At 57.9% G+C, this 69690-nt stretch overlaps 1 protein-coding gene and 1 long non-coding RNA gene across 3 annotated transcripts; one reads left to right on the plus strand and one right to left on the minus strand.

The window, feature by feature from the left end:
• Positions 1 to 413: 413 nt before the first annotated feature.
• LOC122680690 lies at positions 414 to 31040 on the minus strand. Its single transcript, XM_043882320.1, has 5 exons — positions 30815 to 31040; positions 30425 to 30748; positions 17624 to 17803; positions 12668 to 12786; positions 414 to 3992 (listed from the first exon to the last, which is right to left on the minus strand). Exons 1-5 carry the CDS (start codon positions 31038 to 31040, stop codon positions 3981 to 3983), a joined length of 861 nt encoding a protein of 286 aa, XP_043738255.1. The 3' UTR covers positions 414 to 3980.
• Positions 31041 to 48790: 17750 nt separating this feature from the next.
• On the plus strand, positions 48791 to 54890 carry LOC122679837. Of its 2 annotated transcripts, XR_006336557.1 has the most exons (4): positions 48791 to 48899; positions 51320 to 51476; positions 54092 to 54344; positions 54796 to 54890. It is a non-coding gene; the product is annotated as an uncharacterized LOC122679837 (long non-coding RNA). The 2 variants fall into 2 exon arrangements; XR_006336556.1 differs by lacking the exons at positions 48791 to 48899; positions 51320 to 51476 and adding an exon at positions 51571 to 51707.
• The last annotated feature ends 14800 nt before the right edge of the window (positions 54891 to 69690 follow it).

Here is a 69690-nt window from a genome sequence, read left to right on the forward strand (position 1 = left end):
TTGGGGGCGGCCTGGTCACTCTGTGCCCACTTGGCCAGGAGGGCCCTGGCTCAGTCATGGTCTGTAGGGTCTAAACGCTGGACTGGCTCTGCCGTCATCCCTCCCAGGGGGTTCAAGGTCAGCGGTGGTCCCTGTGAACTTTAAGGCCCCTGGTCTCTCAAAGGCCCCTCACCTTGGACAACCCAGAAGTCCCTCAAGTCCCTCTGATGAGGCGCCTCCCAGGAAGGGCAGGAATATGCAGACCTCTCCCCAGTGGGACACGGTTGCACTCCGTGGCCTGTCTCAGCCGGCAGAGGTCCGAGGGAGGCCTGGCTTCTGCACGCTTGGGGACAGGGGATCACCTCCAGGGTCATGGTCTCTCACTCTCCCCCAGCACTCACCCACATCTCTAAGCCTGGTCCTGGCCTATCCAGGGGGTGCTGACAGTCTGGGGGCCCCCAGCCTACTCTCCACCCTGCTCACCTGCTGGCCAGACCCAGGGCCCACTACGGGCCAGGAGCCACTCCCTGGTTAGGCAGCAGGTGGCAGCAGGCGCCCAGCTTCAGACCAGCGCTCAGGGCTGGCCCCCAGCTCCCTCCCTCCCACACCCCCCTCCACTACCCCAGCTGAGCAGTTTCAACTGCTAGCTCCTTCCATCCATCCAACAGCCCCTATGAAATTGAATGAGGAAACAGGCTTGGTGAGCAGAGTAGCTGCCCAGGCCTCTGCTCCTGAAGCTGGGCCCTTTCTGCCACCTCCCAGGGTCTCACAGACAAAGTAGCTGCTTTGCCCACCCTGACTTCATCCAGTTTGTTTTGAGATTCAGCTGCTTCCACACATTACTGCTGACCAGGTGATAGGTACCCCTGTCCCTCATGCCCCTCGGGCCCGCATCTGGGGCCCTGTTGGTCTCTGGGGTCAGCCAGTTGGTGTCAGAGGAGAGGCTGGAAGTCGGTTGACTGGAAGGTAGAGAAAGTTGCAGGGTGAGCCAGGTGTCACCTCCTCCAGGAAGCCACCTCCGATTGCAGTGCTGGGCCCAGGGCTCTTCAGGGCTCTCCTAGCCCCTGGGCTGCCGTCATCTTGGCGCTGACCACAACAAGTGGCTGTTGTGTGTCTGGCCTGCTCCCTATCAGGCCATGAGCTCTGATCGCAGGGCGGGGAGTGGACCCGGGCATGGCAGCCCACCCCCCAAGGGTACTCTGGGTCAGGGCGATTGGTCTCTTCAACACCTGGGCTGGGGTCTTGGAGACAGGCCTGCAGCAGCCACTGGCAGACAGCCTGAGACCTCCAGCAGAAGCTGGGTGAACACTGGGAAGGCAGTCAGCCCGGAGATGGACCCCTGACGTTAAGGGCTACTCCGGAAACTGTCCTGAGGGAGCTGGGAACCTCCAGGCTCCGGTCAGGCACCAGGTCTGAGGGGGCGTCGGGGGCCGGGCCTGGACTGTGCTCTGAGCAGCTGACGGGGGTCCACACCACCTGCAAGGGGGCCTGAGAGGGCCTCTCCACCAAGGTGGGGGCCCAGGGATGCCTCTGGAGCCTGGGTCCCACAGCTTGTTCTCAAACGGGGTGTGAGAGGGGTGGGGGCTGGGCCTGCACCCGCCAGGAGGGCCTGAAGGTGGCCGGGATGGCAGACGAGGGTGTGCTGACCCCCCAGCAGCCCAGAGGTGGCCCCCCGTCAGGCCAGACCCACTCTCCCAACCCCAATGCGCATGCCCTCCAGCGCCCAGCCCCCAGGCTCCCAGAAGGAACAGGGCCAACTCCATCTCCACGTTGAACAGCTTTATTGAGCTCCAGGTGTGTACCCGCAGCCTCCCGCCCGCCCACCCGGGGCTGCAGCCACCCAGTCGCCTGCTGCGCGCGGGGGCGGACCCTCCGTGGGACGTCACTGGGCCCCTCAAGGAAGGCAGTAGGTTGTATAGTTATCTTCCGAGGGGGCAACATCACTACCCTGAAACCACACAACCTACTACCTCACCCCGCCGGCACCCGGCTGTGGGAGGGTCCGCCGTCCGCCGCCTGCCCAGCCCGCGGCCCCCGGAGCCGTGGAGGGCCACACCAACTGCACCACGGCTCCCCCGCGGCGGCCGGCCCGCCTGCGGGCACGGGGAGTGGGCACGGGCCCCACGGGGCCACCGCGGGCTGGAGAACGCGCCTCTCGCTTCCTGCCCGCGACAGCGGAGCCCCAGCCCCCCTCCCTCCTCCGACCAGAGGTGTGGCCCTGAGCTGGACAGGCTGTCGACTCGAGAAACGGGTGGATCAAAGCCGGCCCCGGGACCTGCCCCAGGCCACACAGCACCGCCCCACCCTGCAGAGGCCGCCCCCCTGCCCCCCCCACCCCCCAAGCCAGGGTCCTGGGTGCTGGCTGCTGTCGGTATTACAGCCACTTCAGGAAAGACAGTAGATTGTATAGTTATCCCATAGCAGGGCAGAGCCCCAAACTATACAACCTACTACCTCACCCCAAAGGGCCGTCAGTCAGTCTTGGCGCCTGGTGGCTCCCGGAGGTGCTTCCTGGAGGCGGCGGTGGGGGCAGGAGCTCGGGGTGGCGCTGCAGGTTGAGGGCCCAGGGCCCTGGCAGGCGGGTCAGCAGGGGCCTGTGCGCCCAGGGAGCTGCCCTGCCCGAGACCGCTGACCAGGACGGGGAGGGAAGGAGGGGGGAGAGGGAGCGGGGACACGGGTGCAGCCGAGAGGGCCGCGGGGCTCTCAGGAGAGGCTCACAGGCGGCAGGGCCGCTCCCATCTGGACAGGAGAGGCCGTGGTGTCCCCAGGCGACCTGCGCTGGAGATGCTGGGAGGAAGGCTGGCGTCTGTTAGAGATCAACCTGTGCCCAAAGCGGCCACAGTGCCCACCGCGCCCCCATCTCACAGCACCACCACCCCCGATCCCGCCTCCACCCACTGGACCTGGGGGGGGGGCACTCCCTCCCCAGAAGCCTGGTCCTGCCATCAGGGTAACCCGGGCTTCCCCCCTGGGGAAAGGCTCTAGAATGTTCCCTCCTTCCAGAAGCGAACCTGGCTCTCAGGGAAGGGTGTCTGGGCTGGAGCCGCAGACACAGGCCCCAGCGCCCGAGCCTGAGGCCCACACAGGTCATGTGACCGTCGCGAGGTCACACCGCCGAGGTGACAGGGCAGAGGACAGGTCATTCTGCTTCCTGCCTGATGACACCTCTGCCTCGTAACTGGTACTGCTGTACAAGGGCGCCGAGCCGTCAGACGCCCCTCACCTCCCCCCACGCCCCTTCCGAGCAGGCTGCCTCCTCCAGGCAGGCACCGGGCTGCTCTGTGCCATGGTGAAGCCAGGATCACTGACCACAGTGGGCCCCGGGCAGGGGAAGGGCCCGCCCCCTGGCTCACCCCGGCTTGGCCTCGCTCACTACAGCAGCGGGGGTCTCATGCCCAGGCCCAATAAACAGCGCAGCGGCTGCTCCCCGAACAACCCTGAGGGGTATGAAGTCAGTGCCAGGGCCCTCAGCCAGGGATGAGGACTCCAGCGCCCACTCCGGGCTGTCCACCCAGAGGATGAGACTGAGGTGCAGCCACTGGGGCGTGAAGCCGGGAACACCCCAACATGTGGCTGTCCTGTCTCTCCTCGAAGCCCCAGAAGGGACTCTGGGTGAGAGGGCCTCAGGGTCCCGTCCCACTGTCTCTGCCTGAACTCCCCGCCAGCAGTCAGGACCAGGGAGTCCCCGAGGACAGAGCCAGCCCACCTCTGAGGACAGGGGTTGAGGAGAGGGTGACCAAGGGTCCTCCCTGACGGCTGAGGTCACAGGGCATCACAGACACAGCTCTGACCACATCCCTCCCCGTTACAATCCTCCCGCCGTGGCTCCTTACTTCCCAGCACCAGGATGGCCGGAGGGGCATGCACAGTCAGCTGTGGGGGACAGTCACCCCACCGAGGCCAGGGTGGACCGGTGTCCCGAAGCACAGGGGCCTCCTGGGGGTCCCGGCTGGGCTCACCACGAGGAACGCTGGCCTCACGCAAACACTCCCATCTCAGAGCTACTTCTTGGCCTGTTGGGGTTTAGAAAAAAAGTCACAAGCATCAGACTTTGCGCAAGAGGTGCAGCCAAGCCTGAGCTCCAGCCGCTGCTCCCCGCCTCCTCCCTGGACTCACCCATCCACCTCCTTCGCATCCTGCATCTCAGCCCAGCCTGTCTCACTACGGTCCCTCGCCTGGGGACACGCCCTGTGGGAAGGCCTGGAGAGTGCGGCTGCTCTGGCTGCCTGACGACCCCAGGTGGGGAATGAACAAGACCCAGGCTTCATCCCTGAGTGGCCAGGGCTGCTGGCGTCCCTATGCTGGGTGGCCAGACCTTCCACGCCCACTCTGGGGCCTGGACATTTGTGGGGGGCCGGCCAGGGGAAAAGGGATGGGTGCTGCTCCCATGTGTCACGCCGTTTGTGGGAGTCAGGAGGAGGAGCCAAACTCCGCAATTCACAGAGGAGGCTCCCGACAACGAAGTTGCAAAGTGAAGCCTCAGACCTGAAGCCTCAGACCGTCCCGAGAGTGGAAACGCTGGGGAGGGGCACCCGGGACCCAGTCTGAGGCCGCAGCCATGGCCCACTCAGCAACTCGCGGCCCCACCTGGCTCCAGCCCACTCGGCCAGCTGGAGGGCCTCTGAGCCTCAGCCCAGGCCACCGGACCTGGAGCCAGACCCACTGGGGTGTGTCCAGCCCTGGCATGTGCCAACCACGGAGCCTCGGTGTCCCCAGCCACTAACAGGGACGGAGGGTGGCCCACCGGGCCGCGGGGGTGCTGTCCTGCCCCCTGTCCCTCCGCGCTCCCAGAGGCCCGACGCCCATCAGTCACCTGGGCGCACATCTCTGTGCCCCGCCTGGCCCAGCTCCCGTCACTTCCCCCTCCAGCCTCCAGAGCAGCAGAGTGCCCTGGGCAGCCCTCCCCACCCTGCCACGGGCCTCCTGGCCTTTGCCCGGGCCTCTCCTGAGCCAGGAGTGATTGCCCCGTTGCCCGTGAAGACTCTGTGCTCCCCACACACGTTCCCCTCCCTCATCGGGAGGCTGGGGGGGGGGGCTCCCCAGTGAATTTTCATTCTGTCCTGGCTCTGGGACCTGGCCTTGCCCTCCTGGGCCCCAGGTCTCACGTCTGGACACCCAGACCTGCAGCAGGCGTGCAGCTGACTCAAGCGGTGCCGTGAAGATGCCCGCAGACGGGGGACTTCCTCTCTCCACGAGCGCCGGTTGGGCTCCCGCAGGTCAGCCCAGCTAACGGCCTCTCCAGGTGGGCAGGAGGCAGGTGTACCCCCAGCAGGGTTCCCCAACTCGGGCTCTGCCTGCCCACCAGGGAACCGCTGCCACACAACCTGGCTTTCTTTAGCCAACGACCCAGGATTGGCGGGAAGGAGGAGGGCTGACCCAGGTCTGAGACCCAATCATGGAGACATTTCGGAGCTGGGGGGGGAGGCGCCGATTCCGGGTGTCAGGAGGCACACTTTGCTCGGCCCACTGCCCCACAGCCCTAAAAGTTACCGTGGGTCCGGCCCAGGGACGGTCAGCAGACACCTCCCCTCTTCCAGTGGGGTGGCAGGGGTCTGAGACCTCCTAAGGGACCCTTCCTGGTCAGCCTGGAGCGGAGGTGGCGGCAGGAACAGGCACTGTGCCATGAAAGGGGCTCCCTGGGCAGGGCTGCGGGAGCAAGTGGTCAGCAGTTGCCCTGCCATCTGCCACTGCCGGCCCAGCCCCAGGCCCCAGCATCGGCCCGTGGGCAGGGCGCCGGGCAGGGAGCAGACAGGCCAACCGGGGACAGGTGTGTGGGAGGCCTCGGTGGGCAGGTGGCCCTTTCAGGGCCGGGCGGATGTCTGGAGCGAGCAAGGCAGACAGACGGTGTCACCCCGCAGTCACCTCGGGCTTGGCTTGGGGCCACCGGGAGCCAGGACCCCCCCCCATGGCGGCCCCCCCCCACCGCCACCCCGATTAGGTTTCTCCCCATAAAGCAGCCAGTGTTTCTGCTCGGCAAGCCGTGCCAACAATGGAGTCTGGCAAAAAGGCATGGGGGGGTGGCATCTGGGGGCCAGGTCTCCCTACAAACATGGCCCATAAAGTTAACGAGACGTGCGCCCGGCAGAGGCCGGCTGCGGCCGGGCAGAGGCTGGGCAGGGCTGGGCACACACTTGAAAGGGGCAGCCAAACTCAGGAATCAAAAGTTGCCATGTAAAATTTTTTTACATGCAAAAAAGGCCCCTGGCATAAGAAGGACAAACTTATGGCAGAGCGGAGGCTTACTGACTTCTGTTTGAGCTCAGCTGCGTGCAGGGCGCAGTAGCTTCAATGCCCCAAGATTACCCCGGGCAGGGGTGGGGGACACAGGAACAAAAACTAGACCTGGAAGCCAGCCTTCTGACCCCGGCTCTTCCCACGGCCCCGTATACAGCCCAGTGACGCCATGCAGGTGGGGAAGGGGCGCCCACAGATGCTGGAATGCCTGCCTTTCTCTTCAGGGAGCCAGGGGGCTCTCTCTTTGGTGCCCTTCCTTACCAGCCTCCCCAAGACAGACGCCCTTGTGCCCCAGGTCAAGGTCTCCCATGCCCGGAAGTCTGTGCCAGGCTCTGGCTGCCTGCTCTCCTGTCCTCCTCCAAGCTTGCAGCTGGGAGGTGGCACGCAGGGTAAATGTCCACTCCCCAGCGAAGGGGCTAGAGGTGCACCAGGGCCCGAGGGTCACTGCCCATAGAGGTGTGAGTCCGAAAGGCCCCAGGAAGTTCTAGCATCTAGGAGGTGGGGGGTTTCCTCCTGGCCGGGAGGCTAAAGCTGCCCAGGCAATGGATCCAGCCCTGCTCTGCAGACACCCCTGCATTCACCAGGGCCATGGGCACCGGCTGGGGACACATGGCTTTGGGAGCTGCCTGGCCACAGTTCTGTCCCCTGCTCTGGCCTCAACCAGCTACAGGCCTCAGGCAAGTCAGTCAGCACTTCTGGCCTCAGCTGGTTGCTCAGTAAGTGCGGCAAGGATGCCAGCCAGGGCTGTGGGGAGGAAGGTCCAGGTGCCCGTGCCCAGGGGCGGGGCGATCACCGGGGAAGCGGCTTCTCACCGCGGAGGGTCTGTTCAGAGTCCAAAGGGAACAGCAGCCAGGAAGGGGCAGAGCCCTCTCCCGGCCGGTGGGTGTCTCCGTCTGGCGTTTAACCGTTAGGCAATCCTTTTAACCTCAAAGGCGCGTATTTATCTGGAAATATTCTCAGTCGCAGCCGCAGTCTGGGTCACAAGGCAAGGAGAGGAAAGAAGGGGGTGGGTGGGGGACCAGATGCAACCACATCATTAAAAACGCCCGGCGTGAAACCGCGCCCCGGGGCAGCCCCACCTGGTCGCAGCCCCTCAAGAGGTGCCTTCTGCTTGCCGGGGCTCCCTGAGCACCACCCCGCCAATCCCGGGAGGCTCCGGACCTGGCCGGGCGTGGCACCAGCCCGTCCTTGGCTGGATTTCCCGAGTGGGTGGTGGGAGGGCACAGTGCGCAAACCCTACTCGATGGTGACGGAATGCCATCTCCGGGAACCGCGAGCGGGGGTCTGGGGAAAACCGGGGGGCTGTGTGCCCAGCAGCCAACCCAGCCTGGAGGGCCTGGTGGGGCCGCGGGTGTCCGGGGATGCCGCCCCACCGCTCCCGAGGCCCTGCGGTGCGCTCTGCTATGCGCGTGCTGCCCGGCGAGGACCTAGCCTTGGCCAGCCGGGGACCACAGGCCAAAGCGTGGCCCCGGAGCCGCCCCGTATGCCAGGAAAAGGGCACAGCCCCTGTAACGTGCACGCCCTCTCCTCCAACACCAGCCCGGCCTCTTTTCCCGGACACAGCTCTGCGCCCCTCCGGGAAGCACGCAGACTGCCATCGGAGGCCCTCGTCGCTGGGTCCTGCGGGCGGGCACGGACGCCCGGCGGCTCCCCGTCCACCCCCACCACGGCCGCCGCCTCTGCCCCGATCGCCTGGCGCTGACTGGGGGGGCGGCGCGGGTTCACACAGAGTCGACAGCGGGGTGCGGAAGGAGACCCAGGAGCTCTGTCTCTGGGAGGGAGAGGCCCCGGCCCTGGGGCTCTGGGCGGGGTCTCAGGGTCTGGTCTCTGAGGAGCGGGGCGGGGTCTCAGGATCTGGTCTCCGGGGGTCTGGGGGGAGCGGGGTCTCAGGGTCTGGTCTCTGAGGAGCGGGGCGGGGTCTCAGGATCTGGTCTCCGGGGGTCTGGGGGGAGCGGGGTCTCAGGGTCTGGTCTCTGGGGGCTGGGGTCTCAGGATCTGGTCTCCGAGGATGCTGAGGCGGTGGGCGCAGCCGGCTGTGCGGCTCAGGCCGCAGGGAGCGCCCTCCTGTAGGAAGTAGCGCCTCGTCGTCCCTAGGACAGGCAGCTTCCTCGGGACAGGCGGTGCCGGGTCCCACCGGAAGGCCTCCTAAGGCTGCTCAGGCGGGAAAGCGGGTGACTCGGAGGGCCCAGGGCGCTGCCTGCCTCCTCCGCGTGGCCCACACAGACCTGCCTCTGTGTGCGGCGTGTCCGGCGGCCGGCTCCCCCCAACCGTGTCATTTCTAGAACTGTCCGCGGCGGCCACGCGGCTGCGAGGTCTCCCCTCAGGGCACGGCCTTCCCGACTCAGCCTCTCCAGGAAGCTGGGGTGCGGTGTCTCCTCACGCTCGGCGGGCTAGCCTGGGGCGGCAAGGGGCCGGCAGGGTCGGGACTCCCAGACGCCTCGCCAAGACGCCGGCCGTTGCCAAGCCTGCGGCAGCCACGGCCAAAGCCAGGCTGGGCTTGGGCCAGGCCGCGCGGGGCCCTCCCCGGCGCGGGCCGCCGTCCGGCTCACAAAATGGCGGAGGGCGGCGGCCATTTTGTGCGGCTCTGGGAAGACAAAGGCGGGCGGCGCGGAGGGCAGGGAGGACGTCCACTCAGGAGGCAGCCCGGCCCGAGTGGGCCGGGCCGGGGAGAGGGACGGGCAGCGCCCTCTCCAGAACCTTCCTCCTGCCAGAGCTCCAGGTCACCCGGCTGCCAGAGGGCTTACTGCCCCTTCAGGGGGGTTCTGGGTGGCCTCCAGAATGGATGCCTCACGGGGTCTGGGTCCTCATTGGCCTGAGGTCGGGGCAGCCTCTGACCAAGTGGCCTGAGGGGCTCTCCTGCCTTCTTGGGACACCCCGGCACAGCCACCCCACCGTGATCCAGGCTGGCACCTCCTGTCTGTCCAGTGCGGGGGGAGGGGGCGACAGGGGCGGCTGCCAAGAAACGCCCCAGGGGTGCCTGGCCACAGCTCGCGGGACCTCCTGCAGCACTGAGACCCGGCCTGAGCCGGGCAGAGCCGCCCACAACAGCCTCTGACTCAAGACGCCTGTGCTGCTTGCCTGACTCGTGTCCCTTCTGGGGCGCCCCCTCCACTTCCTCTGGACAAGAGGCACGGCACCCTCCCCCCATCAGCCAGTGCCTGGCTCAGAACCCCAGCCGTGAAGCAGAGGCCAGCGACACTCTCCTCGGAGCCCTGAGTCCTGCCATTGCCACTCCTTCCTGCTCCTGCAGCGGGAACTCAGGATGGAGACCAGCCTCACTCTAAAGATGGCAGACAGGTTCAGAGGGTCCCGGTGCACGGACCTGGCTGCACCCAGCAGGGGAGCCCTTGCAAAGCAACCAACTCAGGGGAGACGCTACTCACGTATCTGGGGTACAGCCGGGCCTGGTGCCCTGATGGAGACGGGCAGGGGCAGAGCCAGGGCAGGGCCTGTGTCCAGGTCTGGGCCCTGGGCCGCGCCCTGATCTCTTTCCCTGCCCACCCTGGTGTCCCACCCCGCTGGGCAGCAGGCGGGAGCCTCATGGGGCCCAGTCAGTACCCACGCCGGTGTTTTCTGCTGGAAATTGGCCCTGTTCTCCGTGGTGCCCTGGGGACCTGTGGATAGAGGCCGCCCCGCTGGCTCTTTAGGGGTTTGCATGGATGTGGGTCCACAGGACACGCAGGCATGCGTGGTGGGCCCAGCGACCCATGGCAGAGCTACGTTGAGAAGCTGTACCTGCTGGGCCCAAGACTGCCAGGAGTCTGGGGTCACGGCCAGGAGACAGGGTCCCCACAGCGACCCCTGCCCCGGGGGTATCCTAGACCCCCAAGGTTTTCCTGGCCCGTGGTCCCACGAGAGGATCTGGGTGCCCCTGACCTGTGCTGGGCCTTGTGGAGTCCTGGAGTGGGGTGGGCCATAGCCAACGGGGTACAGAGGCAGGGCGTGTGCCCCGCACACACCCAGGGACGTGCCCTCACAGCCTCCTGCGTGTCTGCCAGGCCCTGGGGGTCGGTCGCAGGGCACACTGGTGCCCCAGCCTGGGTGCTGGATACAGTTCTCAGGGCCCGTGTCTCCACGGGGGGGGGGGGCCCCGTCTCCCCGGTGAAAGCCTGGCGGTCCCCGGTCCTCCTCTCGTGTCGTCCTTCCCGGGGCCTGGCCTGCTCTCTGCCTCCACCCGTTTGCACTCTCCTTTGCTCTGCTACATTCCCGTCAGGTCTTCCCCGTCCCTGATGTCCCCATGGGGGCCTCCCCCCTCCCCGCCCTCGGGCAGCGGCTGGCGCAGGCCCTGCGTGCAGACACAAAAGCTCTTGGGCGGCGTCTGCGGAGTCTGGCGGGCAGGCTGGACCTGTAAACACGCGAGGCCCAGATGCCAGAGGGGTCCCGGGTCCTGTCCAGGCAGACCTGGGAGGCAGGCCTGTCCCGGGCCGTGGCACCAGGCAGGGGGAAGGGAGAGGCTGACGGTCCGGCCCTGACCCTCACGGACCCCATGGCCCTCTAGGAGGCTGGCAGCAGCCAGGGGGGCCCGACAGTCTGCACTGCAGGCTGGCTCCTGGGAGGGGCAGGGTGTGGCCAGGGGGGCCCAGCAAACTCGGGGCACGACGGCTCCATCAGGGCACAGGGCAAGGGGCAGGCTGGGACGTCCTCACGTGCCGAGCCCCTGATCTCTGCACAGTGGTTACTGGGCCCCAGCTCGCCGCCCAGGCCCTCCTGCAGTGGCTGCCTCCTTGCAAAGGGGACTTCATCCACCGTATGTGCCGGGGCCAGCCAGAAACACGAGTCGAGCAGCCTGGGGGAGACCTCAGCAAGCCCCTCACTCTGTACTCACCTGGACCCTCGGCTGCAGAAAGAGGCTGGCGGGAGGGCAGAGCTGAGTGGGGCGCACCCCCAGCTGAACCTGAGCCGATGGGCAGGAATTGCCTGTCTGGCCCCGTGACACCCCCTCTCACTCACACGCACGCACGTGTGCTACACGTCTGTGTTCTGTCAGACATACCCAGCCCAGGGTGGGGCCGGGACAGAGCGGGTGGGGAGCTCTGATTTTCAACATCCAAATGCTGCCTGACCTGAGCGTGGCACAGTCATCCGAGCTCCAGGCGTCAGCAGAGGGCTGAGGCGTCCGGGCGGAGGATGAGGCCTGGGCAGAGAGAGAGATCCTGCTTAAGTCGTGGGAAAGCACACACCCCGCATCTGCACACCGTTGGCTTCGGCCCTCCCAGAGACCCCGCCCTAAGACCCCGCAGCGGCCAGCACAGCTCAGGGGCACCCAGAGCCTCTCGGGGGACACCACGGGCCAGGAGCACGTTGGGGGCCTGGAATACCCCCAGGCAGGTGGGCCATCTATTCTGGTGATGTGCAAACAGACCTGCGACCAGCAGGAGGCTGCTGAGACTCTGAGGCCTCAGAGAGGGCCCCTCTCCCCACTCAGCACCTCCAGCAGAGTCCTTACTCGGAGGGCCGCCTCCATGCCCTTCCCAAGCCTGTGACACTGACCCGAAGCCCGTGTTCAGTTACCACAGCAGACCTGGGTTCCTGGGCCACTGAATCCCTCCTGGCTGCCTCAGAGGTGCTGCTGACAAAGCCCCGAGCCACCTGGAGGCTACTGCCAAGTCCCCTTTCTGCATGGGGCAGTGGCGGCTCTGCCTTGCCTCAGGCTTTCCACTTGCTCTGGCAAAGGGAGACGGGGCCAGCAGGGCGCCTGGCTGGGGAGTTCTTTCAGTGGTTCATGAAAAAGTGGAAGTATTAGTCGCTCAGTCATGTCTGACTCTGCGACCCCATGGACTGTAGCCCACCAGGCTCCTCTGTCCATGGAATTCTCTAGGCGAGAATCCTGGAGTCGGTTGTCATGCCCTCCAGGGGATATTCCCAACTCAGGGATCAAACCCGGGTCTCTTGTGTTGCAGGCAGACTCTTTACCGTCTGAGCCACCTGGGAAGCCCTTCAGTGGATCATAAACCCCTGCAGAGACCGGGTTCCACCCACAGGCTCCTTGCTGAAGTCGAGGGTGCGCTGGGATAGCACTCCCAAACTCTGCTAGGAGGTGTTCCTGCCCAAGTCTTACGGAAGGGTAAACCGAGACTCAGGGCTCCAGAGAAGCCTGTCGGGCTGGACAGCTTGTGGGAGGTGGTCTGGGGGCTGCAGGCACTGACAGCGCTGGGTGGTCTCAGGGGAATCTCTGCACCAACAACTCCGGTGGGGGAGGGGGCAGGCAGCCCCCCGATTCTGCCTGCTTTGAGGATTCTGACCAGCGCCACGTCTGTGACACACGGCAGGTGCGGGGCTTGGCGGCACCACAGCAGACAGCAGTCAGCCACTCTACTCACCAGTTCCTGGTGGTGAGGCGGGCACCCCTGGGCAGTCTGGGCCCAGCTGGCTGCAGGTTGGGGCCTGCAAGGAAGAGCTGGCGCTGGGGTCTCCCGAGACCGGTCCATGTTCCCCTCCCGGTCAGGCTGCTCACCTCCTGGGCTGCCCTGCCACCCAGACACGGGGCAGAGACTGCTACACGTCCCTGGAGCGTCTTCCGAAGGCCACGACAGGCATCTGGTTTCCTGGAGGTGCTCTCGGACCAGCCGTGTTCTACGAGAAACAAAAGTAGCAAGGAGTCAGCCCCACGGGTCTGGTGGCTCGCAGCCCAAGCACAGAGGGGCTCAGCCGGCCTCTGCCCTGCCCTCATCTGCCCCACCCCGCCCGATGCTGCTCCTGCAGATCGCCCAGCCCTCCACACACGCCCAAGGAGGGGCCTCCGCACCAGACATCAGGGACTTTAGAGGCGGAGGACCGCAAAGAAGAATCTTTTCCGACAATCTGACCGCCCCACTGTCGTCCCTGGCGTTGGACTCTCGCTCAAAAACAAACCCACCCACCGCTCCCTCGCAGCCCAGCCGCGCATCCTCCCGAGTCTGCAGAGGAAGGGGGCTGGCAAGACTCAAGGCGCCTGCTCCCAGCAGAGCAAGCCTGCCGCGTCATGGAGCCCCGCCCTCTCCACTCTGGCCCTGCCTTGGCACCCAACTAGCACCTGGGGCCAGCTCTCCTGCCATCAGAGGCCCAATTCTTACCCATCCTTTCAGTCACCTCCTCCAGGGGGGCCTCCTGGGTCAGAAGCAATAGGGCCAGCTCTAGCAACAGGCTGGGGTCCCTCAAAATCAGCTCACAGAGGCTCTTGCTACCTGTCCCCCCTCAGGCTCCAGCTCCTGAGCCTGGTAGAGACGACCTCTTTGCAGCTGTGTGATCCTCACACTTAGCATGGTGCCCAGCACCCAGGAGGCCTGGAAATGCCCCCACAGAATTTATTTTCTCGAGCTCCTAAATCACTGCAGATGGTGACTGCAGCCATGAAATTAAAAGACACTTGCTCCTTGGAAAAACAGCTACGACAAAGCTAGACAGCATGTTAAGAAGCAGAGTGATCACTCTGCCGACAAAGGTCTGTATAGTCAAAGCTGTGGTCTTTCCAGTAGTCATGTGTGGATGTGAGAGTTGGACCATATAGAAAGCTGACCGCCAAAGAATTGATGATTTTGAACTGTGGTGCTGGAAAAGACTCTTGAGAGTCCCTTGGACTGCAAGGAGATCAAACCAGTCAATCCTAAGGAAGTCAACTGAATATTCATCGGAAGGACTGACGCCGAAGCTCTAATACTTTGGCCACCTGATTCGAAGAGCCAATTTATTGGAAAAGACTCTGATACTGGGAAAGACTGAGGGCAGGAGGAGAGGGTGACAGAGAATGAAATGGTTGAATCGCATCTCTGACTCAATGGACATGAGTTTGAGCAAGCTCCGGGAAATGGTGAAGGACAGGGAGGCCTGGCGTGCTGCAGTCTGTGGGGTCACAGAGAGGCTTAACGACTGAGCACCACCACCCTCAGAACCGTGCCTGCTCCCTGAGAATAGAAAGTGCAGATGTGACTTTGTGTCCTTCCAGAAGGAGCCAGTACGGGAACACCCTGGGACGAGGCCCAGGAGGCTGAGCAGAGGCCCGGAAGCCAGCCCTCAGCCGACGGCAGCCCAGGCCCAGCCTTCTGCTCCTGCCCGGCCTGGGCTCGGGCCGAAGCAGGCATGTGGCGCTCCCAGACCAGGGAAGGCTCATCCTCTGTGACGACGAAAAGCCAAACCCAAACGGAGGTCCAACCTGCCATGACTGGGCATTCTGCTGGGCCTTGAGCTTCGGGCCAGGCTGGGGGCAGACACCCAGGGCTCTCCTCTCTGGCGTCTCTGACCCGGGCCCAGTGGGAGGCTGTGGCCGGGACGACTGTGCGTCGGGGCGCCCAGTCCCCGGGAGCACGCTGGGGCCTCCCCACACCCGGGCGCAGGTGTGCGGTCCTCTCGGGGGCGCCCCTGTCACTGAGGCCGGGCCGTGCTCCCTGGGGACAGGTGAGGGCTGTGTGGGCACGGGGCAGCTCAGCGCCCTCCTCTGCAGCAGGGCCTCTGACTTTCGCGGGACACACATGGGACGCCTAAGGCCCTCAGGGTCCACAGGGGACCTGCTGGTGGCTTCCCCGGGATGTGCCCAGGCCTTACGACGCCTCAGAGGCTGTGCCGAGGTCACCCCTTCTCTGGAGATAGAGATGGGACCCTGGGAGCCTACCACCTGTGACCTACAAGTGGCATGGGCACTGGTTCTTGTCTTGCCTCCCACTCGCTCACTGCCCAGACCTCTCATGGCTCCCGTCTCCCTGACTGTCGGATGGGGCGACGAAGTCTGCGCCCCGGAGCCCCGAGCAGATTCCGAGAGAAGCAGGGGGCCGGGCGGTCAGCCCAGGCCTGGCTGCTGCCGCCTGCACAGGCCGCCGGCCTCAAGCCCACCACTGTCCTGATGGTTTAATGCGTGTGTGGCTGGGCCGGGTTGGGGCATGCGGGATCTGCCATCTTCGCTGTAGCATGTGGGGTCTGGTTCCCTGACCAGGGATCAAACCCCGGCCCCCGCACTGGGAGCACAGAGTCTGAGCCGCCGGACCAGCAGGGGCGTCCCCGCTGACCTGTTTATGGGAGCAGGGAGCACCTACGCCCGCCTCCAGAAGGGACGGCCCTCCCCGCCCGCCCCCACAGGATGGACTGAACGAAACCCACTGCCCGATGAGTAACTCCCATCTGACGGCCCCTCCTCTGTGGCCCTGAGGCTGGGGGGCTCGAACGCTGTCCCCAGAGCGACGGGGCAGCAGCTCTGGGCCCCCACAGGACAGCCCACAGCGTGGACCCTCCACCAGCTCGGGGGAGCTGACATCGACGCACCCAGTCTTCTCTCTGGACAGCGAGTGCGACCCGGCCAGCGTCCAGAGGGCACCACCGTGGGCCACACACTGAATGCCCATGGGCCCCGCAGCTGAGACCCCCCTTTTTGCAAACAGCCCAGGTCAGCATCCTCTGTGGACGCTGGCATCAGAGGCTGGACTTCCAGGCCGCCTTCAGCAGAGGAGAGCCAGCCAGAGGTGGGTGCCGGCCACCGTAGGCCCGCTCAGCACACCTGGGGCTGGCGTTTCCTCCAGAGGGTGAGGGAGCTCCCGCTGCAGGCCCGGGGACGGCCTGGGGGCCCTGGCTGGATGGCTGAGCGTCGCAGGAGCCGCACGCAGCCACGGCCAGAAACCTCACGGGGACAGCCACCCGCCGGATGGTCCTAGAGCCAGGGCGCCCCTTCTGACCTCACAGCAGCGTTTACAGGAGGCCCTCCCTCTGGGCGCTCAGCACCCCTGAATCCTTTCGCCCACCCGCCCAGCAGCGCCCATGGAACCACCAGGCTGGCTGACCGCTGGGCTCCCCAGTCCGGTGCTCTGCACAGCGGTGCGGGCAGCGCCACGGCCTGGGGCTGCAGTCCTCACCCTCTGCTGCTCCTGTCCGCGTGTTCCCGGTTTACGCCCATGGCACGTTACCTGCCCTCGGAGCCTTTAAAGTGGTCCTGGGAGTGCAGACTGCCCCCGGGGAGGGCCTGAGCCTCTCCAGATGGGCCGGCCCACATGCTGAGCTTGAAGGGTGGCTGGGGGCCTCAGCCTGTCTCAGGGTCACAAGTGAACCCCAAGCTGAGATCCCTTGTGGACACAGGCCGCCTGTTTTGTGCGGGGACTGGGAAGGCAGGAGAGTCAGTCAGACCCCCTGCCTCCTCACGCTGTGTGACTCCAGGCATGATATGGGACAGCCTGTCCCCCTTGTAGGGCTGTGACATCACGGACGACAGGAGGAAAAGTCCCAAACCCAAGGCAGCCTCACAGTCAGGCTCCCCCTCTCAGCCCTGGAATCCCACAGCGTCCCCAGAGCTCAGAGTCCCTGCCCCGTGGAGGGGTCGCTCGGGGAGCAGGTCCTCTGTCCACAGGCAGTTTTGTCCCCGGAAGCTCCTGGCCCACAGAGGCTGGCGGAGCCTGCTGGCACCAGCACCAGGCCCAGCGGGATGCCGGGAGGCTCACCCCACCCCGCCCCGCCCTGCCCCAGCCCCCGAGCACCCCTGGATACTGGCACACTGCGGCGTCCAGCCACAGGGGGCCAGGGGCCACGGGGTTCCATCTCAGCTCTGTGCTTGTCAGCCTGGCCAGGCCCCTTCATCTCTCCGGGCCTCCACCTCCTCGTCTGTGACAAAGGGGCAGCGATGCGGTGCTCCCCACCTAGGACTCACCCGGGAGATCAGGCACACTGTGTGCCCGCCCACCGTGGGGCTTGGGGGACGGCAGCGCCCACTGCTGACCCTCCGTGTGATTTCCAGGCCACAGACGGCCACTCTGGTGCCTGCGGCCTCTCGTCAGACAGCTGGCCGACCCACCAGGGCTCAGGCCTGGGCCTGAGTGGACCCAGCTGTGGGCAGGCCCCAGGGCGGGAGGCTCCGAGCCGCCAGCAGGAACTCCCCTGTCGGCCAAAGTGAGGGCCCAGACCCACGGCACGCAGCGCCCCCGGGGGCTCAGCCTTGCCTCTGCACATGAGCCTTCAGCGTCCGACCCGGCCCCTCTCAGAGGTCACGTGTGGGAGAAACTCCTTCCTGGAAACGCCAAGTGCTAACGAACCGTGGGCAGAGGTGCCGTGAGCACCCTGGGTGGGGCTGCACCAGGACTCAAGCCCTCGGAGGGGCCTGAGACAGGCCGGGAGGGGTCGGAGGTCGGCAGGCGAGCCTATGGGCCACGTCCTCCAGCACCGGCCCCCCGGGGGGCTCCCAGATGCACAGACCAGGGGTGTGTGCCCCACTCTGCCGCCCCACTGTGGCCGAGACAGCTCCCGGAGGGCCTCGGGGGGCTGACGGCTCCCAGGGCAGGCAGTGTGGACAGGGTGCCGGTGAGCGCGAGCTGCTAAGACACAGCATCTGGGGGCAGAGGTGCCAGCCCCAGGGAGAAGCCGAGGCTCCAGAGCCAATCAGGGCCACAGAGAGCCTTCTGGGCTGTGAAACCTGGCCTCTCGAGGCCTCCTTTCTGTACCTTCAGAAGCAGCCATTTACACCTACCGTCCAAAGCTGACGTCTGAGCAAACGAATGTGGAATTCCCAAGAGTTTGGCAGGCACACACAGTGGGTCCACACCGCAGGCCGCCGGTGACAGCAGGCTCGTCACCAAGTTGGTCTGGGGAAGCCGGCCTCCACCAGGCTCGCATCTTGGGTGGGGTTTACCGCAGCCGAGGACAGCGCCTGCAACAGCAGAGTAAGAGCTGGGTTCTAGCGAGACAGCAAAATACAGTCCTGCACATCCTAGAGATTCCTTCCAGGCTTCTGACTCAGAACACCGTGAACACACGTCCAGACGTCAGATGGGCTCTGATTGGAGCCACGGTCCCGCCACCTTGGCGGGGTTGGGGGGGCACCCCATGTCAGAGCATCCCCTCCCGGCAAGTCACCTCCGCTCCCTTTAAATGGACAGCCTGAGACAGGGGGGAGGCTGCTTCTGAAGGCGCCGGGACGACAGTGCTGCCCCCACTGTGACCACCGGTGCCCAGGGAACGTTTTCCTTCAAGGGAGAACACAAAGGGAGAATTTCCACGGGTCAGTTTCACTCTGGTGGTTAATTTCGTAATTTAAAAGAATGTTTTCTTCAGTTACCAAAGGAATAGATGCTCACAGAACATGATTTTGGCAAACAAAGGCAAAAGAGGCAGCGAACATTCTGCATCCTCTGTGAACCCAGCACACGGCAGGCCTCTGCCCAGCCCCGAGGACCCGCAGCCCTTCTGGAGGCACATGCATGTGGCCATAAACCCTGGCGTGTCCTCCTGACAGGCCTCAGCCTGCCACCCGTGACCTCGTCACAGCTGCCCAACCCACACAGCCAAGCCCAGAAGGACGGCCGGGCCCGTTTCTCAGCTTTGTAAGAGGCGTCAGTGAGGATGAATACCTCTCATCTTTGTGCACAAACCTTCCCCTGCTCCCCCGGGGAGACCCCTTGAAGTGGGATCTCCCCACGGCGCGCTTTTATTTTTCATTTCCTTTTTTAAGATGTATTTTGTTTCGTAAAGTGTTTATTTGGCTGAGCTGTGCAGCACATGGGGATCTAGTTCCCTGACAGGGATCAAACCCACACCTCCTGCACGGGAGTACCAGGGAAGCCCCCCCAAGGCACACCTTCAAGTGGCCTGAATGGACTCTGCACGGCTGGACAAATATGCCCCAGAAGGGTGCCGGGCGCTGACACCCGCGTTCACCACAGCCCGTGGAGGTGAACAGTGGTAACGACGGGCTGCGGCACGTCCCCGCCGAGGGGCGGCAAGCCCAGGGCTGACCTGGCAGGAACCAGCCGCTGCAGGGAGATGGAAGGCCAGAGGGTCCCTGCACCTTCTCATCACCCCCTGGAGGGGACCCCTGGGAGCTGTGACAATGTGGGGGCAGGAGCGGGTAGGAGATCCATGAGTCAGAAATATCTCACTTAAACAGAACATGCGGACGGCCCCCCGTCCGTGACACCAGACGGACTGACGGATTCCGCCTCTCACGCCCAGGGATGGGCGAGGAACGGGCCCCACGGCGCCCGCAGGCAGCCGGACTCGCCGGTCTTCCCGGCTAGGACCCTCGGAGGCCACGTGGTCCTCCCGCAGCCTGGCGTTCCCCGCTGTCCGCGCTCTGGGGCGGTGCCTCGGGCCCCAGTGCACCATTTGTGACGAGGTGTGGCTCCACGGTTCCGGATTCGTCCTAAAAGGCAAGGTGTCTGGTGGAGGCAGAAAAAGAAAGAAACACTCTCCCCGTTTCTCCGGGAGCCTGGAGTCCTGGCCGCCGCGGCGAGCTGCTGGCTTGTGCCTGGTGCAGAGCCTGGGGAGTCGGCACTCGGCCTTCTCTTCTTCTGTTTTAGTCTCCGGATTCCATTTCGTCCATTCATGAAACGTTCCCCAAGAGCCTGCCCTGTGCCAGGCTGGTGATTTCGGCCCGTCCTTCCTGAAGCGCCCAGTCTCCCAGGGCAAGCAGTCTGTGGGCAGTGGGCGTGTAGACAGCAGGGAGGGCTTCCAGGAGGAGGCGATTCTGCACCGCAGTCTGGAGAGGTGGGGGATGGCGCCATGGAGGGGGCAGGACAGGTTGCTGAGGGCCTCTTGAGTCCCACGAACGGGACACTGGACTGCAGCCAGGAGCTGGAGGCAAGCCTGCAGAATGGGCAACAGGGCAGAGGCCCGTGCTGCGATGGCCTGCTCCTGGGTGGGCAAGACAATGGACGCCATCTGGCGGGGGGGAGGAGGGTGTCCGGGAAACGCTGGACGCCAGCAGTGCTGGAAGGGCAGTCCGGGTGTGGTGGGAAGGGGAGTCGAGGATGACGGGACAGAGCAGCAGCTGCAGGGACATCCCCCAGGAATTTTAGGAGGGAGAGGAGACGGGTGTGGTCACCACAGAGGAAAGTCCCCATGGAAGCCACCCAAGGTCAGGCCCAACACGGCGCCCTGTCCAGGCAGCCCGGCGTCTCCCGTCTGGTTACAGAGCAGACCCAGATCCCCGCCGGGAAGCGCACCTTCTTTCTTCTGCCCGACTGTGGTCTTGGCTGTCCCCCTCCCGGGGGCCACCCCCACTCTGACTGGTCACCTTTCCGAACGGCCGCCCCCCAGGCCCCGAATGCAGCTGTGGGCAGAGGGTCGTCTCTCAGGTCTAGGGCACCAGCTGGTCTGGCTCGGGCACCACCATTTAGCTCTGCAGTGGGGGCTCAGCCTCCAGACCTCAGTTCTCCGGCTGGTGGCACGTCGGGGTTCCATGAGGTCGCCCCGATAACCAACGTCAGGGCCTGGCATGCAGAGGGGCTCCTAGCACAGGTGCTGGGCGGCGTCTGGGGGTCTCCGGGCTCGGGGGCACGGAGACGGGAGGCGGCAGTGCGGCCAGCCAGGGGAGCCCGCTGCCCGCCGTGAACCACCGCGCCAGGCTTTATAATTATCTGGGCACTTAGGCTCCTCTTTCTTTTCCTCCCACTTCCCTGGGGAAATTTCCTTCATTTCCTCCATCATCCCCGGCTCCCTGTGTGTCTAAATCAACCTCAGCACATGCAGCAGGCTGCTCCTGCAAGCTCACGCCCTCGGCCTACTTTACTGGCGAGGGCGGGCTCGGGTGCCAAGAGGCAGGGGCTGCTGGGGTGCCATCTTTGCTCAAACTGAAGCTCCATCCCCACCCTGGACAGAAAACCGAAGGCGCTTCCCCCTACCCTTTAAGCTGCAGTGACCGTGTCCCTGGGGCCCAGGGGCTGCCTCTCCCACCACCACAATCTGACAGCAAACCCAGGCCGCCTCGGGCAGGGGGTTCCACGGTCCCTCAGCTCAGACGACGAAGCGGAAACACCAGCGCACTGGCAACCCAGGAACAACCAGTGGCAGGTTCCAGGTGACCTTGAGGAAGGTCAGGCTGTCCCCACTCTCCCTGGAGCCGCGCCGGGGGACGGGCAGCCCCTCCGTGGGTCTGTAACAGCTGGGGACGTGCAAGCCTGCTCGTTCTTGACGGCGTGGGGTGGGTGCTGTTCTGATGCCAACTCCTGCGCATATCCAGCCTTGACCCCAAGTCTCACCGAAGGTGGGTGTTGTGTATGCTCACTCAGTCGGGTCCGACTCTGTGACCCTATAGACCACAGCCCGCCAAGCTCCTCTGTCCACGGAATTCTCCAGGCAAGAATACTTGGGTTGCCATTCCCTTTGCCAGAGGATCTTTCTGACCCAGGGATTGAACCTGTGTCTCCTGCATTGCAGGCGGATTCTTTACCGCTGAGCCAGCAGGGAAGCCCGACCCCTAAGTAACTTAAATATGTATTAATTTTTTTAACACTATCCTTGAGAAGTAGAGAAGGGGGATTAAAAAAAAAAAAAAAGCAAATGTAGAAAAAAATACGGGAAACCTATTGAAAATCTGTCCGTTTTACAGATGAGGACACAGAGGCCCAGGGAGCAAAGCAGTCTGCCCAGACCACCCGGAAACTGCTCCCCGCCGCCCCCAAGGCTCTGCTCCCCATCATGAGCTGAAAAGTGTCCCCTGGAGAGCAGTGAGAGGGAGCAAGCAGGGGCCAGCCCCCGAGGTACCTGTGACAGGTCAGAAGCAGCAAGTGGGTGCTGAGGGGTCTCATGGGAGGAGCCAAAGCACCCACTGGGCAGGGTGGGCAGAAATGTCCCCGAGACGTCACCCATCGTCTCCTGTGAGAGGAGGAGGTGAGGAGGCCAGGGCCGCCACCAGGGCGCCGGGCAGGGCCTGGGGCAGCAGCCACGGAGCAGCCCTGGGCGAGCTCATCACAGGTACCCGAGCATCGCCACTCCCCAGGGCCCCTCACTGGGCTCCCTGGAAGAAAAGCCAGCTGGGTTTCTTTGTAAAGCTGGATCGCATTTTCTGCCCACATTTCTAACCTCCGGAAACCTCTCGGGTAGTCTTCCAGAGCCCTCTGGATTCCATCGGGGGCACGGTGCATGCCTCTGCTCACTGCGTTCACAGCCAGGCCGCCGGGCACCCGGCACATGCCAGGAGGAGCCTAGCGGGCACAGCTGCACAGGCCCCTGGCCGCCCGCAGCCCAGCTGAGCCTCCCTATCACGGGTCTGTGGGCTCCGGCTGGCTCTCGGCCTCTCAAATTTGATCTCCGGTCAAATTCCATGGCCCATTCCTTTTTAAAAAAAAAATAAATAAAAAAGTCCCTCTTTGAAAACAAACAAAAATCCCAGAACAGACTCCAGAAACTCTGGCCTGCGGCAGCTTCATCTTCTCATTCTCTTTCCTTTCTGGCATCGCAAGGAACTGGAGGGACAGGTCAACCCTGTCATTTCACAGAGGGGTAAACTGAAGCCCAGTGAGGGGAAGGGGCCCCTTCGAGGTCCCCCGGTGACTCCCTGGCACAGCTGGAGTGGGAACCCGGGGTCCCCGACTTAGGTCCAGCGTCTGAGCCCAGGCAGCTGCTGGCTCGGTGGGAGAGGAGGCGGGGTCTGAGCCTGTTAGAACGAGAGCCGCCGCGGCCCTGGGCAGGGCTCCAGGCACTCACCCCACAGAGGGATGCCCGTCAGGATGGGCAGGCCCGGACCACCAGGCCTCCTGGCACAGGAGAGGCCAGCACTCGGTAAATGCGGGAAGAAGCCCCTGTCGGGGTGAGGGGGAGCCCCGACCTTCGGGGGCAAGCCTCAAGGAAAGCAGGCTGGCTCTAATGGAAACCAGTCCGAGGGCCAAAGGCGGCAGGACCCCCTCCCCGCGGTTTCCATGGGGACGGAGCTGGGAGGTGGAGTCCTGGCAGGCTCACTGCAGCAGATGTGGCCTGTGCAGGGCTGGCGCGGGGCGGCGGGAGGGGCGGCGCCGGGCGGCAGGGCCCTGGGACGTGGCAGGCCCGGCCGGACTCGCGCACACGCCCAGAACCGTGGGTCTGCCACCTCCAGGAGGCCACCCAGATTCCCCCCGCCCCAGGGCGCTCGCACTGGCCACTCCAGCCTGAGTTTCTGCTGCCCGCCTGGCTGGGCCCAGCCTGCTCCTGCACCATCTCAGCCCGTGGCCTCGCAGAAGGCGCCCGTGTTTGCTGAGACACGAGCTCTGGGGACAGACGCCCCCCCCCCCCCCCCGCCCCCCGACCAAGTCATGGTTGTAGCCCTCCGGCCAGTGAGAGGGTGCTCCACAAGGTCTGCCCCACTGGTCCCTGGACAGTGCCGCCACCGGTCCCTTCCTGCGCTCCGAGCTGGCCCCCTGACGGCCCTGCGAGGTGCCCTGGAGACTCGAGTGGGTGCGGAGCTGCCCGGGGACACAAGGAAGCCGCGGGGTCACTGGCAGAGCACTAGCGAGGCGGCCAACGGATGGGGCCCGAGTATCAGGGTCTTGGACACCGGACGGGGCCCCCGTTCGCTTGCAGAGAGATGGTTTCCATGAGCTCACCCCCCCACCCCTGCACTAGGCGCCTCCCCCCACCCCTGTCCTGCCCTCGCCGGCAGGAGCCCTGCAAATCGGGACCGGGGCAGACTGTGGGGCATGCAGGCCCCAGCCGTGCCAGTGACGCCCTGTTACTGACCGATCTGGGAACCCCAAGATCAGGTGGGCGCGTCTCCAGGGGAGAGACTCAGGGTCCCTCAGACATCCAGTGGTGCCTGCAACAAGCCCCATGGAGAAAAACCCTGGGCTCCTGGTCTACACCACAGGCTCCCGGTATGATGGAAGGGTCTGGCTTTGGCACAGAGCAGAAAGGACTGTCTTGAGAATGTTGGAGCCTGCAAAACAGTCTTGCCTGTTTGGGGATTTCAGGGCATCTCCCAAAGGTTTGACTCGCGGTTGTCCGAGTGTTAAAGCCTCAATCACCTTGGCCTGCAGCCTCACTCCTTCCCACTCTGGGCCGGGGGGACACCGAGATGAAGGGTAGCCAAGGCCCCCTCCCTCCCACCCCTCGCTGACACGCTGCGCGTCGTCCACGCTGGGCCAGCGAACGACACAGAGGCCTGGAGCCTCATTCAGCAGGGTGCTCAGGGGCGGCGTCAGTCTAACCAGCGGGCCTGAGAGCTCAGAGAAACGGCAACTCAGGTAGAGACAGGCCCGGGGCTCCCAGAACCACCACCGCCATATGGTCCCCAGGAAGGGAAAGACGGAGGCAAACCCTGACTCTCCCTTGGGGCAGGCCAGAGGACAGGACCTCGTGGTGACCGGCATCCGGGGACAGCCCCTCGAGGTCGGCATCCCCGAGAGGGACCCTGCCTGGCTGTCCCCAGCCGGCCAGGGGAGACGCCGGGTCCTGCAGTCAGGGACCCGGGTTTGAGGGCAGGCTCTGGCGCCTGCTAGCTGTGTGACTCTGGGCAAGTTCCTCGGCCTCGGTGAGCCTCGAGTTCTCCCAGATAGAGAACCGTTAACACCCACCTTCCACGCGGGCAGGGAGGGTGGCATCCTGTCTGTGCCCTATCCTGGCACCAGAACAGCACTAGCTCCTGCTGGCTCTGACTGGATGTTGAAACAAGATGAAATCGAACAGATTAAATTTAAAAATAGATGTTTAAAAGAAGTGGATTAAAGAACTCGGCCCTAGGGAGTTCCCTGGTGGTCCAGTGGTTAGGACTCCGCACCCCACGGCGGGGGACATGCGTTCAATCCCTGGTTGGGGAACTAAGATCCCGCAAGCTGGGCGGAGTAGCCAAAAAAATACAGAAAATTAAAAAAAAAGAAACAAGGACTTGACCTTGGGCCTGGCACTTAGTAGGTCCATGAAGGTCAGCTTCCCCCAACCCTAGGGAGCTCACTCTTATTTGCAAACTCAGACACGCACTGGCCTCCCATATGGGGGAGACAAGGGTGGACCCCGACCCTCAAGGCAGAGGATCTCTGACTCCCGAGTCCCCCCCACCCACGGGTCCTGCCCCAGCCTGCCTCGCTCACCCTCCCCGGCAGCTGGACGCGCCTGAGGCGGTGGGTCACGGCGGCGTGCCAGGCGGCCAGGCCCGGGAGCCACTACCCGGAGGCTGCTTCGCTGGGCCTCCCCTGGGCACTGGTCACAGGCTGGGCAGGAGCACCAGGACCGCAGCGTAGACCCTCGAGGCCCACGCACCCGTCCCCCCATCGGGGCCGAGAGTCTCCCACGTGCTGGCGCGGGGCGACTTACAATTGCGTAAGTTCCCAGTGACAAAGGCGCCGGCTGAGGGCACCCTGCTCACACCACCGAGCACCCTCCACAGCCACCACGTCGGGGGCGCTGCTGGCCTGGACCCAGCATGGCGGGCCCGGAGTTCAAGGGAGCAGCACGCCCGGGAGGCTGGGGCGGGCAGGAGTGGCGGGAACTGGCCGCCCGCCTCTGGGATCCCTCCACCCACGGCAGCCGGAAAGCGCGGGCACACCCACCGCAGGAATCCCCGGCAGGGCCAGCGCCCAGGAAACTGGGCCAGAGGTTCCTGTGTGCGCTGCAGCGGCCAGACCCCCCGAGTGCCCCCGCTCCCAGCTCCCTTCAAGCCCCCGGCGAACCTCCTCCAGGGACTCCCCCAAACCTGCAGGTGACACGGCCCGCCTCCAGGGAGCCTGTGGGTAGGACCTACCCCCTGCCTCCGGGTGGGGAAACTGAGGCTGAGAGGGGCAGGTGGCTCCCCAAGTAGCCAGGCCCCATGCTCTTCCCGCAAGGCCGCAGCATGGGATGAAGCAGGCTGGCCGCCGGCTTCCAGGCAAGACCCCTACTCGCTGCCTCTGACCACTCTCCCAGGCCGACGCTGTCTCCCCCACATCAGAGATGAGAGAACCGAGGCCTGGCAGTGAGAACCGTTCTTATCGAGGCCTTGTCTGCTCGAAGGCGGGCTGGGGGTGCACACCATCTCATCAGATCCTGCCCCTCAGTCCCCGCTGTGTTCCTGGTGGGGAAATGGTTCATCTGAGCTCCTGGGTGTGCGCTCAGGGCCCCGAGCCCAGCACGCAGGTGCGTGTGCACACGGGAACACACGCATGCACAGGCACACACACGCGCACACACGCAGACCTGCACCGCAGGCCAGCCCTGCCACCTGCTTCCCGGAGGAAGGCGCCGGCTGGAGGATGTGCGCCCGCTGGGCCCCCCGGCCGCTCCCGCCCTCGGCGGCCTTCCCGGGCCCCGTCCTGGGCCTGCCCCGCCGCCATTTCCTCTCTGGGCCGAAGGCCCAATGCCAGTCCTCCGGGTCTGCAAATGGCCGGCGTCCGGCCTTGGGCCTGCTGCTCCGAGGAGACTGTGGGGGCCTGACAGGGGCCCAGAGCGCAGCCAGCCAAGCCACGAGCCTTCCTTCCCTCACTAGTGCCCGGCACCCGGGGCCTGTCCACCCAGCACCGGGAGAACAGCCCACCCAGTGGGCAGTGGAACGCCCAGCCAGGCATCTTCTGGGGTGGCCCACAGACCTGGGCCCCCGTGTGTATGCCCACGTTACGGTACCACCGAGGCATGTGCATGGAGGCCGAGGGACCGTGAGAGCCACGGGGGGCCAGCACGCAGACACTGTCCACACCTTCACTCAACTCAGCAGGCACACAGGCTTTGGAGGCCTGCAGGCCTGTGCTCACATCCACCACAACCCGCATCATCCGGCTGAACCGCTGAGGCTCATCCCCTGCAGAAACGGCGCTGGCGACCCCACCATGCAGGCACTTCTGAAACTCAGAAACAAACCAAGGAGGAACAGAACGTATGGCGTGCTCTCCATGAAAAGTGTTGAGCCAAGTGCTCTATCTGTATTACTGTGAGGCAGGGACACTTACTGCCCCCATTTTACAGATGAGGAAACTGAGGCCACAAAGGAGAAATAACTCGCCCTTGACCTTGAGCAGCACAGCCAGCAAATCACAAGGACTCAGCATGAACCCTGGCCATGAGTTCCAGAGCTCACGCTCTCCGCCACCCTCCTCCTCCAGACGGGAATGAGGCTGGCGTGGAGCACGCGGCGGAGCATCATCATGGCGACCATGCCCACCACCACTGTCCGTGCTCTGACACCACCCCTCTGAGGCTCTGACCGTCTGTCGGGACTCCTTGTTGCGCCTCCTCTTTGAGAGCCCCAGACCAGCGCCACATTCACGGCGGCTGATACTAAACCCAGTTCTGATGCCCTCTGCGAAGACCGACATGGGAAAGGAGAAAGTGGTTAAAAAAAAAAAAGCAAAAACGAGAGCACAGCTGCTGCAGAAAGCAGCTCACAACCCACCCCGGCAAATTTCATCAGCATCTCACTTTTCCTATTATTCCCCCACATCTCCGCCAACAGGTAGGTTCCTTCAAACAAACAAGCCACAACAAAGCGCTTCTGCTGACAAATGGAACGGTGTCGGGAGCATTCGGGACACGGCACAGGGAGCACTGGATCTCACCGAGCATGGCACGCACTTGGGCGAGCTGCTCTCGGCCAGGAAGAGCCTCCGAGGCCGCAGAGCCTGAATCCAGAGTTCAGACGTGCAGAAGCGAACATTCAAAGATAAGGAGGAGCTGGGAAAACAGAGCCTTCAGAACCGATTACATCATAATGCGAGCAAATTCACAAAATAAACAGTTATCATCATTTGCAAATTATCGTGGCTGTAAAACCACTCTGCCCTCACGTGTGTTGATATGGACCAATAAATTCTGCACTTTATCTTGGTGAGATAATTTTTTTTAAGTTTATAGCTACTCTTTGTAGCTTACCTGTTGAATTTTTTTTAGCTTGGATTTAGATGTATCCTTAGACCACGTGAAATATTTATCATCTGGTTTTTCAGAAGCTTCTCAAAATAATTTTTATGAATGTCTACATAGAACAGTGAAAGATTTCTTTCCTACAGAAATTATAAAGATAGTAAAATCAAAAGTCCCAAACCCCATAATTTTTAATATAAATTACTGTTAGGCTGTTGATGATGCAAAAAAAGATAAGAACTGGTAATTAATTAAAACGTCTGAGGTCCTTTGACATAGGGTATTTGGAGTCTTAAAAAGGTGCAGATGAAGTCCAAATTTTAAATTAAATTTTAATAAGGTGACGGTTGTTCTGCTACCAAATGTTTCAGGGGATCAGAAGATCATTTAATAAGACTGCTTTGATGTACAAAGGCAACTTGTTTATTTTGACCTCAGTTCTTCGAAATTGTCGACTCCACAATTGAAATATGCTGTGTGTTCCAACAAGGACCCGGCAGTCATAATGACAGACCAGCCCATCTGTGCTGTGAGAATGTATAATTTCAGTCTATAGTGGAATTTATATAGAAGGGATGATGTGAAAACTGCTATGTGTGGTACTTTCTTAAAAAAAAAAAATACTGCTGAGAAGTACTGGGTGCCATGGAGAATGCTGATATTTTTGCCTGATTAAAACAATTAAAAAAAAAAGATTCTGTGGAAATTTACTGATTTGGGAGAGGTACAGTATTACCCAAATTAAAAAATGAAGATGATAATTGATCACATATTACTATCCCAAGTATACAAGGTGTAGGCTGGAAAATGTGTTATTCATGTACATTAAAACCATTAGGTGAACATAATCTCGGTGGAAAATACTAATTTAGAATGAAAATGCTCATTTATGAAAATTAATTGATTTTATGCTACTTGCGCTACCTTGTCCAAAAAGAAGATGAATTAACGCTCAGGAAATTTGACTATCACTCCAGGATTTAGAATTAAAGGCCTACTCATCTACGTTAATCACAAGAAAATTATCATTTTATCATGCAAAATTTTTAAAAAATGAGGAGTGGGCAGCTATTAAAAGTATAAATTCTTTAAAAATGATCAACCTTCCTCTCCATACCCCTCCAACCAACCTCTCTGTACTGTGGACTCTTTTGCCTCTAGAATTTGTTACACTGTTTTTTTCCTATTACTTTTATTTTGTCACCAGTGTTTTATTTGGTGCTTGCTAAATATTTGGGTGGAATGATCTTCCAGCTTGCAGCAGCAGAATGTGGCTGTCACAATCATGAAAATGTTTTAATTATCTCTGCTCCATGCGCCTGTCTCTGCAGCCCCAAATCCTCCAGGAGCGACTGCTGTCGGATCTCAGAACAAAAGCAGCCGCAGACACTTCTCGCGTGTGCCGAGCTCCGTTCCAGCATTTGGTGGTGTCTGCTCCGGCCGGCTGCTCAGGCCTGCACAAACAGGACCCCCACGCCTCGGAACCAGGAAAACAAAAACGCATTCACGTGGGAATTTTCCTCTCGGTCGCAATTTAGAACTTTCAGGGCCTGATTTTCCATTTTCCATAAATCAAGACCCTGGCTGCTGCCCCTCCAACGTGGGGAAACCAGGCTGTGTCAGCGGGCGCTTTTGTCAGCCTGCCAGAGGGTGGAGGCGAGCTCAGAGCTGAACTCGGCAAAGCCCACCTTCTAAATGAAAAGGTTCCGGGCCCAACAGAGAGACTCGGACGGCCACGGGACCCAGCTCCCGGAGGGCAGGAGCAGTGTGGCCCGGGAGCTCAGCGGTCTCCCAGGACTCACTCCCCACCCCAGTGGACAGGGCTCAGAGCCCGGATGGTCGGGATGTCTCAGTCACAGCTCTGCCAGTCGGCAGCCAGGGCGGGGTCGGGGCACAGGCAGGTCCTGGGGCCACTCAGGGCCCCAGAGGGGCGAGCGGGCGGGTGGGCCCACGTGCACCCCACGAGCCGTCCACGGGCAGGCTGGATAGGAGCCGGCATAGCAATGTTAGCTGGAACCCCTGGCTTAAAGAAGTACTTAAAAAACAAAGCCCAAAACAACCTAAAAAAATCTGCCCACACTAAGCTGAGAGCTGAAAACAGCTTCCTTTTCTTGCCCTCCCCAAAAATAAAATAAAATAAAAGGGAGAAAGAAACTGGATCGCTAAACTGTGGATATGGCAGCATTAAAGACACTGGACAAAATGAAAGGGCCTCTGTTTCTCAAGGCAGAATCCAGCCTCCCGTGTGCCCGCCTGGCCCTGCCTGCCGAGGAGTTGGCTGGGGAGACCGTGGATGTTTCTGGTGTTTTTTCCCTTTGCCACTCCTGGTCTGGCCGAAAATTAAAACAATAATCACAACAATAATGAGATCTCCCCCCTCCAAAAAAATAAAAATAAAACCGGTACAACTGAGCATGGAAGAGTAAGGCCGTGCCTATTAATACCTCCTGAAACATTCACTCAAATTATAATTGAACATGCAGCTACTGTGAAATAACAAACATTCATTTTTATTGTGATTTCGAACACCCTGTAGCTTTGGATCTTAAAAATAAATGGGTTTGGCTTCTGTCTCTTCCCTGCAGTTTTTGGAAGGGCTTACTTCACTGAAGATGGTGGGGTTGGGGGGGTGGGGATCTGAAATAGAATTTTGAATTTCGGGTAACCAATTAGAGAGAGGCAAACGTAAGAGGCACAAGATGGCAGAGCCCTCGGCTCGCCTCCAGCGCGGAGAGCACTGAAGAGGAGGGAGACTTACCGGGCGCAGGAGGACGCAGAGCTGCTCCAAAGCAAGGCAGTGAAAGCGGCGGCGTCGCCCCGGCCAGGCACCGCGGCAGGCAGAGGAGGGCCGGGCCCGCAGGCCGGGGGGCCAGCCCCCGGTGCCAGCCCTCTGGGCGACGGGCCCTCGGGCGCCTCGTCTGCGGCCGCCACTGTCCACCGGTCCCCTCGGTCCCGGCCAGCGTGGCCGGGGCCTCGGCCGCCTCGGCAACCCGGAGGCAGGGCCGCCGGGAGCCAAGGGGCGCTGGGGAGGCCCCGCTGCCAGCCCAGGAGGACGAGGAAAATGCTACTTTTGTCTCCTGCTCTCATCTGGCACTAGCTGCTGGGGAGGGGGGGCCAGAGGCGGCCGCTGCGGCTCGGCCCCGCCCACCGGGAATTTTTGAAAGATGCTCGTGGGTGCTGGGAGGGTGGCAGACGTGGCAGAGGCGGGTGGGCCGGACCCCCAAACCCACCACCGGGGGCCGGCCCAGCGGGAGAGGGCGGAGGCAGCCGCAGCGTCTGGCCACTCCGTAGCCGGCCCGGGGAGGACGCGGGGGGCCGGGCTGGTCCAGGCGCCAGCCCTCCCCGTGGACAGGCGGCGCGGCCCCGGGCGCCATGTTGCGGGCGGCCGCCTGGCTGGCCAGCTCGGGGGATAGAGGCCGCATTGTTCCCGCCCTGGGCCCGGCCGGGGGTAGGGGCAGCCAGCACCCCGGCCAGGCTCTCCGGGGGCCCCCCAGAGCAAGCCCCCTCTAGCCGATGCCCCCAGAGGCCGCGCCGTCCAGGCTGAGAGCCGCGCCACAGACCCGAACCCAGCCCTGCGTCCTAGCGGCCACGCCACCTCACTCAGCCTCAGTTTCCCCATCGGTACCTGGTGGACCCCGGCCACTCTGGGCTGCCGTGATGACACAGTGAGGAATGCTCAGCCTGGCCTCGATGAGGGCCCATCACCACACCCCACCCAGACCGTCACAAACCCACCGGTCTCACCCGGGCAAATCCAGCACTAAGAGGAACGGCCACCCGTGCCGGGTCAGTGGGCCTGAGGCTCTAACAGGGGCGCTTCCACCTGGAGATTTATCAGACCCGGCGGGCCTCTTCTGCGGGCACCGGGCCGTGCCGCGTGGCCGGCCGGTCCGCCCAGGCCTCTCGTTTGGACCTTTCTGTGGCCCGGAACTGAGGCGATGACCACCGGGCTGTCCCCTGGTGGCGATGGGACACCAGGCTGTGCATGTGGGCAGGGTCCCCAGGCAAGCAGAGCCAGCTCTGGGGGCAGAAGGGACGGCGTGAGGGGACCAAGGCTGGGCCGCCGCGGCCGGAGTTTGCTCTGGGGCCCCCGGGGCAGCTTCCCCGGCTTCCAGGCCTTTCCGTGGACGGAGCTCCTGCTGCACCCTGGCTGCCTGGAGTGTGTTTTGGTTCAACACTGCTTAACGGCTGCACAGAGACCGTGCCGGAACACAGGCACAAGCGGGGGAGCGAGGGAGAAGGAAGCGGCAGGAGGAGTCCGCCGGTCCTCGGGCTCCGGGCTCACGCACACGGCCACGTGACTAGCTCACCAGCTGATGCCAGAGACAAAGCAGGTAGGATTCCAATGCCACGCGCCTGACCAGGAACGCCGGGAATTCCATTCCAGGAACCGCGTGGCACGGCTGCCAACAGCCTGGGCCCAGGAGGAGAGAGTCCCCCATGCTCCGTGGGGGAAGCCACGGAAAACTGTAGGCGATCGGGGGCGGGGGGGCGGTGCCCCAACAAGGGAGAGGAGGCAGAACCTGGGTCAGGGTGCCCCTCCCCCACCTGGCACACACAGCACCCCAGACGTGCCCAGCTGGCCACCCAGGAGACCAAGGTCTGCGGGTCCGCGTGGGACTCGAGACCCAAGAGAGCAGCCAGGCCCGAACCAGGCCCTTCCGGGAGGGAGCCCAATGCCACAAGGTTTGGCAACATCGCTGCCATGCTGGGGTCAGAATTATCCACAGGTCCTTCTCCCAGGAGCGTGGGGAGGGCCTGGCAGGTGACATGCACGCCCTCTGACATGTTCAGGACACATGTGGACCCTGCAGGCCAACACCTGCATGTCCGATGCCTGCTCACGCCTGCGTGGAGCCCAGGGCTGTGACGTGATATGCAGCCCGCCAGAGCATCTCTTACAGTTAAAACATGTGGAAGACTGAAGCCCCGGCTCCATCATTTCATTATAATTTAAAATGTAATTATGAAAGGCTGATTTGAATGTAAATATCGCTTTTAAACACATGAAAGGCAAATCTAGATTTAAGAGCCCCAAATCAGCAGGTAATATATCAGCTAAACTTCCTAACCATCTCAAATCCTAGAATTAAAAGAAGGGTGATTCACCGAAAAACCTAGCCCCAGCATTACAAAACGGAGGCAGCAGAGACAACATGCTTCCCGCGCCCCCAGCCCCCATCTTAAGGGGAAATTCTATTACTCCAAAAACAGAGAAAGAAAATTTGGGCTTTGCTCTGTAAGTCCCATGCACACATTTTCTAACCAGAACTACCAGGCTCATTTAGCGATAATAACCATCGCCTCTGCTGGCCACATCTCTGCTCAGAAAACCTCTTAGCCACTGATGCACAACAGTGGGCCAGGCCAGCCGATTTACCCATCCACAGGATTTCTGAGCCGTCCCTAAAGGCAAGACTTCTGAATCCAGAGTCTTGAAACAACAAAATTCCAAAATTTCACAGGAAGACTTTGCAGCCTTTTACTTGCAAAACTCCTCTCCAAAAAAAAAAAAAGAAGTAAATAAACTCTGTGTTTTCGGGTTGTCCTGCCTCATGAGAAGGGGTTTCAGTCTTTTCCATTTTAATTTTATCAACTCCAAGCACGGGCTCGGAGCCTGTTATAGGTGCCCTCGCCCCCACCCCCCGCCCCAAGAGAGCTCTCTTCATTATATTTTTTTTTTTTGGAGGGAGGGGGTTAATGCAGAAGGTGAAATAGACCCCAGTTAAGAGGTTCCAGGATTTTTTTTTTAAGAAAGATGCAACAGCAAGTTTTGGTTTTTTTAAAAAAAAACAAACCTCATTTTTGAAGCCAGATAATATAATTTGCCAACAGTCTTTTGGATAAAGAGGAAACCCCACTGCTTACCCTGATGGGGGCCACTCCCTCTCGTGCCCTCCACCCACCAGACCGAGGACCCTTTCAGCCAGTAGGGGTCTCGGCCGATGGCCCACCACGGCCTGCCAACATCCCCCACGCCCGACACCAGCAAGACTGGCGCCTCAATGCTCCCGTCACAAGCCCCAGCCTGATCCATTCCTCCCGGGGTCCCTAACGTGAGCCTGGGGTCCGGGCCTCGCGTCCCAGGGCGCCCTCCTAGCTGCAACGAAGCTAGACCTTGATCAGGAACCAGGGTCAACAACGTGGGCCCCACTTAAGCCTCAAGGCAGGGAAGTGGGGGATGGCTTGAGAGCAGGCCTCCGAGTAAAAGCCTGCTCCTTCGCTTAGCTCAGAGAACGTCCATCCAGCAGGAACCCTGGGCCAGGCCCGTCCAGCCGGGGAGGGTGTTGAGGGCCCATGTGTGGCTTCGCCAACTCAGGCCAGACTCTCTGATAAGCTGCTGGCAGATTCCAAGTTCATCGGACAACGCGATTTGGGGAGGAGTAAGGGACGCCAGAGAATCACAAATACTGTCCAAGACTGGCTCCCGGGGGCTTTCCTTTCACCCCACCCCCGTGAGGACGCTTCTTCCTCCAGTCCACTTCCGTCCTGCGTCCCACCCCCCCACAGCAGACAACAGCCAGCCAGGCTTGGCCCCAGCAAGGCTCCGTCCAGCCCACAGTCCAAAACCTGGCTACCTTTCCGCTGTGTGCCAACATGCCCCTGCAAGCGGCCATTCAGAAGAAATCACAGAGGGAGAGAAAATAAACTTGTGAAAGTTTAAACTCCACTCAATAAAGAAAGCCAGACATTCCCACTGAAATTCCCCAAGAATCACAGGTCAGGGGACTCTCTCTTTTTTTTTTTTTTTTCCCTTTTCTGTACATCTCGTCTCTGAGTTCTCAGGGCCTGCGATGCCGAGCCACCGGGACACCGGTCGGCCCTGAAAATAAATATTTCATATAAAAGGTCCATTGTCTTTGCTCGGAGACAATTGTTGCTTTTTCTCTCTCCTCGGCTCCGTAACATCAGCAAGCAGGGCCGATGCCATCTGGGGTTCTTTCTTGTTCCGACAAGATGTTTCCAGAAAGGGCAATCTTGCTGGGTCTTCCCGGATGATCAGCTAAGAGATAAAGCTCTCTTAAAGCAAGCATCTTGGTAAAGGCACGTTCGTATGGGGTCAAAGAACAATTAGCCTGTCAAGAGTGATGAAGCCCCATCAAACTGCCAACCTGAATTGCAGGCAAGGATGCCAGCGGCTGGTGTGGGCACTCTGGATGCCTGGGTCAGGACCTCTTGCCCTTGTCTCTCCCTGGTCAGCCCCCGAGGTCGGCTCCCAGGTGAGTGCCATCCTTGAGGCGGTTCCACTCCTAAAACGTGCTTAGGACGGGGCACCTCCTCCGTGAGCACATGCCTAAGCCAAGTCCCCACGACAAGGAGAGCGCTGGCTTGGAAGCGCCTGGTCGTCTACCTTGAAAACACCAAGGTTCACTTTCACTGCCACCTGGGCAGGGCTGGGGGAGAGGTGGTGTGTCGTGAACGCCCAGGTGTCCTTTCCAACGAAACCAAAACTAGCTTCCCTGTTTCTTAGAAGCTCAAAAATATGATAACAACTAGCAATAAAAATGGCGATTACCATTTACAACGAAAACAATTACAACGACAGCCATTTATGGCGTCCCTGTCACGTGCCCCCAACTGGGGTTTGTGGAAATAACCTCGTCTGAACCTTCCCGAGGACCCTCTGAGGTCCGGGCTCTTATTCCTGCTCGAGAGTGTGGGCTGCAGTCCCGGGAGGGGACAGGACTTGTCCAGGATCCCACGGCGAGCCAGGGGCAGGGGGCTGGATTGGAGCGGCCTGGCCGTGAGCTAGGAAACCGGCATTTGGCAGGATTACTGCAGGGGTAGCTCTGCGCTCCCTAAACATGCAGAAACGCCCTCCCAGCCTGAGAACAGCCAGGCATGATGGTTTTAAGATGTTTCCTTGCCCGGTCCGTGGGGCTGCCTGCCTTCCCCGAGCGCTGTCCCTCACCAAGGGCACACATTGGTCGCCCTGGACACCAGGGAACACCCACCCACCCAGGCAGAGAGCCCGTCAGGGTGGGCAGAGCCCTTGAGCCCCTCCCTGGGACCCACCAGCCGCCTTCCCGTCAGGCCTCGTCCACACCGGGATGAAGATGGGAGCAAGTGAGACCCGTTCACGGCATCGGCCACAGCTGGGTGCAAACTCCAGGGACCCGAACATCCCCCCGTGGCAAAGCTCCCCGCTGGTCCCGCTGAGCAGAGCAAGATGCCGTCTGTACCTGTTTAGGGGGCAGGGGAGACTTGACTGTGGGCGGGGGCTAGTCACCACCACTGCCCGTACTGAGCAGCCAGCCCCAGCCGCACCCTGGAGACCCCCCAGGCCAGAATCGGGGGGCCTCAAGTGGCCAGAGGTGGGGCATGGCAAAGACTCAGTGCAGTCCAGGGGACACCTGGCCCTGGTTGTAAACAAAAAACAAGAGCGCCAGGGCCACCCTCCCGCCAGCCCGCTGCGGTCCATGAGACCCTGTCCCCTGCTTAGCACATTCTTCCCCCTAAACCCAGTGAGAAAAACCAGGCAGGCGCCAGTTCCATTTTCCGAACTTTGTGTCACGTGCACATCCTCAAAAATGCATTTTCTCCAGATGAGACCTCCCCGCGTGGTGAGAAGACCTCCCCGCGTGGTGAGAAGCCCCTGGCCGAGACTCGGGTCTCCACGAGGAGTCTCCAGGGTATCAGGCTGGCCCTAAGGACAGGACAAAGGCGGGACAGGACGGCATGGTGCCGAGGCAGGGCCTCCCTCCGCGGAGCCGGCCTGGCTCTTGGCTGCGGCCTCTCAGCCCCAGTGCATCCCCTGTGCCAGGGGCACACGTGGGGCAGGCGCTGGGCCTCTGGAGCCTGATGAACAGTAGCCCCCTGCTGAGTGGCCCTGGGGGTGCCTCCGTGGATGCTCAGGCCTCTCCCTGCTCCCGGTGTCTGGCCCGTGGGCTCTCAGAGAGGGAGCAACCAAAACCCCTTGTTTTGGGGTCTGTTTTAACCCAACAGTCTGAGCAGAATGCCACACCATGCCTGCCCATCGTGCGCTACACTACGGGTCATCTATGGACCCAGGAAAATGTCTCCTGCATTTTACAAGCAAGGCCCCAGCGGAACCTGGGCTTTTTGTAATTACTAACCCGTCTCTGCCAACACCACAGCCAGCGTCAGCTCCCGGCCGGAGGGGCAAGCCACCCTCCGTTTCTGAGATCACTCCCCAGTGTCCCTCCCCGCGTTTCAAGTCTGCTAACTGCCTCTGATAAAGTCATAAAGACAAATTGAAAACAGGAGACTGGGGTAAGGGGCGATGGCCTAGCTAAAAAGATGGCGAGGATGGCTCTACAGCAGTTCACAGAAGCACACCCTCAGCCTCGGGGCCAGGTGGGCAGATCTTACTGAAACCGTCTCTTCGTTCCTCTGGGTTCTCCTCTCGGTTCTGGAAACCAGGCAGCCCTGGGAGAGGGAGGCACGAGGCAGGCCTGGGCTACCCAGGCCTCTGTCCACATTCCCGGAAACACGGCCTCTGAGTGCCAGCTCACAGCTCTGGGGTGTTATGGAAACAGGCCCCCCCTCCCCATTATTTTGTGGTCAAAGCACCCCGCAAGGTTGTCCAAACCACATCAATAAGATGAGGCAGAGTCAAGGGGAAATCGCACCTGTGATACGATCATATTAAAAAGCGGGTTTAATCTCCCAGTTATGAGTTTCATTTTAACAGGGTAGGTAACACGCAAGCACAAACGTGCTTTTTAAAAATCCCAAACAGCTAAAACCAATGAACTAAAATAAAATGAACATGGTGCTGGCCTACAGAGACTGCCGTGGCCTCTGTAAGCCCAACTTTGAAGAAATTAATTTCAGCGTTACCTTAAAACCCTGTAATTACGGCAAACATGCATTCCTTCACCCCTTTCTTGCTCCCCACAGATTCCCCAGGGCTGCGGGCTGGGCCCGTGTGTGACCCGTCTATAAAGAGGGATTTATTATGAAAAGTTATGAGTTGTTTTTGTTTTATGCCACCATAAACAACAGCACCCACACATGGGGCTTTCACTCCAAGGGCCAGAGCGGCCAGTCCTTGACCCAGGGCCTCCCTAAACCAGCTCTCCATAAATGCCTCACCAGCAGGAAAAAAAATAAAGAAGAAGAAGCACTGATGGTTTAGGAAGTGAATGAAAGATTTCAGTTTTTCAAGAAAGGACTGTGGCTTCCAAACAACCTTTCGGAACACATCTGATCTAAAAACTGTTGTTTTCTCTTTTCCTCGTGTTCTATTTGGGAGGCCTGCTTTTTGGCGTGTTCGACCAAATTCTCTCTGGCAAATGGCCGGCACACATCTGAGATTAAAAGCTGTATTTCACAAATTCCAAGTTCCAGAATTTTAATGACGGCCATGGAGTTGCTGCAGGCTGGTGCGGCTTCGGGTCCAAGATCAACCTTCCTTCCCGGGTCCCGGGTCTGCGGAAGGCCTGCCCTACAAAAGGGCTCTTCTTAGAAATCCCTTCATCAATATTTAAATATTCACTAAGTAGCGAAAGTGAGAAATGCACTTACCGTCCTCAAGAGTCGCCTTGAACCCGATCGAGCCTGGGGCGCGCTGGTCGGCGGCTCTGCCCTTGCCGGAGGATCGCTCTCCGACGCAGCCGGCGTTGCGCTATCGCGCCCACGGCTGCACAGGCCCTGGCCCATCGGTCCGAGTCCTGGCTTCCAAAATGATTCTCCCCTTCACGCGGCAAAAGGGGCAGAGAGCAAAGCAGTGCCATCTCCCACAACTCTTCCCAGGGCAGGACAGCTCCGGGACGGCGCGGACGAAGCGCACGGCCAGGCCCAACTCCCCGGGTCCCGCACCGCGCCTCCGACCGCGCCGCTCGTTCTCTTCTCGCTCCGGCTTCCCCGGGTTGAACGATCGGACCAACCCGCAGAGTGACCCGCAGGACACGGTCTCCACGTCCGCGACCTGCGCCGCGAGGGACCTTTGTCCGGGGCGAAAACGAAAGCGCGCGGGGCCGGGGGCGCCCACGCCCTGCCGCGGAGGTCCGCGCCAGCGGGCCCCGCGACTTTCTCCAAGTTCATGTGCATCCCGGGGCGGGCGGGCGAGCTCCGTGGGCCCGAACTTCCAGCGCCCGGCCGTCGGGAGCGCTGCGGGGTGCGGGCGGTCACCGGACGGCCCGGGGCGCAGGCCCGGGGCACAATGGGAGCCAGCCGGCCGGCGGACCGGCGGGCGAGCGCGGGGACAGCGCGGGCTCGGCCTCCGCGCGGCCGCTCATCGAGCGCGGCCGGGGCGCCGAATGCCGCGGCGGCGGCGGCGGCGACTGGGCACAGACGCGCCGCGCGCCCGGTGCATGCTAATGGCCGGCGGCCGCGCCATGAATTATTCAGCAGCGGCGCGGAGGGCGGCCCGGCCCGCGTGTCCCCCGCCGCCGCGAAGCCGCCGCGGCGACTTCCCAAACTTTCCCCGATCGGCACCGAGGATGCGGCCCCCGCGGCGCCTCCGTCCCCGCCCGAGCGCGCCGGCCGCGCTTCCCCCGTTGCCGCCTATTTTATGTCTTTTGTCTCGGAGTTGGCACCTGTCCCAGAGAGCGCGTTTCCCTGCCCACCCCTTCGCCGCCGGATCAGGGCGGGGGAGGGGGTCCGGGGGACCTGGAGAGGAGGGGACGGGCGGGGGGAGCGAGGCGCCTACGGCCCCGCAGCCTGGAGGAGACCGCCCGGGGGCGGCGGCCGTGCAGCGCTCCCGGGCGCCCCAGTTCCGCGGGGAGATCAGGGCTTCGGCTGTGCCCGGAATACCAACAAGGCCTCCCGGGGCCCCCGGCCGTGCCCGCTGCGGGCAAGGACCCGGCCCGGCCCCTCCCCGACTCCCCCTCCGCCGCGCACCCTCCTCCCGGCCCGGCGCGCACGGGCGGGGCGGGAGGCGCGAGCCGCGGATTCGCCGCCCGGGCCCCGCGCCTCGCCCCGCAGCCCCGCGTGCGCGCCCCCGCGGGCACGCCGCCCTGGGGGCTCCCCGCCCGCGCGGTCCCGCGGGGCTGGGGGCACCGCGCCGCGGGGACTCATCAGCCTTCGGCTTGGCGCCCTGAGGCCCGTAAGCCCGGGTCCCGGCCCGCCCCCGCCGCCCTGGCACCGAGGCGGCGGCCGGAGCGCGCTCGGCGGCTGCGCTCCGAGGCGCCGGCTGCCATGATTGCGGGCAGCGGAGCGCGCGCGCGCCCGCTCGGGCCCGGCTTGGGGACCCGGAGCGGACCGACGGTCCCTGGCCTGACCGCAGCCCAGCGCGCGCGGCGGAGTGGCGGCTAGACCTCCGGCCTCCTCCCTGCGAAGCTAGGGCTCGCCGCGGAGCTCTAAACGAAGCTCCAGGACAGGGCTTGGGATCGCGGGTGGCAGCGGGCTTCCCCCAGGGCACGGTGCGCACCGGGAGGAGCCCGCGGCGGCTTGTCCCGATCCTGCCTGCGGGGCTGCGGGAGGGGCGCGGGGTCCAGTGGGGTGGGAGACGAAGTGCAGGGGACCTGGTGCAACGGAGGGGGCAGCGCGCTGTGCCCAGAGATGGGGGCCGCAAGGTGCCTGGCACAGGGGAGCCCTCATGGTGCCCGGGGAAGGCATGGAATGGGCGGGGGCACCGTGCCCGGAGCCGCTGCCCAGTTCCAACCTCTCTCTCTTCCTTCCCCGCAGAAACAACTTCCTGCCACCCCCTCACCCCCCGGCCCAGGGCGCAGGAGCTGCGGGGAGAAGTTCTAGGCCGCAGCTTTGCTATCTGGGGGCCGGACGACGACGCTGCTGTCCCCGGCCCGCTCGCGACTGTGGGCAGGAACCGCGCGGCCCGGGGCTCCAGGGTCCGGACCCTGGTTAGAATGACAAGAAGGCCACAGCTTTTTTTTTTTTTTTTTTTGCCTGCTCGTAGGGCCGCCTGAGTGATTCCTGGCGCTTGGGGACACCGACACGGGGTCGCCCTGCCTGGACCCCATCCCCCTACCGGGGCATGCCCTCTCTCAGAGCCAAATGGACCTGGTTGTCCCCAGTGCCCGCCACAGGGGCCCGAGAGAAACAAGGCCTCCTGGGCCCCATCCCAGTGTCTCTCTGTGCCTGTCTCTCCCCCACCCCACCCTCCCCAGCCGGCCTTGGCATTCTAACCAGTGTCCCTTGACGTCACATCTCGCCATCTCTGTCAACCAATTGAAACTTGCCCGTTGTCATAAAAATATATATACTTTTTATGCCATTGGTAAATTCAAAAGTTCCTCGTGCGCCCTGCTTCCCAGGAAACTTCATTCCACACTGGACTGCCCAGGCAGGGGGTACCCGCCATGGTGCCAGGCTGGGCTGGGGCAGCCAGAGCAGCTCAGGCCAGGGCCTCCCTTGCCCACTGACCCACCTTGGAGGCTGCCTAGGCCCACCCTGACCTTGGCGTTGAATCGTGCTAGACACACACACACACACACACATGACTGCCACCACCGTCTGACATATACGATGTGGGGAGGAGGAAGGGAAGGAGGGAGGGAAATAGGATGGATTAAGAAATCTTCCAAAATTACTTTCCTGTGTGTTAGAATCTTCCTAGTGGCCCCTTCTTTGTAGGGACAGACTTTCCACCCCCCTCCCAGCCCACTCCCCAACCCCGGCCATGAGAAAATTCAGTTTTAGAGACAGGAGTGGAAATGTTTTCTGGTTAATCTTTTCACCGAAACCCTGACCAACTTTCACTTTCTACGGCTGCTGACACCAAGCGAGAGGGCCCAAGCTGGGGTGGTCCCACGATGGGGTGGGTTTCGCTCCTGCCCCGTGGAAGGTCCGGGGTGACCCTTCCCAACTTCCAGGGCTGTGGGGTCCCCTTGGGAAGCCCAGGAATTCTGTGCTGTCCTTCCTCAGAAAAGGACTCTCAGCAGCCGTAGCCACACGTTCCAACAAGACAGCAGGAAAAACCAATCTCTCCTTAGCGCAGTCCTTTATAATTTTCTCCACTATGACAGTTCCCAGCCCCGACCAGGACATATGGGGGAAGAGGACACATTCCCACGAGATGAGTACTGCAGGGCGGCCCCCCCAAGCCACACAGACCCTGCCGTCACCCCCTCCTGCTCTGGCCACACCAAGGAAGAACCCAACCACTAACTGCCATTATAAATTCCCCCTTTCCCCATCTTTACTGTATGGTTCAACTACTTTATAAAAAACATATTAAAGACATTTTGTGGTTTAGCAACTTTGGGGACTCTAGAACAACAGAAATGCCTCAGAGACCAGGCTGGATGCAGAGATCTAAACACTGGACGTACCGGGCCCTTTTAATACCAAATCTGTGTTTTTCCAAAATAATGAGCAAGCTTGGTAAGGACCAAATGGAGATTTTGAAAATAAATATCTGGTGACTCTTCTCACGGAAAACCATTCCCAAGTGCAAACTCCAGAAAGGCTTCATACCTTTGAGATAAATTCACACACACACACACACACACACACACACAAATATTACAACCAATACATTCAACCACCACACTATAATCTATTTATAATCACTTTCCTAAACACTATAAATATTATAACTAATGTGATATATGTTGTGTGATTAAATGGGTGGATTAAAACACTGAATTTAAAAAGCCACAAAGAAAAAGATTATCTTCCATTATGCCACTTACAACTCTTGTTCCATTGGCACAAATACCGATTTGACAACTGTATCATTATGAAGGCAATGACTAAATGCCAAGATATTAGCTTTGTAATTTTCACCTGAAATCACTGTATAATCGTACTGGCTTGCTAACCTTTTTATTAGCTGATTTTTTTTTTCTTGCTCTCACACACAGTAATAAGTTAATTTAATGCCTTTTTCCTCCTCCCAATTTTTATTTGGTAAAACAAGAAATTGGGTGAGTCAGAATAATATTCAAGAACACACACTTTTTTATCCTCTCTATACTTGGCAAGGATTTACATATAATTTGGTTGCAAATTCAGAAATCAAATTCTGCTTTACGTAAGAAAAATAATAGCACCCAGGTTGTTCTGTTGGGTATTTTTCAGGTTTCAGGTTTGTGAAGTCTTTTTCCAACTCGCTATCATATTGTATTGTTCAAAGTAAATAAATTTTTTAAAGGGTGCTCACATTAGCAAAAAGGAAACATGGAAACTGACTTTGCTGGACGAATATTCTGATGAACAGTTTTCTTGGAGGAAGAACTTGGTCTCTGCCTGTGGGCCGCACCATGCCCGCGGTCAGCTATTTGAAAAATAAGTCATAGGAAGGCTCTCGCTATACCAGGATGTTTATAGTATCAGCCTTATACAGTTATTTTTTCCTGATTTCTCCCAAGATTTGCCTAATGGGAATGAGGCCGGCCACTTCCTGCAGTGCCCCAGCACAGCTTTCGGCCACAGTCCAGCCTCACAAGGCCGGGGCACTTGAGTTTAGTTTCCCTGCTCTTAACCTAGCAACGTTTAATAGTTTAAAATTTTCGCTGTCCAAAGCATTAGGAGGACTTGGTAAACAGATGCATTTAATCTAATTAAAGTAAGCAGGATGGAGTGTGAGTGAAAACTTACATGTTCACTTGGGTTTTAGACATTCGACTTGCCCACCCCAAGACTCTGACGCTTTAAAATCTAGCCCAGTAAACCAGAGGTGGCCAGTTTGAGGCAGCTCGTGGGTAAGATGCCACCCTTTCAGTCATCCCAGACAAAGTGTCCTTTTGAGCAGCCTCTGCAGAGCTTGGGTACCGTGCGGAAAAGCAGTCCAGGCTCACGATTTTATTTTTTCCTTCTGCCTTTGTCAAAGTAGTTTGTAGGTTTGGGATTCCATTTTGATCCATCTATTTCGTAATAATTTGTACCCTTGCTTTCTGAAGCCTTCATTTTAACTCTCAATTATTTACCCACAAACCTATTAGCATCCATTTACCTTGGGTAAGCTTTTTTTTTCCTTAGAGAGAGGGGACAGAAGCCTTCAGGTAAGTAAAACAGTTTCTACAGTCTCAGGGTGGTTACGGAAAAGTGAGCACGTATCCATAGAAAGGATTCTTTCCTTCCAAAGGTAAAGAAGCATTTTTCAGAACCTTTTGCTTTAGGTTACTTGGTTTTGAGTTAACGAACAATAGAAAGGAAACTCTGGCCATGGGACAGCATATCTGAGGGACAAGGCACAGGGCAAGGATACTGCATCGGTAGCCAACCCTCGGCCCCACAAAAAGAGCGTGCTGGCAGGGCAGTCCTGTGTTTTCTTTCTTTAAAAAAAATACACACATGCAAAGAACAGACTCAGTGTGCCCGCTTCTGACAGTGATGAGAGGGCTGACGGGTGGAGCGCCACACCACGCAGTCACCTGTCTGGTTAGAAACCTTCTGTGAGTGGCTGTTTTATCATATTAAATACACTTTGGAAGTCTACACGTTCACGTTCCATAATGTTACCTGTGCGTGTATATCAAAAAAGTCTATTAACCCTGAGGGCATTCTTTAAGGAGTTAATATTTTTCAATTAAAAGGAGAGCATCCAACAACTAGAAGTCTAAAATAAATGTGTGTTCGATCATGGATATAAATATGTGAATATACTGTATAAAATACATATGTGTTAGTATGAGAAATTTCCCCTTACCAATGAGGAACTACAATGCATATTTTCCATTGCAAAATAGTAAGAAGCACAAATCAGAAAATACAAATTAAAGAAGATGGGCCAGTATCCCTGGTTATATATGCATGTATCAAATGCCAAAGCTATATTCCTGGCTTCATACAAGGAATGAGAAAAGCACAGTACAAACTAAATTTTTTAAAACATCAAAATTACCTTTCAAAAAGATGTGGGTGATGAATCTATGGGTTTAGGTTGCTCAATTCTGCAATTTCTAAAATGGAATCATCATAAATTGGGAAATTAACTTTTTTCTAAAGAATTTATTGTGCAGCTCATAGCAATTTTTTTTTTAACAATTAAAGATATATTAGAATTTGAACTGTAACAGTTTCTGGTAGAAGGAGGTACTAATTTCCACAAAAACTAAAAGACATCAGAAAATCTGAAAAGAATTTCACTCCCTCAGTTTTCAAGGAATGCCTTCCTTTCACGGTTGAAAAGTATCAATTTTTTGGAAGTATTTTTTATATCTTATCAATCCTTTATAGGAGTCTGATAGTCATTATTAGTCATTATTCTTTTAAAATTATATCTAAGCAGAATTTAGCAATTAAGAATTGAAAGCAACTTTTAAAACTGTCAAATGTTTATTTTTTTTTTAGTTTAAATAATGCTGAAATGCTAATGAAGATCAGTATGGAATTTTTTTCTTCCCCACAGACAAAATGGGAATTTTAATATCATTTCTTAGTCCTTCAGTGAGCTAGATAAATTATAACCCCTCTAGATTAAAGAAAAAAAGAAAAGAAAAAACCCTGATTTAGAATTCAGATGGTTCACTGCTAAATTGCAAGGCATAGCAGGAACTTGTTTTTTAAATAAAGATTTCACAGATTACATCTTTAAAATGACTGCAACAAGACCTAAACTGCCTGCAAAATGAATCCATACAGAAAGGAGGACTTTTTAGGGAATGGGAGTGTCAATTACAAATTGTTTGAAATTTGACCACACTGGTCTTATTTATTGAAATATTCCCATTTTATTTTTTTAAAAACTCTAACATGATTTCACACAATACAAGTACTTCACTTTATGCATAATGACAGTTTCATTTTCCTGACAATGTATAAATATTATAGTTTTTAGATCTGGTTAACAGAAAGATAAGGTTAAGGTTGGATTTTTCATATATGTCCTTTCTATAAAAAGTGAAAAAATTTATCACTAAAAATCACTAAATTTATCACTAAAAAAATTTATCACCTAAATTTATCACTGCAAGACAAGATAATATTTAATGGCTGCAAAATAAAGTACTAAAAAAGAAAGCCAACGCTTTTGTTCTGTTTTGTTTCTTGCTATTTATAGAGCAACTTTTGGTGTAATTCCTAATTTTAAAGAAACATGAAGTTCATTGTTTTTTTTTTTTAACCAAAAGAAAGAGGTCATGTAAGCAATCAGACAGTGGACGATGTTAGACTTGAAAATTAGGGTTTAAATAATTTTTACATGATGAACACATATTTTTTAGATGTATTTGAAAATAACCAGAGACGTGGACAAGCATTTTCACGGCTGTGCTTGGCTTCCAACGATGTTCAGAGAGAGGGATTTTCAACTACCGTCAATGTAGTTGCTAACATTTCAGCCATTCACCCTTTTTTCAGCTCTGTGTTCTAAACAAGCTACAAGATCCTGCTTCCAAAATCCTTCCCAGACTCAGTGTCTGAGGGGAGGCAGTGGACGCAGGCATGGCCACCTCCTCCTCTCACTCACAACTTTCCTGAAATTGGCAGTCTCTCTCACACACACAGGACGCGGAAATTTCTAGGAGGACCCCAAGGCTCACCGGGAAACTTCTTGCGCTGGGAAAAAACTTCTCAGCGCACACCTGGATCTACAGATTCGGAAAAATTAACCAGCTGTAGCCAAAAGCCAAAGCACTCAACCACCCGAACACAGCCTGCGAGAAACACAGAGCTCTTTGACGTGACAAGAAGACTTATAAATAAAATAGCTCCAAGGCAGACAGGCTGAACGAGCCTTTCAAGACAGCCTGCCGGTGCCTCAAACTTGAATATTAGAACATTAAAACGTTGGCAGCATGAAGATAATATCCTGGGATGTGTGCATGTGCGTGCGTGCGCATGGACTCCCATGTATGTGTGTGTGTCCATGTGTACGTGTGTGTGTAGGGACATACGTTTTGCAGCTCTTACGGCTTGGGGGCTCCCCTGAGGTCCTGGTGGCCAGCGCCGAGCCCCTATGAAGGGCAGGCCCTACCTGTATTCTTTTGGGGATCACTCCTATCACGACACATGTGCAAACACCAAAAGCCCGTGAAAACATAACCTGCTGTAGGCATGAAGGACCAACCTCAGATATAGAAAAACTTTCCCTGCAATTTAAAAAAAAAAAAAATTGTGTTTTGTGAATGGGAAGCCAAGCTGACCTCATTCGGCGTAGTCAGGACCAAAGCGGCCAGGCCAGCTTCGGGCAACGCGGCTAGGGTCCCGGGCTGGGGCATGTTCTCTGTCCTATATCTCCGAAGCCGGGTAAGCCTGATCCCTCAGGAGAGGAGGTCAGGCTGGGGTTCAGGCCCCAAAAATCACTACCCAAGCCAGGCTGGGTGAGGCTGCAGACAGAGCCGTGGAACCTGGGATGAACGTGCCCGGGCTCTCGGTAAACACGCCAGGAGAAGGAGGGTCTACAAAGCATCAATTCCAGTCCTCCAAAGTGGAGGCCATCTTGCTAGCAGGATCGAAGGCCTTAAGGGCACCAGGATGCTCCATATCTTGTCCAGACTCTCCCCACACTCAGCCCACACCCAGCTCGTATCACTGCACAGGGTTTTTGATAGAGTTCGAATCAACAAAAGCACCCCAAGCGTTTAGTCAGTGCCAGATATCACGAAACATTTTCAGAAAGCAACGACTCGCAGTGAAGATTTTTGCTAAGGTAGCAGGGATAGCATCTCGTGTGCGTGTGTAGCAAGCATCTTGTCACTTACACAGCGAGTTCCGAGCCCCATCCCACGTGATCCTCACAACCCGAGTGGCAGACGGAACAAGAATGGTCAAACCTCCTTAAAGATGAGAGAAACTGAGGCCCAAGTGGCTGCAACAGTGACTATGGCCCAACGTCACAGAGGCCACGCACATTGCTTTGTTATTTTTGCTTTTTCTTTTTTTTTAACGGAAAACATCACCGCCATCCCTTTGCACTCAGGCTTCTTATATATATATATATATATATATATAGGTAAGAACAGTTTCCAGGAAAAACAGAGCTCCATTGAAATCTGGGTCTCAGGACTGCCTTGAGCTGGCCAGCTTGGGTGATCTCCCGCCCCCCGCAACAGCTCTGGTCATCTGAGGTGTCCACTCCTCCCCACCAGGTGCATCACCCTCAAAGCTGGGCTGGACCAACTGACCTCCTGGTGTAAAATCACACCCGAGCTGGGCCTGCCAGAGTCCTCGGAACAAAGCCGCCTCGCCTGAGCCGAGGGCCAGAGTGCCCCCTGTCCACCATCCCTTGTGTTGGGGTGCCAACACCCCGCAACCAGGGACTTCCCCTGCCACGCAGCCAGGAAAGCTCCCAGCCCCGACCCGAGCCTTCCCTGGGTTCTGGCCCTCTGTGAGCCTGGCAGGTCCCGGCCAGTAGTCTCAATGTAAAAGGCCAAACGGGTGACGACGATGGCCTGGGAGAACCTCAGAGCAAGCATCCCTAATGACAGGCTCCCCGTGGAGAGGCTCCGGGGGCAGTTCTCTTCTGGAGGGGTGGCCAAGGTCCCGTGCTGTCTGCAGGGGCACATGCGTTCCCATCAGACGGTTCCTGCTTCTCAGAAACGGGAAAGCACAGGGGATACTGCCGCAGTTGGGGAGGGGCCAGGACAACAAGGAACGGGTACAGAACGAGGGAACCGGGTTATCTGGGAAATGGTTGGACTGAAGGTGATGCTGGCAGGGCCGGTCGCCATGGTGTTGCCCTCTCCAGCAGAGACCTGCACCACGGGGAGAAACTCCCCACGCGCCTGCCTCCTCCCGGGGCTCCTGGTACATGCTGACCCCACCAGATCACCCTCAGGACAGGACGTCTGCCCCAAAGCCAATTTCCATCTCAGAATATTGCACCCCATAAACGACCAGCTCAGAAACAAACTCAGCATTTTATAATGTCTCCTCAGCAAAGCCAGGTGAACAAAACCCACAGAACACAATGAGGCGCAGGCCAGAGGGTCTGGCTTGGCCAAGAACTTGAAGCCGCCGCCCTGTTCATTTTCAAAGGCAAAGTCTTCCAAGACTCCTTTTTTTCGTTTCCTTTTTGCGCTTAATTACAAGACAACGGGCTTAAAAAAAAAAAAAAAGACAAAACGTTTAAAAAATTTAAAAAAAGGTTACAAGGTGCTAAGTCTCAAAAGCTGCTTGGGATAAAAATTATAACCTTGTCCAGCACTGGAGGAGAAAACAAAGGCGGCAGAGGATAAGTGTTCAAGGCTGAGTGAATCGTCACGTGCCTTCAGCAAGTCCTGCCGGAGGGCCTCACCTGGGTCTGCCCCGGGGTCTCTGTAAGGCAGTGATTTGGAGGAAAAGGCGGGGCTGGGAGGGGTGGGGGCCGCATCCCGGAGCAGAAGCGTCGGAAGGTCCCTGTGTCCCCGCCGAGGACTCTGGACTAGGCACCCCAGGAGCACCTCTGCTTTTCCGACGGCAGGACGCCCACAGAAACCGAGGTGCGGAGAGAGGAAAACTTGGCACCCCAGACCCTCCTCAGCACCTCGTGGTCCCGCGGCTCGTGGTCCCTAAGGCGCCTCCAACCTGGACGGGGCGGCGGCTGCCTGGGGTCCGTCGTCGGACCAGCGCATCGGCGACCTGGGCGGGCGGCGGGGCTGGGGCTATTCTCCGGGCGGGTCCTCATGGCCCAGGAGGCTGGGCGGCCTCGTGCGCCTCCTCCAGGCAGGGCCAGGGCCGGGCAGGTGGCTCGATATCTGGGAGCCTGGGGTCCGCATGGGTGGGGAGCGGGGCGGCGGCCGGGTCCACGTGGCTGGGAGTCTCGGAGTCAGTCTGGGGCGGGTCCGGCAGGCAAGGATCAGGGTCCGAACAGGGATCAGGGTCCGGGGCCCAGTGTCCGAGCGCCCGCCGGAACGGATGGGCGCCGGGGTCCCCAGTTCCGGGGTCGGAGGGCCTGCCGGAGTCCAGGTCCGAGGCGGGGCCGGGGTCGCGGCGGCGGCACGCGCCCCAATTAGCCGCGGGCGGGCGGCGGGGTGGCCCCATTGAGGGCGAACAAAGGGCGCGACCCCGGGGTCAGGGAGTCGCGGGCCGGCGGCCGCTGCCCGGTGGGCCCGCCTTGTTTACTTTGCCCGAGCAAAGCGGACAATATAGTGACTAAAGCGGATTAGAGGGTCGCGCCCCGGAGGCCGCAGGACCTCCCAGCCTCCCCGCCGGCCCTTCCCCGGGTGCCCCGCCGCCCGGGCCGCCCCGACCCGCGCACACGGAAGCCGCGGCTCAGCGCGCGGGGGCGGCTGTCCGAGGGGCCCCGGCCCGGCTCACCTGCGCCCCGTGGCGGCCCGGGCGGGGGTCACTCCGGGAACCGCTCCCCCTCCACCGGGCCTTGTAAACCAACCTCGGGCAGGGAGTCATTGATTTCCCGACCCTTTCCGACACTGCTGGTCCGGGGAATTCATTTAATTCATTTTACGGGACAGCAAATGACACTTGCTTGAAGGCTGATGTTTTTAGATGCAAACACGGACAGCGTTTTTCAGGTCACATCATCCTGCAGCGTTAGGGTTAAAAGAGAAAATGCCCGCCTCTTGTCTGGACACTGCCCGGCAGCAGGTGACTTAAGGCTGCATAATAATATACATTTTAAAAATAATATGTTGAGGTAGAGAAGTCCTGGGAAGTACAAGCTGGGGGAAAAATTATGTTTTCTTTCTTTCTTGTAAAAGAAAGCACATGAGCATATAAATAAACCCCAAGATTTCCACCCAAAGACCACAGTGTATCATCTGGCATGCTGAATTCAAGATCTATGTTCTCCAGATAGGAACTTGCAGGATCTTTTTAATTGCCCTTAAAAAACAAGCAATAGGAGCAGAAAGCACAAACTCAAAATCAAGCAGTCTAACCATTGGGGGGGGGGTAGGTTATTGGACCAAACATCCAAGAAAAATAACGCCTTTCCCCCACTTCTTGATGCTGTTGTTTATGGGGACAAAAATATTTCTTAAGTTCAAACAAAATCTTAGTTGACATTTTTATGCCTTAGCTGTTCAAGTATATATATTTGACTAGGAGACTCATGTAGGGTTTGATTAATAAGCTATCAACAAACAAATCTTTTATAAGAGAACGAATACTATTTACTGACTATACATATTTGTTGACCTAACGAATATTTCTGCTACATGCCATCTATCCACAACTATTGAAGGAAAATATGCCATTTGTCTAGATTTCTACTCACAAGACTTTAAAATGATTTTTCCTTGCTTATAAAAATACCACGTTTAGAGAAGGCATAGCCTAATCTAAAGCATAAGTAATTTAAAAGTAAAATATGAAGATAGACATTTTAGAGATAATTTAAGTAATAAGAAATATAAATAATCCAAGTCTAAAATACAGGGGAAAAGGAAAATTCACCTACATGCCATTATCTAGAAAATAATATTCAATTGCATTTCCTTCCCAACAGTGAACAGATGCATACAGTATTAATACATAATTTACATACATATTTACTGTTTGGGAAATACTGGCTCCCGTACGTCCCTACGCGCTGACAAACTCTTTGTCAACAGTGTTTTAACAGTGACATGATTAATATTCCATTATACTGTTAAGTGATAATTCACCCCAGAACTCCCTATTATTATTACAAACTTCAGTTCTTGCTAGTATTTCTGTACCGTAACTAACACTATAACCAATGACCTTGCCTGTGAAGTTTGTCTGAGATGTGGGTTGTTAACAAATCTCTTAATGATCCATCGTTAATCTGACGTTGAAGCCACAGCGTTATCTGAGGGGGTCAAGACAGAGCTTCGTAGACTTCACGGCAGCAGCAATGAACTTACAAATTCTAGAATTCACTTCAGATCAGTTACTGCAGATAGTGATACGGAAATTCGTTTGTTTCCCCCTCCAGAGGCCTGGTAACTGTGGAACTTTTGCCTGATGGGTTTGTGGGACCAGCCGAGGCACATGCCCGATTGCAACACAGCGTTTGGGAACCGTGCCCTTGCATGAAAGCTCTGGCCTCTGTGTGCCTACCGAGTCACTTGGCACCAACCACCATCCACTTGGTGAGTTTAAGTCAGGACCAGAGAGCTGAACACCTTGGAACCATTATCTCGACAGCTCTGTCAAAATTTTGCACGCCTGAGGAGTGCTTTGGCCCGAGGGGCTTTCTTTGGGAGAATTCAGACCTCAGGCCTGCTTTTCAGCACCGCCTGTGCGGGGTGCCTGCTGTCCTCCCATGACCCGGCCCTGATCAGCTTGGAGGAGGCCCGGCCGTGCTGCTGGCCATCGCCATGGTAGGCACCACCGTGGGCACCGTGGGAGGCTGTGTTTTCGGCCACTTGCCCCTTGTCCCGGAGACCCTGGGAGAGGCTGGGCTCTGCCCTGGGGCCTCGCTGGCGGCCTGGCCTTATGCTGACACGGCTCCCAGGAGGGCAGAGGAAGGGGCCCGGGGACCACAGAGCTGAGGTCTTCTCCCCAAACACCAGGACCTGCGTGAAGGTGGCAGCCTGGAGCTGGGCGCTGCCACCGGAAAACAGAAACACAAAGAGGCCAGGTGGCCCCAGCCCAAAAGTGCCATGGAGTCATCAGAAAGTAGATGCTATGACGAGGCAGAGAAGACAGGCTCGAAGGAAATCTGTGGACATGGGACCAGAGCTTTCATGGGTGCTGAACGATTTCTCCCTGTCATGCCTTTTCCTGCATCTTCCAAACTTTCTACAGTGAGCATATATCGCTTTCATAATGGAAAGGGATCCTATTACTGATAAAACTATTATAAGTCCAATAGACAGAATTCATCTTAAGACTAAGATAAATGATTATTACTACTCAGGGGTTGAACATAAACAATAAGAACCATATATTATTGCCAGGAAAGTTTTTAAGATGATAACGCTGGGTCACATGTCTCTAGCACTTTACCCTTTAGAGAAACGCTTTCAAATAGAAAATGAAACTGGGTAGCCTTGCTATGCAAATTTTGGCTGCCGTGTGAATAATTCTTGCAACAACCCTTGACAGTGAGCAGGGAAGGACACTTTCTTCCTCCTCTTCAATTTGGGACACTCAGGGGTGGAGGAGCTGAGTTAAGAGCCACAAGATTTGAATGGAGGCTCTGAGTCGCCGCCCCCACCCCACTGTCCGTCTGGCAGCTTCCGGACCTCCATCTTAGCACCTTCCTGCAGGGGAGATATTTTCCCCAAGGATCCAGTGTGTTTCCCGTTTTTTTCCATTATTTTTCCTCATTACTGGAGGTGGTGCCTATGGCCGGGGCGGAACTGCAATGAATGAAGATTGTGTTGGGTTTGCTAGAAAACAATGGTATTTGCACAGGATCCAATTATCTCAAGAGGTGTGTTGCAGCGAAGTGGCCAGGCAGAGGTGTGACAGTGTCTCAGAAAGGCAGGGGTTGTCTTGTTTTCATTTGACACTACAGGTGAATGCCGCACTCCTCCTGGGAGGGAAAAACACGCCGTGGCCCCTCTGGGGCTCCAGTTCACCCCGAAGAACTCTCTCTGCCTGTGTGGAAACACGCCTTTTCCTACCGTACTTTGTCAAAGTGGGCCATTTCCAGCCCCTAGATAACAACGGATGGGAACAAATCCACGAATCAAATACGTTTGATCTTTGGTGTCTTTCTTTCAAAGGGAGTTAAAAGGCAAACCAGCATGCTGTTTTCTACTCTAAAAGGCAATTTCTAAATTTGGATTTTGAAAAAAAAATTGTACTCCAGCTTGAAAAGCCAGTGGCCCTCAGAATGCAAGGAAGCTATACCACTCTGTGTGAAAATCATCTCAACTGGTTTAAAATACATCAGAACGAAAGGGTGTGAGCTGACCATAAGTCTCCCATCACGTACGATCTGAAAGCAGAAGTGGGATGCACATAGACCGTATGCTCCGTCCCGAGAGCCGGCTGGGCCCAGAGGCAACATTCAGTGATTTTTAAGAGAGAGTCACCAACATCGCAGGGGCCAAACAGGTCCAAGCTTGTGATATTCCAAAGCCATCCTCAATTTTTAGATAAGGTTTAAGTGTGATACAATAAATAATTACAAAATGTCACCCACAGGTAAGGTGAATACATTGGAGACATCTATCTCCTCCAAGAAAAAACGTCTGGCTCTTGGCTTTTCAAGATGTCAGGAAATGGGCACATTTTCACAGGACCTTTTCTTTTACTTCCCCTTGTTACCCAGGGCACAGCAAATCATCTCTGCCTTCTAAAATAAAAACACATGCCACTTTAATTTCACAAAGAGAAGCCAGCATGCGGAATCTCTGCACAGATCACTTTTAAATTAAAGAGTGAGGGGGGAGGCTGTTAACTGTGTTTTATACCTTTTGTGGCGGGGGTGGGGGCAGTTACCTTCTCCACGTGTTAATAATTTAACTGTCAAATCACAACAAACAGCTAATTCCATTTCTGAGATGCCAGGATTGCAACCTACAAGGGGAGATTTTAATTGTAACTGCTAAATAGCAAATGCTGACAGAAGTCCTGTTTCCAATCCCTAGACAAGGCTGGGACATGACTAATTTATTTTATCTTATCCATCTATCTGTGCGCAGGATTAAAATATTTATATCAGTCTGTTCACTTTAAAACATGCAGTGCAGGCACCAGCTTCAGGGCCACTCCTTAATTTTTCACAGTTTTGGCTTTTCATTGTTTGCAGAAACGCACATTCCCTGCTTGGCGAATATTCTCAAATGCTGATGGGATCTTTAAGTCACACAGACCCAGTCCCGCAGCCACACAAATGCCCCTGGCCATGCTGACGGCGACACAGCTGTCCTGACGCCTCTGTCCCCGGCGATGCCAACGAAATCACGCAGGCCTGAGCCCGACTTCGAGAGGAAAGCTTGCCTCTGGCCGGGGTGGCTGATAGAAACCAGAGCCTGGGAACGCTGTCCCGCCCAGGTGGCCAGGTAGGCGGCGGGCAGCAGGGGGTTAAGCGGCGAGTGGGGAAGGGTGCAAACAAAAGGCCACGGGCAGGGGAGACCGGGCTGCAGGGCCCAGCCCGAACAGGCGCAGACACAGGGAGCTCTGTCTGCCTGCCCGCTGCCCGGCACTGTGACTAACCGCCCCACTATTGTGCCCTGAAGCCAGCCCTTTGTACCACCCCCCTGGCGTCTGGGAGCGCGGCCGAGGAACCTTCCTCGTCCTGGAAACTCGCAGCCTCGACACCCATTCTTTCAGCTCTCGGGGCTGCTGGGGGCATGACTAGCCAGGGCAGCGTCCTTTCCCCTGGTCAAGAAGGGATAGCAGCAAAAAAAAAAAAAAGCAGAAAAACCAGTCTCCCCAACTCTGGGGGAGGGGAGCCCTAGGGACCGCTAAGCTTGCCCTCACTGCCTGATGCCATGGCCCTTCCTGACACAGGGCCACGGAACCTTTGAACTGTGGAGAGTCCCTCGGAACGGAGATGTACGTGCAAAATACACTCTGGATTTCAAAGAATACAAAACCGGGGGTGGGGGGGCAGGGAAGGGAAAATATGTCATTAATAATTTTGTATTAATTACACATTGAAATGCATTATTTCGGATGCATATTAAAGAAGTCGTATTATTAAAGCGAATTCCACCTGTCCGTTTTTACTTCTGTAAAAATGGGGAACATGTTAAATTACAGATGCGGCTGCCTTGGCAGCAGTGTTTCTACCGGACAGAGCTACGCGGGCTGTGGGTTCCAGGGCCTGGGAACGGGCCTTGCCCGCAACCCACTTCCTCCTGGGCACACAATGGGGACACCACTGTCCCTCCCCGCCCAGTGGCAACCCTTCGCCCAGTGGTCCGGAACCCAGGCCCTCACGGCCTCACCTGACCAGCCTGTGTTCACTGCCTCGAGGACGGGGTCTTGCACACTCAGGTGTCTGGGACCCCTTTGTAAAGCATGTGTGTGCAGGAACACGCACACGCATGCTCGAGGGCCCTGACTCGCCACTGCAGGCCGTGTCAACCATGCCGGCTGGAGTTCGGAGAGACCCGGTTCACAGGGCACCCAAGGGCCCCCCTGCAGCTGGACATCTGACCCTTTGCTCCGGGACAGACCGGCCTCGCCCACGGCCCCATCACAACTTTCCTGGACTCAAGCCCTTTCGCTTTCATGGCTTCTTCCTCCGCAAATATTAAAAATTACATTTTATGACTGCATTGGTGTCAAGAAGAATATAACCCACGCTGAATTCATCATTACGTGTTCATTATTGCTATAGTTATTTTTTTACTTCTGATTAAAATTAAAACGTATTTCTGAACCCTGGGCACTGTGCTTGCCTGGACCATCAGTCCGCGCACCGCTGACCACTCACTGAACGGCATCCTCACCCACAGAGGTGCGCTGGCCCCTCTTTCTGCATTTGGGACTTCCCTGCCACCCCTCCAGTGACCCGAGGCATCCTCACCCACAGAGGTGCGCTGGCCCCTCTTTCTGCATTTGGGACTTCCCTGCCACCCCTCCAGTGACCCGATCACCCTCCCCATTCTAGAACTCCTTCTTTAAGTCCTGCCCTGGATGAATGGCTTGTGAAGGCCCCACTAGACACCAAAAACCTTTCTACATTATTTTTAAAACACAAATGTTGATCATGAGCAAGGCCCGGGATGGCAGCATGACTAAAGGCCCCAAGTCGGCGAGAACCAAGCCCCCCCATCCCCACCCAGCTCAGTGCTGGGGTCCCTGACCGGCTGCCCTGAGTGCCACATTCCCCACCCGGAGATGAGCCCACCAAATATGGGATGGCGACCCAAGGGGTGACTGTTAGGGTGTGCAGCGGGCCACCACCGGCCAGCTCTGGGCACCCACGCCCTCCAGCCCTCACACCCCCGTGTGGGGCCCAGCCTCTGGAGCCGGGGTGAGGAGGCCGGGCTTCTCAGCCCCTCTCGGAAGGAGGCATCGAAGCTCTCGCCACCCACCCCTCCTCTGGTGCCACCGTGCAGGGCCTGGGCCACCCTGCGGGGGAAGACAGTGCAGGAGATGGTTAAAATTCTGCATCCTTTTTGCATCCGCCTCCAGAGGAAGCGCTGCTTTTTTTTTTTTCCTCTCTCTCTCTCTCTCTCTCTCTCAAGCAGGAGGAGAAAAAAAAAAAAAGCTGAGAGCAGCAATTTGCAGGCCTTGGGATGTTTTTCTCCTTGACAGCCCTGGGCCCCGCCTCGCTGGGCCTTCCTCTGGCCAGAGCGGCCACAGCGCGGATGCAGCGGCTGCCCAGCCCCGTGCACGCGCGGCCTCCCCGTGGAGCCGGGCTGGCAGGGCGGGCGGGAGGGAGGCAGCGATGCCTGGCACTGCCCGGCTTTGTGGCCGCGTCCTCTGCCCGCCTCCCCTCTGCCCACCCCGGGCCTGCTCCCGGCTGGCCGCACCACCCGCGGCCCGCTGCTGAGCCACCCTGTGCCCACCCGGGGGTCCCTCACCTTCTGGGCCCCGGCCTCCGGGCCTCGGGTCCTGCTGGCGCCCAGGGTGCCCGGCCACGTCCTCACTGCCGCCGCTGCTCACCCCACCGGGCTGCCCGCGCTCAGCGGCGAGCCTGGCACGGCGCCAAGCTGCCTGGGAGCCCGGCCCGGGCTGGGGAACTTTCCTGTGAGGGTGTGTGTGCGGGGAGGGGCGGGGGTGCGCTGGTGCCAGGGGACAGAGAGGCCCAGATGCCCGCCGGCCGCCCCCCCACCCCCGGCCCCCTGTCTCCCGAGTCCCATAAAGGCACAGACAACACGGGCGGTTTAGTCAAAACAGTCATGTGCAGGAGCCGGCAAACAAACAAAAGCCCTTATTTATTTATTTAGTTCACACACTCAGATGAGGAGACGCCTTTTGTGCACGTAATTTCACACACACCAGAAAGGGGGCGATGCCTCCATGCTCCCCGCAGCCCAGGGCCCGCCCGGACAGCCTGCCTGGCCAGAGGAATAATCGCCTTGCCCGGCCTGGGCATTTCCATATTTAAATTGGGCAGCAGTGTATGATTAATTAAGAAGGAAAAAAGGCAAAAAGGGAAGAAAAGCAGTGGGGGTGGGGAGCCGGACGTTCTGGGCGGCACGACGTGCCAAGGTGCCCGCAGCGGCTTAACTCCTCCCATGCCAGGCCAGGCCCGGTGCGGAGGCGGCTGCAGCAGGCGGCAGCGGGGAGGGGTCCCAGCCTGGGGGGCCACGCCCTCGGCTGCCCTCAAGCCACCCCAGCTTCAAAGGCGGCCTGCGGAACATCCTCTTCCTCATTTTCTCCTCCTGAGTGGCTTGGCTCCGTGCCAGTGTCGGGGAGCGACGCCCCAAAGCCCCCGGCAGGGCACCCGCCTGTGAAGAGCTCTGGGACCACTTGTCCTTTGCCCTCGGCACCCTGACCCTCCCTACCAACACGCAGGCTGCAGTGAGGCCCTGCCCACCATGAACCCTCCCGCCCAGATCCCTCCACACTCACTTGAGCCCCCTGCCCAGGGCTCATGTCCCCTACAGGCCGTTCTGTCCCCTACAGCAGTGGCCTGTTCTGAGAATGGGCGGGAAGCCTCACCACCCTTCTGGAAAGAATCAAGAACTATGTCTGAGAGCTGAGAAAGACCACATTCCTGGAAGCAGGTGGTGGGCCCCTTGGAACCCAAGTTTAAGGTCCAGCCATCACCAAGGTTCAGCCCTGCCCCTTGCCATCTATATGGTCTTTGACAAGTTATCTGGCCTGTCTGGGCTTCTGTTTGCCCATCTGTAAAATGGGGATGATAGCAATGCCCACTGCGCCTTACCCACAGGGCTGAGGAAGAGAAAGGGGAGCTCCCAAATTGACACAGAAGCTGCCAGAGTCCCCAGACCCTCTGCCCTTGAGGTGGACAGAGCCTGGAGCCGGAATGGCCTCTGGCAGGAAGCTCCTCAGCCCAGGGATAAATCCAGAACAGTCTGAATCCACTCTGCAAGTGATGAAGCTAAAGGTCTGGAGCTGGGAGAGCAGCTGGATTATCCAGGTGGGGACGAGCTGACAACAGGACTCCTTCCCAGCTACGATCAGAGAAAGCAACACACCACTCTCTCTGAAGATGAAGGAAGGGGCCACGAGCCAAGGAATGTGGGCACCTCCAGAAGCTGGAAGAGGCCAGGAAACAGATTCTCCTCCAGAGCCTCCAGAAGAAGGCAGTCCTGCCCCCACCTGATTTGAGGCCCGTGAGACACTGCAGACTTCCTGCCTCCATAACTTCTGACCTCTTGAGCCATCAGATTGGTGGACTTTGTCGCGGCAGCACCAGGAACCTGACACCCCACCCTGCCCCCAGCAAGCCCAGATGCCTCCGAAGGAGACCTTGGGGATGCGGCCCAGTCGCTGCATACACGGAGCTGCACAGCGCCGGGCAGCTCTGGGCTGGGGTTAGCAGATCGCACCCCTGCGCTCAGGAGCCTGCGGGCGGGTGGCCAGTCGCACTGAGGGCCGTCCTCGCCCGACGGGCTGTAACCTCACCTCCCGGCTCCCCTCCTCCTCCTCCCAACCTCCTCCTTCTCTTCCCCCTCCCCACCTCCTCCTCCTCCTGGTTACCACCTTGCTAAACCTTGTCTCATCCCGTCCCCAGCCTGACAGCCTCGGGGTTCTAGGCAGCCTGGACCCCCAGATCCTCCCGGAAGTCTGCTGGGGAGAGGGACCGCTTCCTGCTTCGTAATCACGAACGTGGCCTTCTCAGCACAGGACAGGCAGGAGGGCCCCGGGCCAGTGCCCCTGGCCTCGTCTGTAAAGGGGGGCTGGTTACGGTCCATCACGGGGCAGCCATGGATGCAGCAGCCAGTGCTGCGTGCTCACCACTGAGTCAGGTCAACTCTGACGAGGGCTGAGTTTCCCTCTAAAAGTCAAAAGAGGCCCAGCAGGCCCTCCCCTCAGTACTGTTGCCGTGCAGGTGCTGGGGGCTGAGCCCATGGCCAAGGTGGGATTTCAGACAACCTCCAAAGGCTTCTGGAACCTGAAAGTTTCTCCTAACAGCCTTCGATCCCTTAGGAAATAAGCCCTAACATGCACACAGACATTCCCCAAACAACACGAAAAACTGGAAATAATTGGGAATAACGGAAGTGTCCAATAATGAGGGGTTAGTTAAAGAGTTCTGGGGCTTCCCCAGGAGCTCAATGGTAAAGAATCCCTCTCCCAATGCAGAAGACACAGGAGATGTGGGTTCGATCCCTGGGTCAAGACGATCCCCTGGAGGAGGAAACGGCAACCCACTCCAGTATTCGTGCCTGGGAAATCCCATGGACAGAGGAGCCTGGCGGGCTACAGTCCATGGGGTCACAAATGGACACAACCGCGTGACTGAGCCCATAAGGACATTCATCAGTGGAATATTAAACAGTCATTAAAAACCAACTTGCAGAAAAGTATCTTCTGATTTGGAGAACTAGTTGTGATAAAATATTTAGTGAAACAAGCAGAAGACAAAATGACACATATAATCAGATGCTAAGATGCTCATTCTGCTTAAAATTATGTTTTATAGAAGCTAGACGAAGTGCTCCCACTGGCTATTTCTGAGGGTTGTTTCACAGGTGATTGAAGACTTCTTTTCTTCTTTTATGAGGATTCAAAATGTTCTAAAATTAGCACGTAACATCGGTTATGGGAAAAAAAAAATCATTGCAGGAGAAGAGTCATGCTCCTTCAATAGAGCTGCCGGCAGGCCCTCCCTGGCCCTCAGCACGCGGCAGGAACACGTGCAGGGAGCCGGGCCAGCTTGGGGGGGGTGGCGGTCTGCGGCCTCTGCCACACAGGGCCCCGCGCTCAGCACAGCCCTGCATTCCGAGGTCCCACACTTGCTTTAATGCTCTGCTGTCACCATCCTGAAAATCTCAGTACTTTTAGATTTTAATTTTGCACTGGGTTCTGCACTGACGTTGGGCTTCCCTGGCGGCTCAGGAAGTGAAGAGTCTGCCTGTAGTGCAGGAGGCCCAAGCTCACTGCCAGGGTCAGGAAGGTCCCCTGGAGAAGAGAATGGCTATCCACTCCAGGATTCTTGCCTGGAGAATCCCGCGGATAGACGAGCCTGGCCGGCTGCAGTCCACAGGGTGGCAAAGAGTCGGACGCGGCCAAGCGACTAGCACTTTCACTTTCGCTGCCCCCATGTAGCCAGTCCCAGCGAGGAGCCCGGGGCCTCCAGAGCCTGGCCCTTGCTTCCCAGCTTCCTGCATGCAGCGGCCCACTCTCTGTCCTCGGTTTGTCTTATTTCACACTGCGTGAACCCTTCTCTCCCGCTTCTCCTTGCTGCACATACTATTGGCAAAAATAGGAAACAGGGCTCTGTTTTGCAAACACATGCATCGATCATGTGCAGTGCTTTCCCTGGAGACTGAAAATCAGCACCTGGCCCCATTTTTAGGACCTACTTTCCAGGTGTGTGTTTCCCAGGAAAACCAAATGCCTCAGGCCCAGAACCACGGCTGCAGTCCTGTCTCCCTCTGGTCCTACCAGTGAAGGCTCCTGAGAGCCTTCTAGGAGGCTTCCTCTGACAGCTTCTACAGAAACACTGCTAGAGAGGTAGTGAGCTGCTCATCCCTGGGGGCATTCAACAAAGCCTGCACAGCCAGCAGCAGGAAACAACCTTCTCTGGACAGCAAGTTAGCTGAGAGGGGCTCATCCTCGTTTTATAATTGCACAGGGCACCCTGCAGCTTCTCAAGGCAGGCCCGTATCAGACTCACCGCTCGACCCCCTGTATTCAGCACAGGGCTATAAACACGAGTGAGTGGCTCGGTGATGGTTTCCTTAGGGGTAAGAAAAGAAACACAAAAACTGCAGAGAGGCAAGCCGTTGAGAGTTGATACGAGATTTGAAAAGCTACCCCAGAAGTAGGTGCCGTGTTAGAGAAGCAGGAAGCCACAGTCCACCTCAAATAACAGCAGCTAGATTTCCCGGGTGCCTCCGCGTGCTCAAGCCGCGCTGAGCAGGCACACGGCTGTCACAGCTCTCCCCCAGGACTCCGCTGAATCAGAACTGCTATTGAGCCCATTTTATGAGTGAGGAAGTTGAGGCTCAGAGAGGTGAGATTCCTGGCCCAGGGTCATCCAGCCATCACAAGACAAGGTCTGAGTGCAGGCCTGCCTCACAGAAGAGATGACCCTTCGTTGCAACAATAAGCCCAGGCTTTCTTAACCAGCAGCAGCAGCGGCTTAATTGCCTGGGATGTAAGAAAGTTCAAGTTCAGGTTCACTTTCTGCATCCTGCCTCTCCTTCCTCACTTGCAGAGAATCAGGGCCCCAGCTCGAGTGGACAGGCAGGTTGCCCAGAGGATCTGGGGCCAGGGTAAATTGGGTACTTAGGTTTAGGAAGATTTTGACTTTAGAACAGCTCAATTAAGCAGATCGGGTCTTAAAGAGACAAACCAGCTTCAGCCACCTGAATGATTCAGTACATGGAGGTGATTCCTTTGAGATGAGGCACAAACTCCCCCCTCCCTGCACCCCAGAGCTACAGGGCTTCCTTGTCATAGCTTGGGCTGGGGCTGGGGTCTTTAAAAAACCTGCCCCCCACCCACTTTAACACTAAACAGCTCACGGAGACACAGGGGTTGCAACTCAGGGGGCCACGGGCTGGCTTCACCCCAGGGATGCATTTCCTCTTTCCTGCATTTGGGGTTTTCAAAATCTGGGCATCCTGTGCACAAATCTAGATTTCCTTCCCCTGAAGAGCCAGAAGCCCTGGAACCCTAGGCTTTTACCTGCTGGGCAGCAAGTGGCCAGAGTCGTCGCAAGGCCTCCTCTTAGGGCAGGTCTGGCCTCTCTGTTCCCACCGTCCCCCAAACTCTGCACTGCACCCCACCTGATCCCTGAAGACTGTCCACTCGAGGCCCCTGCTGGAATGTCCAGGGTGCCGAGGGCGGTGACCGGTCCAGACCCCCACGGGCCCAGGCCTTTTCCATTCGTGGCCTTCTGTGGAGGGGACACTGGGGTCCAGGTGTCCTGGGGATGGAGGTGACCTGAGCCACGGCCTCTGGAAGGTTGGGAACTGGTCCACAGGCAAGAGCAGGCCCAGTCAGGCCTTCCCTGCTGGGGTTTGGGGGATCCGGCCTGGGACGGGGGAAACGGGGGGTAGGCAACCTCAGAGCCTCAGAGCCCGGGGCACTGCTCTGGGGGGTCTACGATGCTTTGCCACCACCCACCCCCTGGGTGCCCCCCAGGGATCAGGCCACTCACAGGAGGCCTTGTCTCAGGCAAACGGAGGGGGAAGGTGCAGAGAAAGTGGCCGGAGGGGGCCTAGGCCTGCGGGCAGAGGTCAGTGGAGACACACTGTTCCCAGCCCTGCTTCCCGGGACAAGTCCCCCCAGGGCCCAGGCCGCCCCCCCACTCAGGCCCTGACCACGCTGCGAGGCTGTGTCCCCCAAACCTCCCACCGCACTTGGCACTGCGCTGCCTTGGCACAGGGCGGCAGCTGGTGGCGGCTGGGGGTCCACTCCGGAGGATCACCCCGGAGGGCCACGGGGAGGCGGCTCAGGCAGGAGGCGAGGATCAGAAGCCCCCCCAGGGTCCCCTGGCAGGGCAGTGGCCGGGGACAACAGGGCGGGGGTCCAGGGCTGCCTCCCCCTGGCTGCCGGGGTCTCTCACCCCACAGGCCCTAATCCGCCTGCAGCCCCGGGCTGGCCCGGGCCTGGCGGGGTGCTTAACACCTGAAGCTGGAGCAGCACGGCGCCCCCTCCTTCCACTCCTGCCAGCGCGGGTGGGGGGCGAGCAAGACCAGAGGGCAGAGAAAACCAGACCGAGCTTCTGTCCCCTTTAAGAGCCCTGATGGCCGCCGCCCAGACCCAGCGGCCGAGGTTGGGGGGGGACGAAAATGTCGGGAAAGATTCCCTTCCGAACTTCCCGAGTCTTTGTTCGCAAGGCCGGGGCAGGCGGCTTCGCTGGGCGGAGGGCCGCGGGCTCGGCCGTGCGCTCCATGGCGGCCACGGTCACGGCGGCGCCCCCCGCGCCCGCGCCCGCCCCCCGGGCGCCCCCTCCCGGCCCGATCCCCGGCCCCGAACCCCGGCCCAGCCCCGGACCCCGGCGGCCGCGGGGGGCGCCGAGGGCGAAGGCGGCAGAGCCGGGCGCCGCTTACCAGGTCATCCCCGGGTGCCCCGCGGTCCCCGCCGGAGTCAAGTTCACGTCCGGCCTGCGCACGGTCCGAGGTCCGGGCGCGGCCGGGCCGAGCGAAGCCGCGAGAGGCCGCCGGCCCCGGGGCACGCTGCACCCGGCCCCGCGGCGCCGCTGTCACCCCGGTCCCGCGACCCCAACTTTGCGCACAGTCGCGGAGCTGGAAGTTTCCGGGCTTCGCGGGGCGCTGGGCTGGGTTTCAGCAGCGTCGTCTGAGCTTGGCAACAAAGACGGAGCGCAGGCCTGGAGAGGGGAGGAAAGAAAGAAATACGACGGGGAGACGCCTGGCTACTCAGAAATCTCCAGGACCTGAAATTCCACCCAGAAGCTGTTTTTGGCTGTTTTTTTTCTTAAGTGGTAAACAACCACCCCCAGCTCAGGGCGGGGCTGTTTCCAGGGCCCCTGGTGCCCCAGCTGAGGCACCTTCCTTGGGCACCTGCCTGTTTCATAACCCATGCCAGTGCATCTTGGGCAAATTTTTGGCAGGGGGCGGGGGGTGGGGAGTGAGGTGGGCCCCAGATTTTCCCGGAAGGTAGTTGACCCCAAGGCAGCAGCAGCCGGCCTGGGCTCCGAGGGGCTCCCTCCTGTCTTGTCCCCCCAGCACACTGGCTTGGTCAGCCGCTGCAAGCAGCTCCCCTGTGTTTCTGTCTGAGAGCAGGAGGACAGCTGGGACCTCGATGTCCAGAAGAGGACCTGGGCTCCATACAGGGTCCGGGGTCCGGGCCACCTGCTCCCCAGGGGCGCGGTGAGGGTAGGACCCAGTCTTTGCCCTCTGGGTAGCTGTCCCGTGCGAGGCAGGCGGGTTCACAGGCTGGCCCTCACCTGGAAGCTCAGGCCTCCTCTTCTCGGGAGCTCCCTGTCTACTGGCACCATCCTCTGCCCTTTGGGCTCTGCTTGGCAGGGTCCTGGGGACGTGTCTGGGGCTCGAGGAGGCAGCTATGTGAGCCCTGAAACAGGAACATCCGTTGTCACTCGGCCTTGGGATTCTCGTGCCTGTTTGTCAGTTTGTCTGTCTGTCTTTCCCGGCAAGACATGTTCATAGAGAAAACAGTCCCCGACCCACTTTCCAGAGCTCTGTGAGAGGCTGGGAGAATGGGGTGGGTTGTTCGTGTAAAGAAAAATGGGCAAGGGGACTGTGGAGACAGGTTGGGGTTGGAGGGTGGGGGGTATGTCGTCTCTTGTCCCAGGAAAGTGGGTGCTCCCTCCAAGTGTCAGAGAACTTATCGCTGCAGTGGGTATTTGCCCCCCACCCCAACCAGGACTTCTCAAATGTGACCCTTTGCGGAGTCAGTCCTGGATGTCCACAAGCAGGTCACGGAAGAGGCTGCACATGGGGCCACCTGGTGGGTGCCGCCCACTCATCTGGAAACTTCAGAACTTGACATGGACACAGAGGTGGCAGCGGCGGACAGGTCAGCCTGGGGCTGCCCAGGGCGGCATGTGGAGCAGGTGTTCAGAGCCTCGGGCGTTTGTCAGCTTACGGACCTAGGCTGCCGGTTCACCCCCTGCAGTACCTGCAGTTTGCCTCATCTGGAAAAGAACCCACCCACCAATGAAGCCCAGGAGCCTTCCCCAGAAGCGGCGTTCTCACAGGACCAAGCGTTTCTCCCTAAGACCCAGTTGGTCAGCCCCACGCTCCAGCGACACGCTGAAGATCCCCCCCATTCAGTGCTGAGGTGCACCCTGCAGGAGGCATTTCTTGTTGACACGAAAGCCCCCCGCTTGGGGGCCAGGTCCTTTCTGGGGGTGGGGACAAGCTGCCTGTTCTCTCCCCGGCATCCTCACCAGGGACTCCACTCCTGAGCTGCAATCACTGCGTTTCCAAGACTGAAAAATGCACCCAGGACTGCATGGCTTCCTGAAGCTTGAGCCCACCCATTTGCTTTCAAATATGTGGTCACTGGTGGTCAGCTTGTTTCCAAAGGGGACGTCACCTTAGCTTTGCCAAAAACAGCCAAGATCTTGTTTATGGGTATGTAGCCTGCGCAGTTATGCTCTATGCTCTGCTGTCCCTGTCTTATTTTTAATCAATTTTTAAAAATTTCAGTATAGTTGATTTACAATGCTGTGTCAATTTCTGCTGGACAACAGAGTGACTCAGTTATACATATATATGTATATACACACACACACACATATATGTATGTTCTTTTTACATTGTTTTCCATTGTGATTTATCAGGACCTCGTTGTTTTTAAAATTCTTATTCCTTTTGGAACAAGGGGCCTTGCATTTTCATTTTGCCCTGGGTTCTGGGCTGTTGCCTACTTTGGCTGTTGGCTAACAGAGTCATAAAGTTAAGGGCGAAAAAAACAGATGATTTTTATATTTCTTTTATTAAATTTTGTATATATAAATAATTTCAGATTCTATCTAAACAAGATAAAATATTTGAATGAAAGATCATTGTATGTAGGAAAAATGTTCGCTTTGAAGAGGCAGAAAATTGTTTTGGAAAATAGTGCAGTTCTGAGAGTTGGAACCATCCACGTTCAGCCCCCAACTCTGCCACGTGGGTGCACGTAGGACCCAGGGCCTCGACTGGCGTGTGCCGGGGGTGACAGCTCCCGCCTGTGGAGTGTCTGAGGAGCCAGGATTGTGGGAGAGTTTGGCAGAATATCTGGCACATATCAGATACTCAATAAAAATACCCTGGGTTGTCTGTCGTGATGTCATTTGACATGAAGGCTCAGGTGAAATTTGACTGGTTTTAGTAAGAGTATATTTTGTCCCTTCTTATTATGAAACTAATACCGATGACAGTATGCACGCACACACAGAGAGTAAGCATGTGCCTCTTAATCCTCTTCATCGAAAGCCACCTTTGGCCACTCACACTATGATTTATTTCTTTATATAAATAGACATACAAACACATTTCGTGTTTTAAAACTTAGCTTCTATTGCAGAAGAGTTCCTTTACAATGTTGTGTTACTTTCTGCCCTACAGCAAAATGAATCAGCTGTGTGTATACCTCGATCCCCTCTTTTTTGGATTTCCTTCCCATCTAGGTCACCACAGGGCACTGCGTTCCCTGTGCTATACGGTGGGTTCTCATTAGTTACCTATTTTATACGTAGAATCAGTAGTGTATTGTCCTATAGTGTAATAGTCCATGCTGATCTCCTGATTCATCCCATCCCCCTGCACTTCATTTAAAAATTTTTTTCTTTGACTCCATCAACTTGTTTTTAAATGGGAACCCTGTGAGGCCCCGCAGAAGAATCCAAGCAGAACTACCGGCCCCCACACTGTGGACTGAAGCCGAGCTGAGCACAGTCCCGTCCAGCTTCACATGCAGGTATGAGCCCCTAGTTTCCACTGCCACCTGCTCCCAAGGACCACAAATTGTGACATTTACGGTCACCAACGTGCTGGGTGATAAAAATTCTACATCACAAAATGTCCTTAACCTGCTGCTGCCTCATCTTTCCCATTTGTGACTTGGTTTAAGACAAAAAACTTTTTTTTTTAAGAGTTTCATGCTCTTATTTCTAATTCTGGCAGTCTGCTGTCGAATCTGCTCAGTCGAGGAGGGGAAAGAAAGCCATTAAATCAGATCTCTTCCTCGGCACCTTTGTGAGGCCAGCTGGTTGGAGGGGAGAGGCCCGATAGGGGAGGGGATCCCAGCAGCTCTAAACTGGGGCAGAGCCCAGAGCTCAGAGGAGCTCACGTTCAGCTGCTCAGCCCAGCTGACCCGTCCACCGAAACTGCGGTAGATGGTAAATCGCACGATACCCAGAGCGGACAAAAGGCACGAGAAAAACACAGCCCGTGACCCCCAAACCCATGCTGCATTAATGAGCTGTTTGGTTCCCAGAAGCTCCTGGGAGCTGAAATTTAAAGGCAGTAGGAACCCAGGCGTTGGGGCAAATCTGAGCTGCCAGGGGGCTACCATCGGGGTGACTCTGGGCAAGTCACGTCTCCATTCAGTGCCCCCGAGCTTGGAGGGAGTGGGAGTGACAAAGAATAGCCCCAGCCTCCTGGGGCCGCTGGGGCAGGAGACTTTGGCCATCCCCTCGCCCCCTCTGCAGACCTCCCCGAGGAGGACCTCTGGTAGCAGGGACAGTGGCACTGGGGCAGAGGCCAGAACGCCCACCTGCCCTTGCCCACGGCAGCAGGGAAGACTGGCACCATCGCAGCGGCGCAGCGGGCAGGGCTTGGAGTCACAGGTTCCTGTCACTCCAAACAGGAAGGTCTGGCTTCCCGCTCACCCAGGCTGGCCCAGGCACCCTGCTTCTCCCTGCATTCATGGTGCTCAGTGGGCATGGCAGCCCTCAAGAATAACCCAGCACAGAACCTGGGCCAAAGGGGTGGGGCTCTGCCCCACCCTCACGCTCCCATCGCCACTACTGACTTCCAGGCGGTTCCCTTTCGCTGGACCCGGGCATAGTCACTGTTCGGTCCCAGAGCCCAGCCCCGTGTCCCTGGCCAGCTACAGCTGGAAGAAGGGACAGGAGATGTATTTGTTTTTTTTTAATCTGTTTATAAAAAGAAAAGTGTTTGTTGCAGAAAATTTGGAAATATAGAAAAGCACAAAAAAGAAAACAAAAATTACCTGTGAGATAATTACCAGGTACATTTTGTTCAAAGTCCTTCTGGTGTATTTCCAAACCACATATGTATATGTACTCTGTGTGTGTGTGTGTGTGTGTGTGTGTGTGTGTGTGTATGTGATCACAGTATAGGTTATTTCAGAATCTTTTGGTTTAATATGCTTTGAGTGTTTATATCATTAAATTTTATTCTTTCCAGAATTTGAAAAATAAAATTTAAATGCCATTTATTTTTAAAAAATTAGCTTTACTGAGGTATAATTTCCATGCAATGAGATCCTTTTCACTTTATTGTTCAATGAGTTTTCACAATGTTTTCATCCCTCTAAAAACCATTTCAATCAAGAAAGAAAATACCATCACCACAAAATGTCCCTTGGCAGGCAATCTTTGCCTCCTTGGGCCCAGGCAACCACAGATCTGAATTCTACCACTATAGATGTTTTACCTTTATTTAACATAAATGGGATCACAGAGTGTGGACTCACACAGCCTAGTCGACATTCATCTGTCTATCAATATATCCGTCAACAGCTCAGTCTGTTGATTGTTTTATTTTATCCCATTACATGCCCATCACAGCTTGTTTACCTGTTTTGCTGTTGCGGACAACTGCGTTGTTTCTGATGTTCTGGCTATTGTGAACAGAACTATTATGAATGCTTTTTTAACAGTGTCACTGGCACAGGTTAAGGACCCATCGTGTGGGCACAGCCTGTGTACTGCCTGCCTGGATTACTCCTGAGAGCCGTGTTCTCATCCATCTTATCATCCTTGCCACGACTGCCACTTGCTGGACGTGTAAAGTGAAAGTGAAAGCTGCTCAGTCTTGTCCAACTCTTTGTGACCCCATAGACTACACAGTCCGTAGAATTTTCCAGGCCAGAATACTGGAGTGGGTAGCCTTTTCCTTCTCCAGCGGATCTTCTGAACAACCTAGGGATCCAACCCAGGTCTCCCACATTGCAGGCAGATTCTCTACCAGCCGAGCTACAAGGGAAGCCATGCTGGATGTGTAGTTTTCCTTAAAGTTTTTGCGGGACTTCCCTGGTGGTTAATGATCCACCTTCCAAAGTAGGGAACGGGGTTCAACTCCTGGTTGGGAACTAATATCCTACATGCTAGCAGGGAAACAAAGCCCACAGCAGCAACTACTGAGACCTTGGGCACTAGAGCCTGTTCTCTGCAACAAGAGAAGGCCACGCGCTGCAACAAAGACCCAGCGCAGCCAAAATAAAATAAGAAAAATAAAAATAAACTTTTTGCTTCTAGAAATAATGCTGCTGGGAGGCTTCACTGGTGGGAACTAGTGGTTAGGACACCACACTTCCACTGCAGAGGGCACGGGTTCAACCTCTAATCAGGGAACTAAGACCCAAAAGCAGCAAGGTGTGCCCGCCACCCCCCACCCCAAATGCTGCTGGAACATCTTTGTACTGACAGTTTCACGTGTGGCTATGTTTCTCTCCTGAAGGTAAATTCCCAGAAGCAGGCAAGTTAGGTCAAACGGTGTCCATGTTTTTAAGGCCCTCGCTGTATGAGGTCAGGACTTTTATTAGACACGCTTGTATCCGTCCCTCTGGCTCCCAATTTACTTTTCACATTAAGGATAGACAGCATGATCCCCACTGTTCAGATGGAAAAGCCAAGGGCTGGAG

This window comes from Cervus elaphus, chromosome 22, assembly GCF_910594005.1.
Source record: "Cervus elaphus chromosome 22, mCerEla1.1, whole genome shotgun sequence".
Lineage (NCBI taxonomy): Eukaryota > Metazoa > Chordata > Mammalia > Artiodactyla > Cervidae > Cervus > Cervus elaphus.

Excerpts from the sequence above, each read along its gene's own strand:
- LOC122680690 (XM_043882320.1), bottom strand. The coding sequence starts at position 31,040 with ATGGCGCCCGGGGCCGCGCCGCCTGTCCACGGGGAGGGCTGGCGCCTG. Across the intron at positions 17,804-30,424 it reads TCTGCGTCCTCCTGCGCCCG|GCGCTGTCCTCGGCTGCGGT; the intron begins GTAAGTCTCCCT and ends CTGCTGTTGCAG. Across the intron at positions 12,787-17,623 it reads TCAGACGTCAGCTTTGGACG|AACACGGCTGGTCCGAGAGC; the intron begins GTAGGTGTAAAT and ends TGTTTCTCGTAG.